Raw genomic sequence first — 69,183 nt, 5'->3', positions numbered from 1 at the left:
TGTAATTTGAGGATTACAAAAACTTTTAGGTAACGAGGATTGGATTGGTACTCTACTGGAGCACCTCTAATAATCAAAACATCATTTTTTGTTGTTGTATTGGGTAGATAGATGGGTAATTTGTTGGAGACACTGACATAGAAAAAATGCCTCATTTGAAGGAATTTATATGGTCCTGAGTCCTGACCTTCATTCTAAGCCCAAAGGTCGGTTCAGTATCAATTTATCATTTAAAATAATTGCTAGAGGTCTTGCAAGAGACTTTCAAATATCCGATAATCAATTACCACACCTCATACTCTTCTCCCTGCCACCGTTTTTTCCCAGGAATTGTTGACAAGCAGAGCCAGAGCTTTTTGTTTTTTTTACAAAATTCACAAGTCATTTTAAAAATAGGCCTAGACTTCCCAAAATTACTGAAATACGCCTATATTGTATCTCGTGCCAATAGTTAAAAAAGAACTTCGGTTTAATTATTTGATGGTACTCCGTAGTAGGATCTGCACAGGACAGTAGCCTCGCGCCCTCGCCGGCTATTCCAGCACAAACCAGAATCGCAGCAGCACCTATCGTCCCCATCCGTTGCAAACTTGCTTCAAATGCCCGGCCAGCCTCTCACTCACGAGTCACGCTCAATTGTAGGGGTACAAGTGGATAATTTTAGGTGCGCCTCCGACTTAAAATATTATACTAGTTTTTTAAAATAATATAATATTTTAAAAAATTAGTATGATATTTTAAATTAAAAAAAATTAGAGATGCTCGCAAAAATCACCCATTGTCACTCCTACTCAATTGCAAACTTGCTTCAAATGCCCGGCCAGCCTCTCCCTCACGCTCGAAGAAAAAGGAGGTCAAAGGAAAGCACGCATAATACGACAAGCCCCAACTCCAAGAACGAGAGGAAGAAATAAAACGGACCCAATCACGTTTTTTTTAAGTCCAGGGGCCGAGGCCCAAGAGGCCCATCAGAGAGGCCACGCGGGCAGGACAGGACAGCTGCACAGCGTCGAGCAACGGCTCGCCGGCGAGCCGCGCCGCCTTTAATTCGAACGTTGGAGTCCATCGTCGTCGTCCCCATGCCCGCCCGCCCCGCATTTACTACCGCCACCTCCCCCCTCCCGAGGCTCCGAGCCGTTTAGCCCCCCGCCCCCCCTCCCCTCCCGGCCTTGGTTCTTGGCCAACGCTAACGCCGCCGCGGGCACTAAAGAGCACGGATTAACTCCCGCGCATCGCCGGCCGCCTCCGTTACTTACGACCCGTTTCCCGTTGCTCGCCTTCGCTTCGCTTCCCTCCCCCTTCCTCGCCGGCGAGCCAGTAGGTGAGTCTCCCCCTCACCGCCCGTCCTTCCTGTCCTCGTCCCTTCCGATCGGTGGGGTCTTTCCCCTCCTCGATCGGGTTTTCGTCCTGTCGCTCTCGGTACGAGGCGGGCTCTTGATGGGTCCCCGCAAGTGCTGCGGTTGGGGATGGGACACCCGCGGGGGAGGGGGGCGCTCGGTTGGTGGGCGCCGCTGTTGTCGCCACGGTCGGTGGGCTTCTCACTTCTCAGGGGTACACCACCGCGCACGCGCGGCCAGCAGGGTCTCTCGCTGGTTGGCGCGCGGCGTGTTCATCGGCTCGTGTTTCTTCTTCGAGGTAGGGAGGGGGGGGGGGGGGGGGGCGCTCGGTTGGTGGGCGCCGCTGTTGTCGCCACGGTCGGTGGGCTTCTCACTTCTCAGGGGTACACCACCGCGCACGCGCGGCCAGCAGGGTCTCTCGCTGGTTGGCGCGCGGCGTGTTCATCGGCTCGTGTTTCTTCTTCGAGGTAGGGGGATGGGCAGCGAGGGTCGCCGTTTGCGCCCGTGAAGGGGGATTTTTCACCAGCCGTATATCTCTGTTTGGTCTGGTGGCTTCCCTTGCTAGATGCGTCCGTTCGAGGTGGATTTGTTTGTTGGCGCCCCTGCTGCGTGCACAAGTGATTTTGGCGAAAATTTCCGAAATTTTGGTGACGAATATCGCGTTTCTTGTTCCGTACAATCAAGGCGTTGTTTATTCTGTTCATCCTAACGTCGTGTTACCTGTGCTTCCGTGGCGCGACTCATGATTTGTGCTTATGTGATCGTGAATTTGGTGCTGCAGGTGTCTCTGCGCTCTTGTTCTGCTGAAACTAGCTGGTTTATCCGGACAACATAATGGCTGCCGATGTTGGGCAGCGATTCAGCGGGTGGTCATGCTCGGATTTGCCTTACAATGACCACAGCACCCAGGTATTGCGTTCTGCTTTCATAATCAGTCATTCCTCATCCGTAATTCCCGTAATTTCTTGGAATTGTCAGCTGAAATCCTGGACCTGCATAGTTCCTGAACATAGTAACATGGTTAGCAGATTGGACCCAGTCGCTGCATTTTCCTTCTGTTATTTTTTTTAGAAACTCAAGATAAAGGCTCCATGTATGGTTGTCTATTGTTCAAATATCATGAGTTCTCATTGTGCATTATGTTTGGTTTTCAGGATTCTTCAGTTCAGCAAATGGTGCTCAATCATGGTTCAATCTCATTTGGTAGATTTGCTGCAGAATCCTTGTCATGGGAGAAGAGGTCCGTGTTTGAGCATAACAGACGACAAGAGGAGATAAGCAAGCTCACAGCACCGGGTTTGGTTGCACAAAAGAAGGCATTCTTTGAAGAATATTTCAAGAGAGCGAGGCAACTGAAGGCTCAGGGGGCAATGCACCAGACTGAAGCCACAATGGATGAGAGGAATGATGACAGTACTCTTGGCCATAGCAGCCAAGTAGATGAATTACATGAAGATATGTCAGAAGATCCAGTGGCCAGTGCTCCAAGTTCTAGTTCTGAACCTATCACTGAGGTCAACTCATCAGATGAGAGGAATTGCCAAGATGGTCATGAGCTCGGGTACTTGACATTTAATCCATTATTTTCTCAAACAGCAAGCTTGCAAAATATTCAGGAGGAGGAGAGGTCTAGCTCTGGCCAAAAGCAATATCCCTGTGCAGCACAGACAAGTAGCAATAATGGATTCAGCTGTGAAGCTATTGAGAGAAAAATTCTTGCTCCAAAACGAGTGGTATCAAATGATAATGGTGAAAGTAATGTTACTGGCACGAGAATTGTCTTACCAATAGCAAGTCTACAACCCGAAGGTTTGGAAGTTGGTCATGAGAAGCATGCGGCTAGAAAAAGTGTAGCTATTGTTAATAGATCAATGAAGATAGTGAAGGTAATGTTGCATATGGAATTCAGAATAATTGCTATTTTAGTCTAGAAACTTCATCACAATAGCAAAGGTTATGCTGCATGGCTAGATAATTCAATATTTGTAGATACATACTTCTAAACACATGTGTTTATGTATTTGCTTCAAACACGTAAACAATTAAATGCATTTGTTTATGTCTTTGCTTCAAATACATGACTAGTGCGGATCATGCCTAGATACCGTAAGATTTGGATACTTATTTACTCTATAGATACACTGATAAAATAACAAGCATTAATAAGCATCATAAACACATGCGTTTCTTTATTTACTACAAATAATGATTAGTGCAGATCATGGCTTTGTGCTAAATTCCATCCTTATTGTAGTTGGGATGGTGCATTTTCCAAAATAATTTCAGTTCTAGATATAGACTAGATATAGATGTGAACAAGCATGGCCATTTTCTGAATAATACATTTTTATGCCATAGACCCTGTCGTCTTGATTGATATAAGATGTCATGGAAATAAGTTTTGTACTTTGTTGATCTGATGTATCTTTATCTAATTATCTCAGGACCTGCCAACTTCTGTTATACACACCCAAAGGGTAGATTTAAGAAGCAATTCAGAAAACAAGCCCTCTCAAGACTTGAAGGATCCATTCCACAAGAGAGTTGAGATGAAATTGTGTGCTTTATCTGATAGATGGGATGCTGATAGATCCGCAGCCTCTTCAAGATCAGCTTCTTATCAGCATGCTGGTAGAGCTATTACCTCATGTAGATCTTCACATCAAAATAATGATAGAGTTGCAACATCTTCCAGCTCCAGTTTGTGCCAGAACACTGATAGAGTTTTGGCACCTTCTAAATTAGCTGCTCAAGCTCCCCAAAAATATCTAAATGGTGTGCAACGTTCAAATGCCCGTGGGATTTCATTTAATAAAGGATCAAATGCTTCTCATGTTGCATCCTGCAACAGTACTGCTACAGGGAAATTGGCTGCCAAAACATTGGCGATGCCCAGTTCATCTCAAGTTAGCGCAAGAACATCAAAAACTGCTCAGGTAATTTCGCCCCCTAAAAAAAATGAGTGTTCATCTTTGAATGTCTAAACTTCTTATGCATCTTGTTCCTTCCATTTCATGTTTCCCATTCAGAAATAGAGCTTCAGTTGCCTACTGCCATAAATGGACCAAATTCGTTCCGTTCATATATTTTTTTTTCTTTCAAAGTGCCATAATGCTGATATCCTGATAAACTCGCTGACCCTAAAGAATTATCGATTCAAACATTTGTGACAACCTCAATATCATTTTGCAGGTTACATTAAAAAGGTCAGCAAGACTAACTAGCATAAATGATGGATCGAAGAACAAAAGGTCTTTAGTTCTCTTGGTTTCACATATTGAATGGAGATCTTGGAGGAATGTTACTGATATTTTTGCCCTCTTTGAGTAATGATCAGGAAGCAGCTGAGCACACCCGCAGCATTGGATGAAAATAGCAGGAAGAGAGGATATGTGCGTGCATCTGCATCTCTGAGTGCAAGGTACCTCTAGCTGTTTTCTATTTGCCGAACGATTTGTTAAGAAAGATTTAGTTATCTAAACTGCAGTATTCCTTTGTGCAGAAGCAGCTCCGAAAATTACCCCCCTACTGCAAAGGCACCTAAGATTTCAAATATGACAAATGTGGTAGCCAAGGTAAAACCTATGAGAAGCGAGATGATTGTCCATAACTATCTTTTTCCAGGCAATGGAGAGAGGTCAAACCTCTTAGTGGATTCCATTTACATCGTTTTGAGATGGACTGCATAATGTTCGGTTTTTTTTATTGTTTGAGTGATGCTGCCAGTTTGCAGTGTTTTGTTTTGGACCTCTTAACTGACACGGATCAAATGGTACTTCATTGTAGACTGAACCTGTGCAGAAGTCAAGATCCGCAGGCCATACTGTTGGCGCAAGAAGTACGACGGTAAAGCGCTCTGTGACCAGTGAACAAAACAGAAAGGTTGGACATCTCATTTTTTGGGGGCATTTCTTTTGTGCAATGCTTACAATCTCTATCAATCTTCCTTTCCCCTCATTTCCAAAAAGCAACATAAACTAAAACATTGGTTGCATACATGGTGTGCACAAACAGGTGCTCCGATCGGGCGGTGGAAGGCTTGCTGAATCCGGCACGAGCAATCTGAAAGGTGGTCCATCCCTGACTAAGAACAAGCCAAGGTAGGCCCGCTTCACCAGGTTTACGCTAACTTGCATCAAGTATTGGCATCACTAGCAACGGTTCTGACCGGGCTTTTTTTTTTGGCAGGCAAGAGAGGCCACGATGGCGATGATATGATGATGATGATGCCGAGAGCGCCGTGGGTGCAGTTGGCCCGTTTACACGCGATGATCATCCGGGCCGGGAAGCCTGATACCACTCGTTGGCCCATTGCATATGGCAAGTAGCAATCAACAAGGGGGCCCAGTACATATGGCAAGAAGGCATTGCTTTGTTCTGTAGCTGCAGGCCGTCCACATTAGATATTAGATATGGTTAGATATACCTACAATGCAATGGTTGGTTGGTAGGTTCGCTGGTTTCTGTTTTATTTTACGTGGTTATTAGCCTTGGGCAGCTCCAATCTTTGGAAGCGTTGTGTCGGCAATGTTGTAATCCAAATCCAGTCAAGACGCAAACGGATTTCTTCCTTCTGTCACGGTTTGTGAAAGGCAGTACCGAAACATGCCATGGATTCTCCCTGCTACTGTCCGACACGTTTCCCCGTCATATTTGTTGCTACCTAGCGAAGCTATATATATTGCAAATACTCCTTCCGCTCCAAATTAAATCCCTATTTTACCCGGTCCATAGGAAAGTACCCTTGGTTGGGAGGCCGTGGCAAAAACACTAGATTTCACTGGACGGGATTGCACATACATTCTGTTCTGTTGGCTGTAACTTATGACTAGTGCTAATTTACTATGAGAGAAAAATACTCCTGGTGACTGATGTTGATTTAGTGTGGAAAAAAACTACTGGTGGCAACTAGCAGAACAGTATTAGGAAAGGAATTGTTAGTATTTTTTTAAAAAAGCAATTGTTATTATTGAAAGTATTTGCAGGGGTTGATTGACCACCCGCCGCCGGCCCCCTATCGGCGTGGCTCGTCGGATCATCACCGGGAGCGCGCCACGTGTCGGCGAGAATACCACGTCGGCGCAGGGGTTGTCTCCGCCCTTGGAAGTTGGAGCCTAGCAGCGTCTAGATTTTTTTCCCCTCGGCGGAAACCGTCCACCGGGGAACCCGCGCTCTCTATGGCAGTTGGGCCCCACCTGTGGTGTGCCCGGTGACCCACTCTACAGTGAAAGGATTGGACTCTTGACCGCCCGGTTGGCTTTTCCTCGTTATCCGACGCCCTGGGCGGCTACGTGGCCCGCCTGGCCCTTCCCCACCCGGCCTTTTTCCTCGCCCACACCCTTCCTGTCCCTGCCCGACGGGACCCACCGAGCGCCCGGCCCCACCTGCCTGCCTCCTCCTCCCCCACTTTTTTTTTCCTCCTCCCTCTCTTCCGAGTCCCAATTCCCCCAACCTTTCCCCCCTTCCCCTCTGCCCTTCGCCACCCGACGGCAGAGCCGGAGCCGCAGCCATGGAGGACGCCGCCTCGGAGTCGGAGATCGGCGACTGGGAGGTGCTCTCCGCGGCGTCCAGGGGCGGCGGCGGCACCGCCTCCGACGACGACAGCGAGGTCGTGGTCGTCTCCGGCGGGGGCGGCGACGTCCTCCACGACCACTTCGCGCTCGCCCCCGCCGGCCCCGGCGCCGGGTTCCCCGACGAGGGCCCGTGGCCGGAGCCCGGGGACGCCTGGGAAGGAATAGAATTGCTGGACAGATTCGATCCGATTCCGGAAGCAAGCTTCGATCTTGCCGCTGGGGTTTGGAGCGAACAGCTGCTGCCGACAGGCGGCGTCGATGAGGCCCGAGGAGGTTCGATTCTTGAGACCACCGCGGCTCGCGGCACAACCTGGGGCGTGGATGGTAATCAAGCCGAGGCGGTAGACGGTGAGGTTGACCAGGAGAGTAATGCTGTGGCTGATCACGGCGAATTGGGCTCGGCGGTGCAGCCCGAGCATCATGGGTTGGGAGAAACTCTGGAATCTGATGCAGCAACGCCTGCAGGTGCCTCGCTACAAAGCCCGTGCCCCGAGGATGCTGTGGCAAGTGACGGGATTCATGGTGAACAAGAGGAGCAGGAGCATGGGGCCAACGCTAGTGCTGCATCCAGTTGCGATGAGCCGGATAGGGAGGCAGAGGACGGTGCTTTACCGCTGGCTCACACACCGGGCACTGCAGAGGGCGACAAACAAGTAGTGGTCTGGTGGAGGCTACCGTTCAGGCTGCTGCACTGCTGTGCTTGGAAGGTGAAGCCCGTGTGGTCCTTCTCCATCGCCGCGGCGTTGCTGGGCCTGGTTGTGCTGGGGAGGAGGATGTACAAGATGAAGCGCAAGGCAAAGGGATTGCCCCAGATAAAGATTGCATTTGATGATAAGGTAGGCTCTTTGCCTCTGTTTAATACATCGGTTGCTATATTAGAACTATGGATCTGATTCTGATTGTGCTTTAGTCTAGCTCTAGTACAATGGCATAAGCTGCATATTTAGCTGATAGGAAGGCTTTATTCATTCATTCTATAGTTTATTTGATTGAGATAGTTTGTTGTTGGAATTACTGGATGAGTTATGATCAATATTGTTTCATTTAATTGAAACATCACAGCTAGTGGATGTATTGTTCAGGCACAAGCGTCAAGGAAAAAAATTTAATTCCAAATCATAATTTACAGTGCCTGTAGAAGTGTTAGCAACCTGTATTTCAGCCCTTTCTTGTGAAAGTTGACTTGCGTGGTCTTTTCGATGAACTTGCTTCCAAACTGGGTTTGAGGTGATCAGTGTTTAGAAGTAGGTGTGAGCTGATCACAGTTTAGAAGTGGGTGTGAGGTCATCAGAGTTTAAATGTGAATAGTACAGAAGTTATCAGCATGACAGCATAATGGGCCGTATAAGGAATAGTACAGAGTTTAAGTCTTCCTTTCTTTCCAAACGATTAACTTTTTTCTAAATCATTTCGAATGAGTATGTGTGCAGATAGATAATTTTTCACCTTCATATTGTCTGTGGCTTTAGATAATTTCTGATGATTCAGCACTCTCTTGGGAATCATGGTCATATGGGGGTATATAATTATCTGCTATGATCATGTCTCTGCCCTCTGGGGCTTCGCAATATCATTGTTCTCCTTGAAATATGGGTGTATGTGAGACATCTGAGAAAAACCCTTTCTGAACAATTCTGATTTTGATTACTCTCCTGATATCATTGGCAGCCTTCACTTGAGAAAAAGGTGGCCCCCCAGATTTTCTCATGATCAGCACCATGTTTGAGTTTATTGCATTGATAACAAATCAGAGTTTTCTTTCTAGATTTTCTCATGATCAGCACCTGCCATGTGTCATTACCACATGTTCAGTAGGGCAGCGTCCCTCATGTAGGGGATATATTAAAAGGCAACTGCCAGTGTATTTGACTATGGCTGGCTGGAATTGGTAGTCTGTTGTCCATTAAATGACATTGGACTACAATTGTGTTTAGTCATTAGTATGTCCTGGCAAGCCAGGACCAAAATATTTGCCGTACTTCAATTTAGACACCATACCATATTTTTCTATCCCCCTTTTTTTTCAGAACGAAAGTTACGTCTCTCTATCGATAAGTTGAGGCATGTCCACTGCTGTCCACATGGAAGTTAAGAGGAGAATAATAGTCCTCCCCTACTACCCACAGTGCCCACTCCCACATTGCACAGTCCTATTATCGTGGAGACATAGTCACATAGGGGATATGAATTGCGCCTTGCTGTACATTTTCAAAGTGTTGTGATGCCATTTTCAGATGTGAAAGAACACCGGGTACAATTATTGTAAAGTGTGGAAATAACAAGCTAGCAAGGACTTGTGGCAGCAATGTGTGTTTGTTCACTCCCTGCATTTCTTAAACGATAAGTTGTTGGTCATAGTAAGCAATTAATGGTCCTTTTTTTGCATTGACAATTTGACATCATTATTTTTCAATGAGAAGCTACAGCTCCTGACCATACTTTCTTTCCTGGAAGTGTCTAACCATGTTTTCCTGCTTGTTGGTGTGAAAATACAGAGGACCTCCCGGTTTGCAGATCGTGCGGCACGTCTCAACGAAGCCTTCTTGGTAGCGAGGCGTGTGCCACTGCTAAGAACTTCAGCTGGTGCTGTGCTTCCATGGTCAATGGTACAGGAGAGATGAGCCAATCTGCTCAAAGCTCCATAAGAAGGTTGCGGTAACTGGTAGGCAACTGATATGGATGATGAGCATCATCACGACCATCTGTATTGGCTTTGCCACATTACTTTAGTTTTAGATGGCACTGAGGAGGATGCCAATGTAGTGCCTGATGCTATGGCACTATGCTACAACTTGTATTCTCCTCTTCCTTTTCTTAATTTTCCTTTTTTTTTTTTGGGAACTGATTATGCTCCTGGTTTCCATTTTTCACTCGTACTTGGTTTAGTCCTTGGTCGGTGATGGACTCGTGGATTTGTCATTGGTACAGACATGTTCTTTTCTTGTTAATTTGGATGCTAGACTGCTCAGGTTTCATGTGCTCTCTCCTGTCGTGGCGCTGTTTGTGTACTTCTCTTGCTCTTTTTCATCGATGATCATGAATCATGATGTTGGTTTTCAGTGTCTGCAGTCGTATGCAGCAGCCTGAAGTGCTCTGATTTCAGCTGGTTCATTGTACTACTGGTCTACTGCCTAATGAACCTGTGGTTGTTGATGATGAAATAGTGTGGTCATCTGAAGAAATAGTGTGGTCATTTGAAGGACTGAAGGAGTACGGAAATGGAGCTGTATTCGTTGCTGTTACCTGACGGAACAGGGATGTGTTCGTCACATCACCTTATCATCTGAATATCTGAAAGATGGTGTATGATGCATAGATCCTTTGAATGTGCAAAGTTACCTAAGAAGGCTACAACTTCGGTGGTGCCATTATCTGAATTCTTTACTGAATTTTGGTTTAGGAAGGGCAGAAACTAAGGCGTGGACGTTTGATCCTAACCATTCCAATCTTCCACATCAGAAATTTGAACTGAAATTTGGTTTGGAAGGAGACGAAACCGAGCAGTCTACGTTCCGACGTTCAATCCTGACCACCACGATCAGTGAAGATCAGAGACTTAAGAGAGGTTTTCCCAACCCAGCGTTTTCTTAGGCCTCAACAGTGCCGGTTTAGAACAAAAAAAATTTGTTTGGTAGACAGTCTTTCTCAAGGATCCATTTGTATTGTAGCTCCAGCATTGAATTAGCGAACAAATGGCCTCATTGGGAATTATTTGCATGGCCACGACAATCTAAACTCAGGTAAGAGAATAGCGCAACATGTATCTGAGTACAGACGGGCATTCCTGTTTCGGTCAGTCTTTCAGATCAAACTGTCATTTATCAACGTGTTTTTAAGAACAAAATGTGAGCCAAGAACAGGAGATTGCTTATCCAGTATGCACATTGTATGGAGAAACAAGGCAAGAACCGAAGCAAACTGAACCTTTTTTTTTCTTTGTTTTTTCTTCTTTTTCCCTATCCAACTCGCTCGTGGTAACATCAGCCGCCGCTGATGGGCGGTATGACGGCGAGCTCGTCGCCGTCGGCGACCTTGGCGGAGTCCGGCGCGTACTCCTCGTTGAGCGCGAGCACCATGGAGCCGCGTATCTCCTCCAGCTTGGGGAACTCGGCCAGCACCCGGACGACGCACTCCCCCGCGGTGGCCCCTGCCGGCACCTCCACCGACGACTCCGCCACGCCCGTCAGGTCCCGCGCGCGGGCGAAGAAGAGCACCTTCACCCTCGCCGCAGGCGCCGCCGGCCCGGCCGCGACGGGACCCTCCTCCTCCTCCGCGGGAGCAGCAGCATCTGGGGACAGCACCAGGGGTGAGATGGAGTAATTGGCTAGCGGTTAGTGGAGGAAATCGATAGGAGACGATGATTCGACGAGGGCAGGAGTAGAAGCGATCGACCTTTTGCAGCCGGCGTCGCCATCGCCGGAGGAAAGGAAGCTGCGGCGCTAATCTGCTGCCGCAGTCAACGTGGCCCGAGAGTTGGAGACGGCCGAAATCTGCAGAAAACATTACGAGCCTACTAGTACTAAACTATGAAGTGAGGCCCAGCAAGCAGGTGGTCGTGCCGGAGTGGTTATCGGGCATGACTAGAAATCATGTGGGCTTTGCCCGCGCAGGTTCGAATCCTGCCGACCACGCCTTTTTTCCTCCTTTTTCGTTTACATTTTTTGCTATGTTTGCCACAATTTTGAATACTACCTTGAAATGTTCAATTTCTTCCACTGCTCAACTCGTCACAGACGCACAGGTCGCTCGAATGGAATGATCCCGCCGAGAATTTTTTGGTTGTCCACTCAACTTACCCAGTACTTGACCAGCTGACAGTGCCGCTAAAATAGTTGCGGCCTTGCATCCTTCAACGGCAAACAATCTCTACCCCCAATCCGAAGAGGCTCGAGGGCGCCGCTCCTCCCCGGCGGCGAAACCCGGCGCTCCCGCTAGCCGCTTGCCGGACTGGGGTCGCTCGTACCGTGTGCGTGACTGCGTGCCCGCGTGACCCGACGCGCTGCTGCTCGACGTTGCAAGCGCTCCCTCGCTCCTCCTCCTTCCAGAACGTGGCCGCGCGGTAAGGTGCTCGACGGAATGCCGACGCAGTTCTAGCGCCGCCCGTGAACGTCCGACAGATGCAGGGGATTCTCACCGTCCGCTCGGGAGCTTCGCGCGCGCCTCTGCATGTGCTCCTCGCGCGACGGCGCGGCGCGAGGGCGAGGTGGCTTCACGGAGGCGGTGGCGGCCGCCAAGATACGGAGGATGAAGAGGCCGTCCCGTACGCCGACGTGCCTCGGCCAGGGAGGAGGTGGGAGCGGAAGCCGTACGTGACGCCGATGAAGGTGCTCATCCGGCGCGCCAAGGAGGAGAGGCAGGCCCGGCGGGAAAACCCGTGCCGCGTGCTGGAGCACCCGCCCGACAACGGCCTCCTCGTGCCGCACCTCGTCAGGGTCGCCCGCCGCGTGCACGCTGCGAGGGAGCGGCTCCTCGACGGCCTGGCCAGGCTGGTCGAGGGCGAGGACGCCATCCCGGTGAAGCGGTGCAGGTTAGTCAAGCTCTCAACACTGAAGATCATCGAACTATCATCAGTATCCGTGCAAATTGTGCAGGAACATCGTCATAGCATGATGAGAATGTTTCTTGCCAGGTTTTGTTCGGAGGTGCACGTCGGCCGCGTCGGGCACGAGATCAGGACGTGCGAGGGCCGCAACAGCGGCGCGAGGAACTCCCTGCACGTGTGGCGGCCGGGCACAGTGCGCGACGTCGTCGGCTTCCCCTACTGCTACCACCTCTTCGACCGCGTCGGCAAGCCCAGGGTGGTGCACAAGGAGAAGTACGACGTGCCGAGGCTCCCCGCGATCCTGGAGCTCTGCATCCAGGCGAGCGTGGACATCGAACGCTACCCGACCAAGCGCCGCACCAGGCCGGTCTACTCCATCGATGGCCGGATCGCGGACTTCGAGCCGGACGAAGCAGGCAACTCGGAACCAGGAGCGTCATCTGAACCACCAGCCTGCTCAGCATTGCCGTCTCCAGCAGCGCCAACTGCGATCTGTTCTGCCTCACCCGACGCCGGAGATGAGCAAAAGGAGGAGGTGACGGTGCCCGAGCTGGCCTCCAGGACGCTGCAGTCGTGGCTGGACATGCGATCCGGCGCGGCGAGGCTGATGAAGAAGTACAGCGTGCACACCTGCGGGTACTGCCCGGAGGTGCAGGTCGGGCCCAAGGGGCACAAGGTGCGGATGTGCAGGGCCACCAAGCACCAGCAGCGGGACGGGCAGCACGCGTGGCAGGAGGTCCCGCCGGGCTACGTGTGGCACGTCGTCGCGGACCCCGACGGCGGCGACGACCCGCCGCCACTGGCGAACGAGCTGAAGCGGTACTACGGCAAGGCCCCCGCTGTGGTGGAGCTGTGCGTGCAGGCCGGCGCGCCCGTGCCCGCGGCGTACCGGAGCATGATGCGGCTCGACGTCGTGCCGCCCGCGCGGGACGAGGACGACCTCGTCGCCTGAGGTTCGCAACCGGGTCTCCGTGGCGCGCGCCTTATGGGGATTTCAGCGCCTTGTGTGACGTGGTTCTTCAGCTGTGTGTCGGACTAACAAACGGTTTGCAAGTGATTAGTATTTCTTACCAACCATGTGGAAAATGTGAAGCGACCACCGACAATACTATACATTTAAGGAAACAAATTATTGCCTAAGTATCACGTCGGGACAAGATGAGCCTCTGCGGGAGATGTATGGGCAAAGCTTGCTCACTTGTCCGCCGCTGATAGTGAGCCAGGCCGCCGGCCGGTGTACAGCGCACCGTCGCTGCCTTCCCCTGTCGATGAATAGTAACAGTTACAATCTACTGATGATGATGATGATGCGGGCATCGTTCTTGTGTGCTGTTTTGATCTTGGAGGCCCCAACCGAGACGGCGTTTTCTGGTCAGGTGGGACGCACGACCGCGCACTGCGCGCCACTGATCTATCCTCCTCACCAAATGATGTCCACAAACAACAAGGGCTGAGCCTGATCCAGGTCTTTTCTTGTGGAAGAACAGCTAGCGCTGCTGCACGTACGCGAGCAAATATCCGCTTCGCCGAGGAGGAATAAGAACGTCCCGTCTCCCTCAAGACAGCTAAGAGCGCCGCCGCCCGCCTCCGGCGGTGGAATAATCGGCACCGCAGGGGCCGGATCGTAAAATCCCGTCGAGATAATTTCTCCCCTACCCCTGCGTCCCCCGGAGGGATCGAACATCCATCCCATCTCACGCCGCGCCCGCCGCCCGAGCCCCCGACCGCCTCCGGCGAGCGCGGTCGAAGCGTCACCGACAAGTGGGCCCTCGGAGAGGGGCCCCCATGGGTCAGTGACCGCGCTGCAGCTCGGCGCAGGGGGCCCGAGGCGCGCCGCGGGAGCTGAACCCCTCCAAAACTGCAGGGACCAACCGTTGCGGATTAGTATTTTCTCCTCGCTGGCCTCCTCCCCCCTCCCTCCCTCCCTTCACTTGCGTCGCGCGTCGCGACACGCCTCCCCGTAGCCCCGCGCCCCCCCTCCCTTGTCCTCTCCTCCCCGGCGCTGCCTGCGGTGGGCGGCGGCGAGGCCCCTCTGCCGGCGTTCGCGCCGCCGCCGCTCTCGCGGGCCCGTCCCCACTCCCGTGCGCGCGAGGCGAGGTGAGGCCCCGTGATCCCGCCGCGCCTGTCGCCGGGCCGGCCGACCGCCAATTTTTTTTTTTACTGTGACGCGCAGGTGAGGGGGAGGATGTGGTCTTCCAGCCAGGCGAGCACGAGGGGCGTCGTGGAGATGGGGAGGGTGGAGGCCGGGCCTTCCCATTTCCCCAAGCGGCCCGCGCCCCGGAACCCCGCCAGGTATGCGCACTGTTGGTACCGTGCGTTTGTTTTGATGCCAACGGAAAAGGGGAAGATCTCCTCATGTTCCCTCTCTGCTTCCGGGGTGATGGATAACCAACGGCCGCTCAACTCTGCATGCGGCGCGGCGTGCGTGCTTGCCGGATGTTGCCAGAAGCGGCAACCGTGTCCCTGCCACTAATTGTGGCTGTGCGAATGAGCTGGGGTGTTTGTGTGACATGATCGTGCCGAGGTTTGGGCATGCAGTATGTATAACGAAGGACACATATACCCGTATCCCATAACTAGAACTAATGTTATGCTTCCCTGTATCACACACCTCTCTCTTTTTCTGCACAAGTGCGGCAGCGATGATGTTCATAGATTAGATTGTGAACTCTTTTATGTCATGCCAGTGTCAATGTTACGCCTAACACGCCTCCTGTGCCTGACAGGGTCAATCTATCAAGGATACATGCAGTTAAACCTTGCTCTGCCGGCGACCGCTCGGGAATTTCAGTCAAATGCAACTTGGGATGGTCTTCTCAACCATCGCCTGACTTGAGGCATCACTTTACGGGATATTCATCAGCATCGGAGGCAGTTCTTACTTCCCAATCTGATCTGAGAAAACTTTTTGTTGGCAATGAAAAGATTGGTGTTCTCTTGCTGAATCTTGGGGGCCCAGAGACTCTTGACGATGTGCAGCCTTTCTTGTTTAATCTTTTTGCAGACCCGGTAATTTACCATACTGCGAAGCAATACTTGTTTACTTGCTATATATTGTTTTCGTACTTTTACCTTGCAGGTTTAACAACTGTGGCGCGAAAGTAATTAGTAGTTTGTTACGTAAATGTGCAGCAGGTTTAAATACTGCAGATATGTGGGGAGCTAATTTTCCGCAATCCCATGTTTTGTTGTGTCATTAATCAACATTGGAGCCTAACTTTCTAAAATCGTGTTATGATTGCTTGAGCTACAAAGACACATGGATGCATGTTACTACTGTATTTTTTTGGTACATCATATAGCAAGCCTTTTCTCTCTCTTACTGATTGTATATCCATGACTCATGATCACAGGACATTATCCGTCTTCCTAGGCTGTTTCGCTTTCTGCAGAAGCCACTAGCACAATTCATATCGGTAGTGAGAGCGCCAAAGAGTAAGGAGGGTTATGCATCCATAGGCGGCGGTTCTCCACTCCGACAAATTACTGATGCACAGGTATGTCTTAACCTTTTGTTGTCAAATTTGCCAATTGCCATGACTGCCATGCACTAAAGGTCTTAGCAATGTGGATTTCTGTTTACCTAGAGTTAGACATAGGATACAAGAGTGCCACAGGAAAACTAATTTTCAGATGACGAATGACCCATCGATTATTGTTAAAGGGGATCGTTAAAGGGGATCTTGATGGAACTTCAAACAATTAGGATTAATGCTGCAAGATCAATTCCCAGCATGCACCTTAAGTTGAGGACCTCCATATATGGAAATTCTCAGCAACAGGACAATACTCAGCAAAATCTGCTTATGAGACCATGTTTATTGGGTCCACTCACTTTAGGCCCTGGGAAAGGATATGGAAGAGTTGGGCTCCGGGCAAGTGCAAATTCTTCATGTGGCTGGCTGCACACAATAGGTGTTGGACAGCTGATCGACTTGCCAGAAAGGGTCTACCACATCCTGAGTGTTGCCCTCTTTGTGATCAGGCGGATGAAACAATAGATCATCTGCTCGTTTCCTGTGTTTTCACCCAGCAAATCTGGTTCAAGCTGCTACGAAGTGTGGGTTTGCAGATCCTAGCTCCACAACCAGATGAAACTTCCTTTGATGATTGGTGGGAGAAGGCGAGCGAGAGAGTTTCAGGTCAGGTTAGAAATGGGCTAAATTCTATCATTATTCTAGGTGCATGGTCAGTTTGGAACCATCGAAATCGTTGTGTGTTCGATGGCGCTCCGCCTGACTTAGATGCAGTCTACAATGCGATCAGAGAGGAGCTGCGTTTATGGAACTTAGCCGGGGCTCGAGGAATTCCTTATCTCCTCGCCCTTGTGCCCTCACAAGAGCAGATGGGTCCTTGGTCTAGTTTAGGTCTCGGTGCTTGAGAGATAGTTTTTCTAATTCCTTGAGTAAGGGGTTTTTCGCACAGGTTTTGCCCAAAACTAAAACCTGTGCTGTAACTTTGGGTTCTTCACACCCTTTTTCTTCTTAATATATTGATACGCAGCTCTCCTGCGTGTTCAAGAAAAAAAACCTTATACTACTGCATGCTTGCTTTTCACTTTGTTGAGAAATGATTTCCCAATAATTGGGTTAATATTGCTACGTCTTATAGGTTAGGCCTAGGAAATGTCCCAGTGAGTTTATACTGTGTTAAGATGCAGAATTTCCTTTGTTGTTTCACCTATGCTCCATGGTACTAGCTGATCTTATACTATGAGAAAAGACATTTTGGATTTTACTGTCAGTTATCTTTTACATTGGACAATGATAGGATATAAGGATTGAAATATGAATATATGCTGCTATATTTTTTTTTGGAAAAAGTCTATTTTTGACCATCCAACTATTGCCCGAGTTTGTTTTTGGCCATTGAACTCCAAAACCGGGTATCTTCGACCATCCAACTATCAAAACCGTTCACTTTTGGCCATCCGGCGGTTTTGCAGGGCGGTTTCGCAGACGTGGACGCCACGTGGAGGTGGGGCCCACTTGTCAGCCATCCTCTCTCCTCTTTCTCTTTCTTCTCTCCCCCCTCTCTCCTCTCTCCCGGTCCCTCTGCTCGGCGGCCCCCTGCTACCGCCGCCGCCCCCTGCTGCCTGCTGCCGCCGCCCCTGCTGCTTGTGCTGCCTGCTGCTGCCGCCGCCCCTTGTTGCAGCAGGTGCTGCCGCCACGTACTACAGCCGGCGCCACCTGCTGCAGCCGCAGCCGCCGCCCCTTGCGGGCCCACCCTGCTGGAGCAACGGTGCTGGAGAGGAAGGAGGGAGCGGCACTGGGGGCCGCCGGGGCAGGGGACGAAGGAGGGAGCGGCAGTGGCGGCCGCCGGGGCAGGAGAGGAAGGAGGGAGCGGCGCTGGGGGCCGCCGGGGCAGGGGGTGCGGCGGCGGTGGGGAGGAAGGAGGAAGTGGCGGGAGGGGGCCGCCGGGGCAGGGGAGCTGCGGCGGTGGTGCCCAGGGGAGGTGCGGAGGGTGCGAGGACGAGCACTGCTGCTGGCTCGCCTGCACGCCGCCGCGGACCACGCCTGCGACGCGGAGCAAGCCTCGCCGCAGCGCCCAGCCCCGGCCGCCGTGCCGGCTCCGCGCAGTCCCCGCTGCCCGATTCGTGCGGCCCCTGCACCAGCTGCTGCTCAAGCCCGCCGCCGCCCCTGCTCCGGCCTCCGCCGCCCAGCTCCCTACCACCCCTGCTACGGCTCGCCGCCGTCCAGCTCCGCGCTGCCCCCGCACGGCTCGACGTGGCCTAGCCACTGCCTGCTGCTCCCTCGCCCTCACGCCTCACCGTGCGCAGCCGCGGCTTCCTGGCGGTGCTGCTCGCGCCGGTTGCCCGGCGTCAGGCTGCCGCGCGGCACCACAACGGCCTCGACGCTGGCTCACCGGTCGCCCTCCCGCCGGTCCCTGCTCCGCCCGCCGCCGGCCGTCTGAAGGGAGGAGAGAGATGAGAGAGGAGAGAAAGAGGGAGACAGAGAAAAGAGAGAGAGAGTGGGGGATTAGCACTGACAAGTGGGCCCCACCTTCACGTGGCGTCCACGTCTGCAAAACCGCCGGATGGCCAAAAGTGAACGGTTTTGATAATTGGATGGTCGAAGATACCCGGTTTTGGAGTTCAATGGCCAAAATCAAACTCGGGCAATAGTTGGATGGTCAAAAATGGACTTTTTCCTTTTTTTTCCTGAGAATGTCTATGCTGCTATATTACTTTATTGGAATTAGTAGTTTTGTGAATAATTAATGATTTTTCCATCATGAGCTCTCATTTGGTGGGTTTAATGGATTCTGCAGGCGGAAGCACTGAGGGAGGCTTTATGTGAAAAAGATGTTCCTTCCAAGGTGTATGTTGGAATGCGGTATTGGCATCCCTTCACTGAAGAAGCCATAGAACAAGTAGGGGCTTGGCATATATCCAAAATGTTTCTGTGTTCTGTTGATTTTTCAGGGTTTTTTATTATCTTAGCAATGAAATTATACCTGTAAATCGCCATTGTTTATAGTATTGTAAGACAAAAATCAAATGTAATTAAATTACCGGTTCTTTCAAATTAGATCTTCAAGCATGGATAACATTTTTCCCTTTAGGATTCGCAGAAGAATATGGATTTAGATTGCACTTTTGGTACTTAAATGAAACAGTTTGCGTCATGAATGCTATTCTATTGTAGTTATGAAACCATTAGCTAATCGACTTACTCGTGTTGTCGTATTCATGACACCATTTGCTATATGAATACTATTCTAGACATATAGAAATAAATACTTTCTGGTGCTTCATTGTTCATACATATCTATTAGAAAATTACTTATTATCTTTGTGAACTCAGATAAAACACGATGGAATCACAAAGCTTGTTGTGCTGCCTCTATACCCTCAGTTCTCCATATCAACTAGTGGTTCGAGTCTCCGTTTATTGGAGAGCATATTCAGGTAATATTTGAAAAATCTAAATACCTGCATTTCTGATTTCTTAGAAAATTGATGCTTATGTTACTATGCCACTTTCAATTTCCTTTAGAGAGGATGAGTATCTGGTGAATATGCAACATACAGTAATACCTTCATGGTATCAACGAGAAGGATATATCAAGGCTATGGCAACTTTGATTGAGAACGAACTGAAAAATTTTCCAGAACCCCAGAAGGTAAGAAGTAAGAACTATGGCTTGAAGCACTTGTGATGTAGAGGGTTGTTAAACTTGGTGGACATTTACTTTACGTGTTACAAGCCATCATGCATGTCTGTCTCCTGTGTGGAAGAGTAGGCAACATGTTTTTTGTTTTACTTTTTTTTTCTTCAAAAAGAATGTTTCCATGTCCGCCAAACTGACAACGCTTTCAAAAGGGTAGAAGGTTTGACTTCTTTAGACATCAAGCAAATTGATTTTTCTTTCAAAAGTTTGTTTCCTCTTGGTAATGCTCCTCAAATAATGCGGTAATGTGTGAGTGAAGCTGGCTTCTAGTACCAAAAAATATTGTCCGTGACTGTTTCATTTTTGCATCCATTTCCCACCCCAGCCTGGGTGAATTTGCTGAATTCTTATGATTTTTTATCAAAATAAAATTCTAATGAGAAATCAACTTGCAGGTTATGATATTTTTCAGTGCTCATGGAGTTCCTCTGGCATATGTTGAAGAAGCTGGTGATCCTTATAAAGCAGAGATGGAAGAGTGTATCGATCTCATCATGGAAGAACTTGAAAAAAGAGGAATAACAAATCCATGTACACTTGCTTATCAGGTCGCTGGAGCTCTTTCAATCAACCAAATATGGTGTTTATTCTTCTTCTACTAATCAATCTTCTGAATCCACAGAGCCGAGTAGGACCAGTGGAATGGCTGAAACCATACACTGATGAGACAATTGTTGAGCTTGGGCAGAAAGGGGTCAAAAGCCTTCTAGCTGTTCCCATTAGGTATTATTTCTCTTAATTTGGCTTCTGTTGTCTTGAACTCTTGATAAAAGTGGTGTTCCGTTCGTGTTGCGCTTCTTATAACCCACACATCTTACCTTTCTGCTGACTTTAGTTTTCTCCCATTAATTTTGGTCTGGTAATCCTCATGGTTTCTTACGGTCTTCCCTGTTCAGTTTTGTTAGCGAGCACATCGAAACTTTGGAAGAAATCGATGTGGAGTACAAGGAGTTGGCTTTAAAATCTGGTATCGAGCACTGGGGACGAGTTCCTGCATTAGGCTGTGAACCCACTTTCATTTCGGATCTTGCTGATGCTGTTATTGAAAGCCTCCCTTATGTTGGTGCAATGGCAGTTTCCAATCTTGAGGCCCGGCAGGTAACAACCAGCACATGGCCAGCAAAACTCTGCATCTCTTCTGCATGGCTGGTCAAAAGAATATTGCTATTACCCAACGCTTTGTGTATGGGTATTTTGTGCCTAACTAAATAATGGTTACTTCAACTATGCGTTTTGATCAACAGTATGTTAGGGTGATACCTCAGTTAATTTTAGCTATTGGGATATTGGCTGACACATTGATGTAACCCAATACACACATGTTTTTGTGGAACCATATACTCACATATTGTGGCTAGCTTCATTAGACAGAGCTGCTAAGATTAAACAAGAAGTTTTAAAGCAAGTAAGCTTTTCTTTTGAAAAAAAAAGGTACAGATTGCATATTTCCGTGTGTGTGCGTGTGTCATGATCAACCATATTACAAGATTGAAGATTGCTGTGCAACTTGCCCATCTCAGCAAAAGAATCCTGATTCTTGTACACATAATATCTAAGGTGTGAATAAAACGTTAGGACACTGAATGTACCAAGCCATGTGGCATGTACCAAGCCTTGAAATCTTTAATTTGTAACAATAACAATAATCGCTCCTGAGTGAACGTAAAACAAATCATTTTCAAATCCAATGATATGCTATGGTTTCTGAGGCTTCAGTATCATTTATCTCACATAACACCCTTGCTATCGTTGACCCAATCTGCTCAATATTGTGAGGTGATTGACGGTGGTTTTGCATTTTGCAGTCACTTGTACCCCTTGGGAGCGTGGAGGAGCTGCTAGCTGCGTACGACTCGAAGCGCGACGAGCTGCCCCCACCAGTGATCGTGTGGGAGTGGGGCTGGACGAAGAGCGCGGAGACCTGGAACGGCCGCGCCGCCATGTTAGCCGTGCTGGTTCTGCTGGTGCTGGAGGTGACGACCGGGGAAGGGTTCCTGCACCAGTGGGGAATATTGCCGCTGTTCCACTGAAGCCGACGACGGTTCTCCCGCCCTTCTCCATCTGGCCATAATTTTGCTGCATCTGGAGCACCTTTTGATACTGTATATGAATCCATTTGCTTTCGCTCGTGTCAGAAAAAAAGGCCACAAAATCTGATATATCATGGCTATACTGTACCGACTCGTCGAAAAAATTGTTATACCGTACCTATAGGGGAAATGGAAATGAAAAAGGACATGCAGTATGAAGACGAGATGCACAAACCTAACACGCGTGGACACTTGTTTGCCACACTACGGAAACTCATGGTGGCTAATAATGCCCAGAGCTTCTTCTGATCATAAAGGGACATGCAGCAGTGAAGGGCTTATGATTAGCCTTCTTTTTTTTCATTTGTTGTGGATGGCGTGCTTTGTGGTGTTTCTGGATTGACGCTCTCAACAGAAAAAATCGTACATATATGGTTGCTGTGCTAGCTCAGCTTGGTATCTTTTTTACGGAACAGATTAAGGATGCCAAAATGGCCTGGAGCAGCTCAATCATATGATTAGGAGGATCACGAGCTTATATGCAGGTACAATTATTACTTGCCCCATCCACACGCAAAGCCATCCGGGCCACATAAAGTGATGAGAAAACGAAAAAAAAAGAGGTGACCATGCAGAAGCAGAATTTCCGAAGGGTTTGGGGAAAGAAAAGTAATTCCTTGGAGCCTCTGGATCGAAGGATTGATATTCACTCTCTTCGGCAGCTCCAGCAGGCTCTAGCCCAATAGTGTTTTTTTTTTCTCACCTAGTTTCAACATCAGCTTTCAGCCACCAACTAACTAACAGTATTTTTCTCTCACACCACTCCAGCCACTAGCTTCAATCCAGCGAACAGTTTCAGCTGCAATGGGTATGAAACCGCTACAGGACGGACGGCAGTTTCGTCTAAACGCCTCGTGCACGGCGGCCGCCTCGTCTTCCAGCGTCTCTCCCCCTCTCTCCCTGTACTTGACTGTTCGGCCGACGAACTAACCACGTCGGTCGCCACCGGCCCAGACAAATGACTGTTTGGTAAGGACCACGGGGGCGATTCCAATCCCAAATCGCGAGCATGTGCCACGGATCGTGCGGGGCAGTTGTTGACTACAAGACTCTTTGCAGTTTATTTTTCAGTTTATTTATATAGTGGTTTAGCTCCCCATCATTAATATATGGCCCACTTATCTATCTCACAAATTTTCTTAGTTTTTATGTCAAAGCTGACTGTAAGCTTATAGTCCAGTCATTTTTTCTCCTCTTCGTTCTCCTCCATCTCATCATTCAGTATGCTAATACTTGCTCTCAGTGTGTTCCATGCCGCTCCGGCTACTCGATTGAGTTTTACAAGAATAAACTTCTTTCTTATCTTATAAAACTCACTTCTCTTCTCGTCATTGCAACAAAGTATAAGTATTGTTCTAATGTCAAAGCTGACAACCCTATTTCTCTCTCTTTCCTACTTTTTTTTTCACCTCAGCTTTGAGTTTGCTATTTATAATACATTTGCTATTACTTGGATCCACCTCTGCTTTGGAGCTCGTGCCGAGTTTGCTTGCATGAAACCAAGTTATTCTCTCTCTTCTCCTTTCTCTCTTCCATGTCAGAAAAATGATAATTAGCTCGACTAAATCTTCATCGTACTTGCTCTAGCGTAGCAGTTCAATCAGCAGCCCCGCGCGCCCGGCACGTGCTAACGACCACTCTGGCCTCTCGCTTGGCGGGTGGGGGAAGGACGGACGGATGGGAGCACGTGCTAAGCATCCTGCAGGATTTATTGGCGTGGTCTCAGTTGCTGGCCGATCATTTTCTCATGTCGCCCCGTATCCCCCGGCTCGTGTCCCTCCACACGTCAAGAGCAATTTCAAAAGACTTTTTATATCCATCTTAATCGTTAGAAATAGAAATAGAAATTTTGATGAAAAAATATACTCCAATAGCTTTTCTAAGTGGTCATCTATTTCGGATTTCTCGATAGCAAACGACAAATAGCAAAAATTGCTCTCTAGAATGTAAACAAGATATAGAAAAATTATTGGAGAGTAAAGATATGTGTTGAAAACGATTTTTATGTAATGACTCTCCAAATAATGATTTAGAGAGTGAAATTTAGAAAAAACTCTTAGAGATGCTCTAAAGCTTGCGTAACCATAAAACCAGCCCGAGATGAGTTTCATGGTGATGAAACACTCCTCACATCCCATAAAACCTCATCCTTCTCTCTTCTTGCTATGTCAGCAAAATTGATAATATTTAATGGTGCTGTTTGGTTTCTTTCTACAAGTTCTAGAAAAAACTTTAATCATTAATTAAAGGTGTCAAATAAAAGTAGCTTATAAAACCAACTCCAGAACTCATGCGCTAGAAACTCTAACGAATCTAATGAAGCTTTTGAACGCATAATTAGATAATGATTACTGTAGCATCAGTGTAGCTAATTATTAATTAATTAGCATCATTAGATTCGTCGCAAAAAATTACACACATCCGTAAAGAGATTTTGCAAATAGACTTCATTTAGTACTTCATGTATGTAATATTCTATTCTTGAGTTTTTTTAGAAACACAGTACAGACCCAGACACTCACAAATACGCACGCACACTCATCACTATAAATACACGCACGCAACCCTACCCCTATGAGCACCTCCGAAAGATTGAGCCGGCAAATCCTCGAGATTGACGAAGTCACCACAGGTGCTCCGTTGTCGACGGGAATGTCGCCTACCACTGAAAGCACAAACGCTGTTAAATTCTAGAAAATTCGCTCCCACGGAGAGTCGAATCCAGTACCTCATGTGCTACTAAGGCTCTTATAATTACTAGGCTACAAGTCCTTTCGACTTGTGTATTCTAGAATCTCTGGACTAAACCAAATAAGATATGTGATGAAATCTCCATTAAGACTGACATGATCCATCCACTGATGTCGTTTTAAACCCAGCCCGAGGCCTGTTTCCTCGAATTCAATTCATCCTTAAATACGGGTCCAATTCCCCATCTTGGGCGTATTTTTTATTTTAGCATTTTTTTAAGTTTTCCTTTTATATTTGGACTCCTTGTCCAAAGGGTCCTTGAAATGGATGGCTACCATCCGTGCGGAGCAGTGCCGTGATCTCTAACGCCGCGAATACTTACCACAGGGGCATAATAGAATTTGAGGTGGCAACGTAACATGAATTTCATATTTATATTACAAGTACGAATCTATCTTGTACTTAAATTTTTTTCTGAAAGTATTATAACATTTAAAATTTAAAAGTGACCTTTTTATTTAACATAAATCTCCTATTTATTTGAACTCCTAATGGAAAGTCCGAATTACACCCTCAAATTATTGTGAAAGTTCGATTTTCAACCTTCAAATATAAAACCGGATAACATAGGCCATTTAATTGTAAAAAATGAGCAAATTTGGCTTTGGGATGGTTTTCAAATTGGTTTTATACTCTTAAAAACTAAAGAAATTCTAATTAGATCTAAAAAAATCAAAACTAATTCATTTTAAATCAGAAAAATTTGAAACTAGTATCAAATTGTTTCTAAAAAATGTAACCTATTATTATTGCTCTATTTGAATCTTTGTTATTTAAAAATAATAGACATAACTATAAGCAATCAAATATTATGAAAATAAAAAATATATATGAAAAAACTGAAAAGTATCATGCCAATATATAGGTTATATTTTTAGAAAAAATTTTGATACCCATTTCGTATTTTTATATTTAAAATAAATTACTTATGAATTTTTTAATTTAAAATTGAATATTTTAATTCTCATAAAATCAAAAACCACCTTCAAAACCACCTAAGAGGCCAAATTTGCCCGATTTCAATAGTTTGGATGGCCTTTGTTATACGATTTCGTAGTTGAAGTCAGACTTTTGTGATAGTTTGAGAGTGTAAACCGGATTTTTCTCTAAAAAAATACCTTAGAAGTAGCTATCTCTTATTATATTACAAAGTAAGAATCTATCTTAAAACTCAGAATTCGAAGAGTGACTTTTTTTGAGATGAATTGTGAAACAAAATTGACTCTCTACTTCTCTATCACGTGCAGGAGTGGAGCCAGAACTTGTGCTGGGCGTGCTACAACGTGGGTCCAGTCCCGTTCATCATATCCCCTGTAAATCAATTTAATATTTAGATACAGCAGAGTAGTAATATTTAATCGAAGTTTAGTCAACTCAATGCTTATTTACTACTCCCTCGGTTTCAAATTGTAGGTTGTTAGACTTTTTTTACTCCAAATTTGACCACTCGTCTTATTCAAAAAATTGTGCAAAATATCACTTCTTTTGTTGTGAGTTGCTTTATTAATACAAAATCTTCAAGAATAATTTAAATTTAGCAATGTTTGCACAAAATTTTTAAAAATTAGATGAGTGGTCAAACTTAGAATTAAAAAAGTCAAATAAATTACAATTTGGAACAGAGGCAGTACTTTACTAGCTAAGATTGGAGAAACTTTCTACCTCCGCTACCGGTTACGTGAGCGAGCGGACGCGAGGGGCCAAACATGCGTGAGCTTATACGTTCGTGGCCAATGGGTTACCTTTTCAGATAGCTCCAAAGTCACCTGCTAGAATCTTCTAAAGTCCAATGCTCGATTCAAAAAACCCCCGAAGAATCCCTTAAAATACATTCATGGACGCGGATGCATCCAATGATCCAACGGAGACATCACATATTCACATGCACGATTCACGTAGGACGGGGCGGCACCGGGGCCGGGCCACGCGAGTCACGCACGGCCAATGAGAGCCTTTCCGTTACAGAGAAAAGACTAGGATAATCAAACACCAGTCTAACTCCAAGCAAACACGCAACGCTAGTTAGATCAATCTCAATAGAAGTTTTATAAAAACTATAAGCATTAAATTTTATGCTATATTAGAAAATTTGTTGACATAGCAAAGTCACTATAAGGAGAGAGGAGAAAGAGTTTCATAAAATGAGAGATGAGTTTCATTACCACGATATTCTGACTTGGTTACCAAATTTTTAATTTTGTTAAGTGTACGTATAGTAACACAGTGTATATATTTAATAAATAAATAAATAAATAAATAAATATAGATAGATATGCGGACCAAAGTGTGCAATGCGTATGCGCAATGATGAGTAGACGAATGGATTTCCATGGTGGCGAAGCGACTACTATGAAAACGTTACCTCTTCCTCGTAGTTTACTCGAATCCATTCAGCATTTCAGTCGCCGCTTCTCCAGGGGCTTTATTTCTCTTATCCGCCCCCAGTATTTTCTATTTTCTTCAGAAGCTTCCTGCCTTCCCATCACGCCTTGCACCTTCCAGTGATGCCTGCTACTTTATATAGGCAGGCAGGCAGGCAGAGAGAGAGATGAACTGAACTGCGTTCTGATGTTGTTAGCAGTTTTTTTTTCGCGACCTTGCCTGAGCACGTTTTTCATTAAGAAGAAAGTAGGTACAGACACAATCTTGACGTGGCCAAGCAGAGATTGACCAACACAAGAGCACAAAGGACTAAAAATAGAGAAACACTGAAAAAACGCACACACAAAAAGGAAACACAACGACAACACAAACAACAGCAAAGCAGCACGGAGAAGATAAAGAGCTCAACCCACAACCCTAGCCACAGACCTACAACTGAACCTGCTAGCAAAAGCAACAACGTCCAGGGGCAAGGTCGACGACCTAGCAAAGGTGGCCAAGCATCCACTGAACAACCAACCACGGCGGCAAAGCATCCGCCCGAAACAAACTTCGAACAACGCGACGACAGCGGCAAAGCATCCGCCAGACCGGAACGGCAGCAAAGCATCCGCCAGTGAAGAGAAGCCGACGAACAAACGCGACCCGGACGATGCAGATGGAATGACGCGAAGGCAGGCGCAGAAGCAGAAGCTCTCCGAGGAGAGTGGATGACCGCCACCAGCAAAGCTTCCAAGACAATACCTCCAAGAAGGAAACGACGCTCGGCGCCGATGTTGTCCGATCGACATGGTCTAGGTTTTCACCCGGAACGCTCGCTGGAGAGGGAGGAAAAGGGCAGCAAAATGACGCCTTCAAGAAGGTAAACGGCACCCCAAGGTGTCGTCGTCATCGTCCGCAAGCGGATCCAAGGCTTTCGCCACTGTCCCTTTCCAACCCAGAGCCGACGGCAGACACGACGAGCGGCGGCACGGCCACGACCCCGGGCCACACCATGGGCCAGCAGTGGCAACCACGGCCACGTCCATCGAGAGCGACGAGGACACGTCCCCACACTCATGCGAAGCACCAAGAGGCGGCCGCAGCCCCCCCGGCCACCAGGGCACGGGAGCCAGGCGGCGACGACGGACCCCGGCAGCCCAACAGAGAGCAACGCTCCCACTGGCGCCCGCCGAGGATGACCTGGACGCAAGGGCCACGGTGGCGGTGGAGGGCCCCGCAAGGCCAAGCACCGGAGGATAAGGCGGCGCGCAGCGCCTTGCCCCGCCACTACAGGCGCCGCACCCACCACGCGCAGCCCCGCCGAAGCCGCAGCACCGCCGCCGGCGGGCGCCAGTGCGGCCGCGGCCCCCGTGCCGCCGAGCAGGCACGGCACCGGCGCAACCGCCGCGCGGCAGCCATCCGCTGCCGCCGCGCCCCGGGTACATCTTGGTGCGGTGGCACCTCCACCGACGATAAGAGGGCTCCCCCGGCAAGGGGAACGCAGATCCGGGGCCGGGGAGGGCGGATCCGGCGAGCCGCCGCCGGAAACCGGTGGAAAACAGCAAGACGGCGACCAAGGGTTGGGGCGAGCGGCATGGGAGTGAGCGGGAGGGAGAGGGAGAGGAGGGGAGCGCGACGCGGGGCCGGCTTTAGCCCCGCCGCTGGCCGCCGCCGCCGCCGGAGCTGAGGAGGTGGGGGTCGGAGTGGTGTGCGGCGTCGCCCCCCGAGCCGCCAGGGAGGGCGACGCGGGGGTCTGGGGTGCCGCAAATATCCAACGAGGAGGAAGCTATGTTTGTTAGTGTGACAAAACCGCCAAGTTAAACGGCTTAATTAAGCATAATGGCCATCATTTGAATGCATCAGGCGCATTAGTTTAATTAAGTGTAACCTGACAGTCTGTTTCCAACCCACAAGCCGATCGAAACACACCATAAGTCTCGCGCGACGACGAGCGCAGACGGTACCACATGATATAATTTTTCAAAAATAGATAATAGCATAAATATTTACAAAACAACTTTAAATTTAGAATTTACATAAAACGAATGACTGCAGCGGAAGAGAATATGACCTAAGAGAAGGAAATTTGATTGAGAACCAATAAAATAAAATGATAACTATGGAGACGTGAGGACGTCACATCGAGCCCACTGATGCGAATTCTGGTTAACTTCTATACCTGAAACAGGGTAAAAAACAAACCCTGAGTATACTAATACTCAGCAAGACTTACCTGACTTCTGGGTATACTTAGCCCACATATCTAGACATGCAAGGCATTTGGCTGGTGGTTTATTTTGCAGAAAAAGCATCGTAAAGGTGGATCCTTATTTTCAATATTTTAGCTCCATATTCTATATAGATTAACTATAATCTAATATTTGCCTAAACCAACTAGAGCACACATGGTAGAGAAAATATACTATAATTCAAGGGTTAATTTAATCCATGCCATTACAACTTTCACCAGTTGGAGATACACCATTACAATTCGTCATATTGGAAATCGGCCATTACAATTCTTCTTCAGTTTGAAATATGCCATTTTATACGTATCCAACAGCTTCGGGCCCACGTGCAGACGTATTTGTACGTATCCAAATACCCTGTCTATTTCTCTGCTGTCTCTTACATACGGGCCCCATGTGTCATCCTTCTCCTCCTACTTCCCCAACCTCGTCACCGGTCGCGGTCGTCGCCGGAGCTGCCTCTCTCCCCAACAGCTCCTTCGCCGGAGCTCGTCCGGGCGCCGCCGCTCCTCCGGCCAGAGCTCGTCTCGGCGCCGCCGCTCCCTCCGACTCAAGCTCCTCCTCGCATCGCTGCTAGCTCCGGCCGGAGCTCCGCCGCCGCCGCCGCTCTCCAGCCAGAGCACACGCGCGTCCCCGCCGGCGCCGCCGAGCTCGAGCGCAGGCGCGGGTTCCCGCCAGCGCCGCGGATTTCGAGCGCGGGCGCATCCCAGCCGGCACCGCGGAGCTCGAGCATGGGTGTCGGCCCGGCGAGGGGTCCAGCCCTCGATGGCCTCGCCGACGGAGAGCCAGGCGAGCCAGTTGGCGGCGACCTGCTCGCCGCGCGCCTTGTTGGTGAAGTTCCAGCCGAGGCGGACCTCCGCGTGCGCCGCTGCGGCCGCAGCTGAGCGCGACGACGGCGACCGCCGCTCCCTCTTGACCTGCGCGGGCTTCTCGGGCGCCTACTGTTGCTCATGGCGGGGCGGCCGTGCACGCAGCCCATGGCGCGAGGCGCCGGTCACCGGCGCCGGCGCATGGGCCGAGCCGAGCGTGAGGAGGTCCGTCGGCGCGGGTGGGCGGCGAGGCGACGGACGGGCGAGTAAGAGATAGGAGAGAGAACGTATTTGGATACGTACAAATACGTCTGTACGTGGGCCCGAAGCCATTTGATGTGTACAAAATGGCATATTTCAAGTGGAAGAAAAATTATAATGGCATGCTTCCAATATGATGAATTGTAATGGCAGATCTCCAACTCACGAAAATTGTAATGGCATAGATCCAAATAACCCATAATTCAATGTAACCATCATCATAAATGTATAATCCATATTCTATATTGTATCACTACGATGCGGTGCTGTGATAAAGGTGCTCATATCCGAGAGCGACTGACGGCGAATCGATCCGTTTCAACCTTGCAAGGTGAACCTAACCAACACGGCACGTATTAGCCCCGTCGGACCATACGGACCAACCATTCCCCTCCCCGCCTCGAACTACAGAACCGCCCCACCTACATATAGTCAGCCGGGCTCAACGAGAGACCACCAAAAGTAAACATATGCATCCCAATTCTCCGCGACTACCCGACTCGCCCTAAGGGGTGGTGATGAAGTTCTGTACTTTACTTTCGAAGCAAGGCAGTACTCGGCTTACCGGTTTCGACTACCTCCTACTCCCGGTATGCGGCTAGTACAATTCAAACTCGATCACAGGGCCAGACAACGAACGGTCCTTAATCGACACAGACGGGGCTAGCCTTTCCCCGCCCGGTCTACATTTTCTTTTCCTTCTCCAACCTATTCCAACATTCCATATACTCAAAATAACGAGATATCCTATATCTCACGAGTGACCAGAAATCACTCGACTTCTACCGAGATCTTATTAAGCATAGCATTTCTATCATCCTATACATACTAGTATAACTACAGGGAACCTAGGGATCATGCAACTAGAGTTCCAAATAATTCCTAAACCTAATGCACAAGTAATAGAAACATATATAGATGTCATAAATTGAAATAATAGGATGTGCACCGGGGCTTGCCTGGGATTAACACTAAGTCAGTGTTAGTTAGATGATACTCGCTTGGCGAGCATCTTTCTTTGGTCATGCACATCGGGATCCATCCATCCATCTTCTAGATGTGTCCACCATTCACCGTCTTCTGGCTCGGCTTCAATGTCACATCCCTCACGTGGTTCATCTATCGTACCTAAATAAAATGCAGCAATGCATATGTATGAATGCACAGTTCTGAGTTGCTCAACAATATAGATGCTATTATTTTTCCTTCACGATAAAGTTGTAGTCTAACAAGTAACAAACAATCATATCACATGGCAATCGTTTATAGAGTAGTTAACTACATTTCTAACTACCCATGGCATCATGATCAACGGCACAAAAGAAGTTCACTAACTGCACAAACAAGCAGTAGTTGATTCCTATAACATGCAGGTCGTGGCTTGCTAATAATTAAATAACTCAGTACATAAACAACAACAATTTCAGTAAAAATTATTCTAAACAGAAGGTACAAAGAGAAATCTACTCTGTAAAAATCATATCATTTCATGCATCCATTTAATCCAAACAATTCATTCATTCAGACAACTCCTAGAACAAGATTCAATTATACAGGTCAGACCAGAGCAAAAAAGAAGCTGAAAATTTAACAGGAGGTCTACACAGGAATAAATTAGCTACTGTGAATTTTTCATGATTTTATCTACACAGAATTAATTCTGAAAAAATAAACAAAACAGACATCAATCTAACAAGATTCATTTTTAACTTCTGTTCTATTCATGAACTGGTGCTCAAACTTCATGGACAAGCTAAGCTATTCAAAAATAACACTCAGAAATATTTTAATGATTTAAAAACAACATAAATTATTTCTCATAATTAAAGTCTACTAAACAAGGATTAAATAAAATAAATAGGTACACAAATCTATAATTAACTAAATTTGGACAGTAGTGTTCAGTTAGTATTGTAAATACACAGAAAATTTTTCATACATATATCTAAATCAGAACATCCAGAAATAAAAGAATATATTATTCTACTAAATCTAGCCAAGACTAGGGTTTCATCTAGTTAAAAGTATTAACTGCTGCTCAACTTTTTACACAAAACTAAGCATGGCATGAAGTAGCTACCCACCAAAAATAACCCATAGATAGTGAGTAGAACTCCTAGAATAATTATAACCTATGTAATCTAATCTTTTTCCTAGATTAAAATACAGACAGAAAATAAATATGTGCATGTAATGAAAGTTGTAGATCTTGTTGCAAGTATTCCAAAACATTTGGATTTAAATTTTTCTGATTTTTCTACCAATTTCTAGGTATTTTCAAAGTTTGCTGTTTTTGAAAACAAAAGAAAAGGAAAGGAAATCTTGCATCTAGACCCCTGGACTTCTATTTCCTTCTCACCGTGGGTCCCTGGCCTGGTTGGAAAACAGAGGAGGGGCGGGTGGCCGGAATCCGGCGCTTGGGCTCGTCGGCGGCGAGGGGGAAGTTGGGGGAAAGTGTGAGGGGACTCGTGCGCACCTGTGGGTGGTGGTTTGGGGGCTCGGGGTGGTCTGTAGTGGTGGCGCCACGGCGAGCGGCGGGCCGGCGGCGAACTGAGCCGCGGCGGCGGCGCTCCGGCGAGGTGTAGAGGTGATGGCTGGGCCCGAGAGCTTCGTCGGGACGAGAGCAAACGGATTTGGGGGTCTGTGGGGGTCGGCGCTGGCTCGAGCGGCGGCTCGGCGTGGAGGTGCGGGCGGCGGCCATGGCGGCGTGGCGAGACAGCGCGGTGCGCGCGGCGACAGCGAGCGGAGGGCGAAGGCGTGCGCAAAGCGAACAAGAAGGCGAGCTCGAGAGGGTTCGGGAACGGGCGACGCGGCAGCAGGAGGTGAAGGCGCTCGGCGCGAGCGGCGTCGTGGTCAATTCGTCCACGGTGACCACGCTCGGAGAGGAGAGAGCTACACGTGTGACTTGATATTCTTGACTAAATTTGAATCTTCAAAACTTGTTTAAGACTCCTAATTGAGTGCTAATTGAGAGGTGTTACAGTTAGCAGCTCCTGAACCGGACAAATTCTAGCTTGGCTAGCTGGATCAGTTCGATCATCAGCGGCAATCTACAAGGTAAGGTTACGCTTCCAGTTTGGAAATGCTCACAATATATGCTGCTTCTTTCCTTGTCTCAAACAACCTGCTTTCGCAATAATTAATTGCTTTAGCGTTTGCCATGACAAAGTCTGCTTGTCTGCTTCGAATATGCAACCGATTGATCCAAAAGTGATATTCTTGTCCTTATTATGCCCTGAGAGGAGAGGGAGAGCTATCTTTTTCCATTATTTTGTGCCATGATCAATTCAGACATGAGAATGGAATTTAATTTTACAAATAATCCCAATATGCATGTAATAAAATGCTATGAACTTACAGCTGATTGACATTAAAGAAAAGAAAGGGGAGTGCGTGGTGAAGAGCTCCTTGTTTAGTAGTAGGAGTAGGTTTCCTTGGTCTGGATCATGGGTTGGTTAACCATACAGCTTATAATCTTATATTGGGGGAGAATTTAATAAATAGGAAAGCCAAGCTGGATCCGACGTGTCTACGGGCCATTGGTCAGTGTTCATCTCGCTACGGCCCCACTGCTTTCATAAAGGCAAGGTTTTCGTTTGTTGTCTGTCTCGCAGATGTTGAAACAGAACTGTATGGCCAATAATGCTGTGCCAACCAAACTCCTTCTACCTAAACCAGGAGGCCTGTCCCTCCTACACAATCAAGATACTATTTTTTTTGGAACATATGAGGTGCAAACCATGCAAATTTCAATCTGGGCCATCGGATCAATATCCAAAGGGAGGGACGCAGGGGGTGGGAGGGGGGATTTGCAAAAGTGTGATTATCCAATCAAACGGCAGACGGTTAATTGTAAAATTACACAATCCTCCATACCCCTTGGATGTTGATCCGGTGGCCCAAATTGAAGTTTGCTTGGTTTGCACGGAGAGGTTGATTTACACCTTATATATTCCCATTTTTTAGGGCTTACCTAATTTTGGCCATTCATGAACGAGCTGGTCATCATCAGCTGAATCTAAATAGGATGTTTTATTTCTTACCAAAGTTAGAAAAAAGAGAAAGCCATTTACCTACTTGCATTGCAATGGGAGAACTTGGACCAAGCTGTTTGTCCCTACGCGATGATACTGACATGTATATCTACATTATTGTCACAATACACTGAAATGATGCATCTTGCCTTAATCAGGGGGCCACGGCCCATATGCAGTCTCTGTCTCGTCTATTCCCATTCCCATGGCCATGACCTATAGTGAGCAAGATTCTAAATTCCAATACATCATGGCTCCAAAAAGAATACTACTCCTAAGCATCATAGCTTGATTTAAAAAGCTGCACTTTAAAACTGTTTTTGCTCATTCTGTGGGAGCATCTTTTTTTAATTTGGGCAAATTATCTGCTGCACGGGTCTAGCAGCGACAGCGATGTCTCGTCCGGGCTGGAGCAGGGAAGCATCGTGCATCATGCATGTAAACGTGGCGTCTCAGCTAGCCACTACTACTAGTCGCAGAGCTCGCTGAGGCAAAAAAAAAAATCTCTTCTCAATTTCCACGTGGCGCGGGATCCGCTGCGGTGGAGTGGGGCGGTGGGCCCAGCTTCCCTGCGACGCTGCTGCTGCACCATGCTTCCGCTTCGCTGCTAGGGCCGTGTTTGGGCACCATGCTTCCGCTTCGCTGCTAGGGCCGTGTTTGGTTTTCACGTAGCACTAGTAGCACAACTACTGTAGCTCATTTTGACTACTAATTAGGTGTATTAAATTAAGTTAGTTTACAAAACCAACTCTATAGCCTTGTGCTACTTCATGAGACGAATCTAATAAGGCCTATGACTGTATGATCAGGCGATGTTTACTGTAGCTCTACTGTAGCTAATCGTGGACTAATTATGATCATTAGATTCGTCGCGAAAGTTATGTCCATCTATGAAAATTTTTTACAAATAAATTTTATTTAGTACTTCATGCATACAAGATTCTTTTTCGTGTACTACTCTAAACCAAACAGGGCATAGGTCCGCCGGAGGGTGGGGCCCGTCCTTCATGGCCCCGCACCTACCCGTCCAGTTCTCCGAATCTGCTGCTAGCTTTGAGCAAGTGAGCGTTGCAGTCTCTGCTTTAATGGAATGTTAAATGAGATTAGGACTCGCTCTGTTTTGTTTGCTTTTCCAAGATTATGCCTGCCGGCAATCTTTTAACACAGCAATAAATACACAAGTGCAGTCATTAGAGTGTTTTCTTCAAAAAAAAAAGAAAATCATCAGAGTGCCGATTTTCAGCTCCACACACTACTATTCGCGGTGACGTGTTGACCCAACAATCTTCTCACTTTTTTTTTTCCCTTCCAGTTGGAATAGATAACGCGATCCTAATCATGTTCAACTTTATCATCCGAATTTTCCTTTAGGCTCCGCGTGGAGATTGCGCAAGCGGAGACCGGGACGGCAAGGTAGGAACACGAGCAGGAGCATCTCTTCTCCGGAGCAGAGCAGCCGGCTCAATCACTCAATGGACGGCGGCTCCCCGCGGCCGCCCCGCCGCCCGGAGCGGGAGGGGAGCTACAACTGCGACATCGAGAGCATGGACGGCTCCGTGGCCGGGGGCGGGCCGCCGTGGCGGTCGCAGAATGGCTCCGCCGAGGCCCTGCTCCGCTACGACGACGGCGGTGCCGGCGACCGCGGGAGCACGCGCGAGCCGCTGCTGCGGAAGCGCACCATGAACACCACGTCCCAGATCGCCATCGTCGGCGCCAACGTCTGCCCCATCGAGAGCTTGGATTACGAGTAGGCATTCTTCTCTGCTCTCCTTTGACCCCCACGCTTGGGCTATTTCTCTTCACTATACATTTTTTTTTTGCTTTTGTTCAGCCTTTCCTGGGGGAAAAGGAATCATTTTAATCTTCTCCTGTGTTCTTACCTTATTGCTAATCTGATTTGGTTATTGCTCTGAGAGAAAGCAACCGCAGGGCTTTGGGATATGTGGATGGCAACTCTTGGCTCCTGAGTTGTTAATCCTCGCATCTTTGCCATTCATCTCAATTGCAGTTTTAGTACTTCTTGCTGCGTAGATATCTTTGGTATGCCAATGATAACTGCGTAGATTTTACACTAGCTCTGCCCTGGGCTGCTAAAGTGCGTGCAAGTCCTTGTTTCTTTTTCCTTTTAGAAAAGAAAACAAAATAATCTTTTCAAAAAAAATAATGTGCCAATATATATCTCAGTTTTTAAATGGAAGAAGATTGGTAGGCATACATTTACTACAAAGGTTTCCAAATATATTTTTTCCCTGAAGAATACATACCCATATCCTTATTGTAGTCCACGTACTTAAAACAAAGATGTGCAGCTCTCCTGCGTATTTGAGAATTTTTTTTTTGAAAAGTAGAGAGAAAAATAAAAATTGTAGTCCACGTAGTTACCTCCTAGAGTTTTTTACTGATGACTGAATTGCAGAGGTAATTCAAATGTGTAGGCATACCCAGTACCAACTCATGTGCTGAGTGTACTTTATGGACACTTTAACCTGTTTCAGAGTTGTGGAGAACGACCTTTTCAAGCAAGATTGGCGATCAAGAAAGAAGAAGCAGATATTTCAGTACATTGTTCTCAAGTGGAGCTTGGTGCTTCTTATTGGCTTGTTAACTGGACTTGTTGGCTTCTTCAACAACCTTGCGGTTGAAAACATTGCTGGACTCAAGTTGCTGCACACGAGTCGTCTGATGCTCAAGGAGAGGTAAAGTGTTTTCTACTTCTTTCTTTAAGGACGACTTGTATTTTCTACCTTTTAGTATTACTTTGTCATAACTGCTTCAGCTCATCACTGATGTGGTGTTTGCCACGTGTTACACTTTTATTGTCATGACTCATGATGTTTGGAAATTTTACCAAATTCTTGAAATCAACCATGAAGTTTTATTGCAGCCTGTAAGTCTCTAACAATTACTAGCAGTAGAAATTCTTCTGTGACAACTGAGGAGCATACAGAGTTGCTAGTATTAGTAATAAATACATGTTATATCGTTTTAAGCATTCGGAGTACTTTGAAGTAATTAATAATAACGTTCTGCTTCCAGTGCAGATATTTCAAAGCATTTTTTGTGTATGGAGGTTGCAATTTAGTCTTGGCGGCATCTGCAGCAGCAATCTGTGCTTATGTTGCACCTGCTGCTGCTGGATCCGGTATTCCTGAAGTTAAAGCATATCTTAACGGGGTTGATGCTTATTCTATATTGGCTCCTAGTACACTCTTTGTTAAGGTAACTTCTGACTTAGAACCATATATATAATCAATTTTTTTACCTTTTTTTATTTTCTTTTAGTATTCTGTACACTATGCCATCTTTTTGGTTAGCTTCTGGAACAGGGTCATGGGATTAGTAAGCTCAACTGAATTCTTTTGTTCTTATCATATCATGGTCTAAAACTTAGGGACTAGTCTTGAAAACAAGTTTAATATGAACAAAACTTAATGCTTATTTACTTGTAAGAGGCAAGAGGAAAATATTGCTTATCATTTTGAATTACAAATTTCCATCAGCTGCGATAATGAAAAGTAGATTCACTTGTGAATCATACATCTAGTGCTATTTTACTGATTTCTATTTTTATTAAAAAAGAACTGCAATAAAATACCAGATTGGTTGCGATTATTCATTCTTAAGATCTTTATGCTGATAGTTAACCTATTACCTTCTAAAGAGTGTCCATTATGAAAATTATGTAGAAGATATTCTGTTAGAAAAATTTATATACTTGATATGATTGTTTGTACATACTAAATGTGGGAAAGCATGATTGACTTGGCAAACATTCCACATTTAAAAGGACAACACATTGTGCCAATACCAACTTGGGTACTAGGTTGCTGTAGAAACGTCTAACTCTGAAATATTCAAACTCAATATTCTACTGTTTGCAGATATTTGGTTCAATACTTGGAGTTTCAGCTGGATTTGTACTAGGAAAGGAAGGCCCTATGGTACACACAGGAGCATGTATTGCCAACTTGCTTGGTCAGGGAGGATCACGCAAGTATCATCTTACATGCAACTGGCTAAGATACTTTAAGAACGACAGGGATAGGAGAGACTTAATTACATGTGGATCTGCAGCTGGAGTGGCAGCTGCCTTCCGTGCACCTGTTGGCGGTGTTCTGTTTGCTCTTGAAGAAGCAGCATCATGGTAGCACTCTTCCTTGAAAGTTAGCAATTTAGCATTTGTTCTTTCAGGCTAAGTATTTTCCCTATTCAACACTTTGCAAGTTTGGATATGTACAATATCACCGATGCGCTATCTAGGCGCTTTCAATAGCTATCCTGTGATGAAAGATGGTAACTAGTGTTTTTATACGTCATTTTACAGGTGGCGAAGTGCACTTTTGTGGAGAACATTCTTTACAACTGCTGTCGTTGCTGTGGTATTGAGGGGACTGATTGAATTCTGTCGCAGTGGAAAATGTGGTCTCTTTGGGCAAGGTGGATTGATCATGTTTGATCTCAGTTCAACTATTGCAACCTACAGTACTCCAGATCTGATTGCAATCATAGTCCTTGGTATAATTGGTGGCATCTTTGGAGGCCTTTTCAACTTTCTCTTGGACAAGATCCTGCGAGTTTATAGTATCATCAATGAGTAAGTACTCGATTGTAATCAACACATTTCCCTAACTCTTCAGTTTAGTCAGCTTATTTTAAGATGTGATAGCATCTGCATTATTTTGTCTGCCCACAGGAGAGGTGCTCCATTCAAGATCCTTCTCACCATAACAATATCAATAGTCACATCAATGTGTTCCTATGGTCTTCCTTGGCTTGCTGCATGCACTCCATGCCCAGCTGATGCTGTGGAGCAGTGTCCAACTATCAGCCGTTCTGGAAATTACAAAAACTTCCAATGCCCACAAGGATATTACAATGATCTTGCATCACTCTTCTTCAACACCAATGATGATGCCATCCGCAATCTTTTCAGCAACGGCACCGCGAATGAGTTCCGAATGTCCAGTCTTTTCATTTTCTTCACTGCTATTTACTGCCTTGGACTTGTGACTTATGGGGTTGCTGTCCCCTCTGGCCTCTTTATCCCTGTTATTCTTGCTGGAGCCACTTATGGGCGCATAGTGGGAACACTTCTTGGATCTATATCCGATCTTGATCCTGGCCTTTTTGCCCTTCTTGGTGCCGCATCTTTTCTTGGTGGAACAATGAGAATGACTGTTTCAGTTTGTGTGATCCTTCTAGAGCTCACCAATGATCTTCCCATGCTCCCTTTGGTCATGCTTGTACTTCTCATATCCAAGACCATAGCAGATAACTTCAACAAGGGAGTTTATGATCAGATAGTGGTGATGAAAGGTTTTCCATACATGGAGGCTCATGCTGAACCATACATGAGACATTTGGTCGCTGGTGATGTGGTTTCTGGCCCACTAATCACCTTTTCAGGTGTTGAGAAGGTGGGGAACATTGTTCATGCGTTGAGGATAACAGGCCACAATGGGTTTCCTGTGGTTGATGAGCCGCCTATAACGGAAACCCCAGAGCTGGTTGGGCTTGTGACTAGGTCTCATCTATTGGTTTTACTGAACAGCAAGAATTTCATGAAGGGCCAGGTGAAAACTAGTGGTAGCTTTGTTCTGCGAAGATTTGGTGCCTTTGACTTTGCAAAACCAGGGTCAGGGAAAGGTTTGAAAATTGAGGACCTGGATTTCACTGATGAGGAAATGGACATGTATGTGGATCTCCATCCAATTACAAACACCTCACCTTATACGGTAGTTGAGACAATGTCACTGGCGAAAGCTGCAATCCTTTTCCGGGAACTCGGGTTGAGGCACCTCTTGGTTGTGCCCAAGACACCAGACGTAAGAGCTCGTTTCCTTAGTCAGACATGGAGCACATATGCATGAAAATTAATAGCAACAACTTAGACACAATAATGGATGATTCAAGTGCTTAATCATTCCAAGTTCTTTATGTGCATAATTAACCGTTTTAGTAATTTGCACGCTTGTATGGATTTTAGGCGCTCATTACCTCATTTCATGTCAGGCTAAAAAAAAAATTTCAGGTTATCTGCGACCCACTGGGTTATGCCCTTATAGTTATGACCATAATTAATTTTCTTATTTCCCTTCTTTAGTTTGAGAATTTTCCCGGTCTGATAATTAGTATTTCCCTTTTTGTCCAATGCAGAGGCCTCCAATAGTTGGAATTCTGACAAGGCATGATTTCATGCCTGAACACATTCACAGTCTGTTTCCAAATCTCAACCCTCACAAGTACCATTCAGCGTCTATGGCAGGTTGATCATGAAGATTTTTGCAAATTTTCACCTGTGTAAATTATTTGGGTGCTGGTTGTATGTAAATTACAAAGGTGTATCTGGTGTTCAATTGGAGAGAGCTCATCTTCTTTACATGGTATGATTTGAGTGGATTTTGTAGCATATGCTCTTCTGCAATAAAAATGTGGCAGTTATTTGGTTGGAGACTGCCCGCTGTAAGAAAAGCTCTGCAAATTGTAGAGCGAACATTCCAAAGTATGAAATGTAAGGTGAAGCATGTTTGAGAATTGAGACTCTTGAAGGTTTATTTAGTGAACTTGGGCCTAAACACTATGCCACTGGCACTTGTAATGCAGATTTATTCTTTCTAGTTGTAAGATCTACTTCGCTTTCGATTCTTAACATTTCTGCTTTGATCTGTTACTGTACCCGCCTGTCAAAATTGTTTGAACATGCTAATTTTGGTTCGTGCACAACTGGGGCATGGGCTAATTTTTTTTTTCTGAATGAAATGGAGATAAGGATGTCTCTGATTCCTGTTTACAACTCTACATGGGGTCACCCCTGTTCCTTCTTTCCTGAACACGGAGACTACTTGTATGCTGATTTAACAGAGAATACCCCTTTTGGATCATAGTGCCTAGCTGGCCAATCTACAGATTCATCATCAGTTGCTATCATAAGAATTACCTCAGCATCCTTGGGCTAGAATACAACAGGGATTAATTGTTCATCCCAGGTAGGATCCCTCCAACAGAAAATTCCCAAACCAAAATGATGAACCTTCAAACCCCTCAGAAACATGTCATGACTCCCTTAGGTTTTCTCGAGCTTCGTCTTAGAATCCAAGGATCGGACCATATATTCACATTAGAACTAGACCCAATCCTCCAGATGATACCTTCCTTCAGTAGATTTATTCCATAAATCATACTCCTCCAAGTGTATGAAATCCCATCCCGAGCCTTACATTGAAGAAGACTCTGAGTTTGGAAAATATCTTGCCTTAAGAACATGTGCACACAAAGTATTTGGTACTGTTAGGAGATGCCATGCTTGACGGGCTAGCATTGCCAAGTTGAACTGACAAAGATCTCAAAACCACAGGCTCCCTTTTTTTCTTTGATGGTGTAAGCTTCTCCCAACTGAGCCAATGGATCTTATTAGCACTGTCTTGTTGGCTCCACTAGTACCACCCAATCGTGGAACTCATATCATCATAGAAACTTTTGGTCAGATTAAAACAAAACATTGCATAGGTTGGTATCGCTTGGACGCTTGGGCCACTGCCTTGACAAGAATTTCTTTACCAGCTTTAGAAAGCAATTTCTCTTGCCAGCCTTGAATCCTTATATCTGACGGGTCTAGGGACCCTGGGTCCCCAGCGGGGCCACTTAATGAACACCAGCCAAGTCGAGACAGCTCCCGGGCGGAGCGCTCTGCTCTTATGGGCCGCAAACCCACTTGGGCCCGTAAGAGCCGACCGACCGGCCGGTCGAAGGAGCAAGGCTCACGGTCCAGAGTTAGGGGTCGGTCGTTCAGCAGGTCCACACCGAACCCCGGCTGAGGGTTCAGACTGGATTCTGGATTCAACCATCCATGTGGCCTTATCCCCGACCAAGAGGATAAAAGATCATTCGTACATAACATGCTGGCAGGACCTGTGTGGATGAGCGCGGTGGATAAGGACGGACGTCACGGTCAAAACTGCAGTACGGGTCAACCACGATCAAAAACTTTTCACTTCGAGCTTCTTGCATTATTGATAGAGCCACTATCATTTGCCATCTTATGTTGTCTGCAGTATTAGGACTGAACATTATGTATGATTTATCTTTATTGATTACTTGACCCGAGGCCCTTTCATAAACATCTAGGATATGCTTCAATTCCTTTGCATCTCCTTATTAACCTCAATAATATGAGAATCATCTGCAAAGAAAAGGTTGTTAACTCTTGGTACCTTTGTACAAAAAGTGGTCAAACCGGGGGATGTCACATGTGATGTATGCAAGGGAATACTTTGTGAACCTTCAGTTCTCACTTGTGGACACGGCAAATAATTTAGAACAAAACTGCTATTCTTCTTTTAAAAAAAGTTTAATAAATTAACTGTTTTTGTGCATCTCATGTCTTACTGTGGGTGGAGAAGTGATCAAATGCCCAAGTTGTGGTATTGTACACTCCAATGATCATCCTATCATCGGTTTATAACTCAAAGATTTCATCAAAACATGCTTTCGAGAGGCATATAAATCAAGGTTGTAGAAAGTTCGAAAGTCTTCAGGTAAGCTTTTTCGTTATATGTTAGTATTCACAGTAATCGCGTTCTGTATATTATTGTTTCTTTGCAAGCCCATAGCATCTTGCTTTATAGGTCTTAGCACATGATCTGGAGTGTAAACTCTAAAGTATGAAACCATGTATCATGTATTGTGTCATCCATCATGTCTGTTGTTTGTGCATCTTTGATTTTCTTGACCTACTTGTTATGGGACTCGGGTTGCTATTTATATAGTATAATTTTGATTGTATATCTCATACAACTTACACATTGACTATACCATCTTGATTCTAAAATCTATACTACATCAGATGCTTTGGTCCCGATATTATCTAAGTACCAGTTGAATCCTTTTGTGTTGTACTGTTGTTCCTCCTAGCAGCTACCAATATGCAGAGAAGAGGACGTTACCGGCAGCTTCACCATTATCGCATCTGTCACAGTTGTTTCTTTTTCTTTCTAACTAATCTTTCACTCTATCCAGGTACCCCGTTGTTGGAATATAATGACCAGAATTGGAATATCAAGCTTTCACGCACACATGTTGGTGTAGGTTGTGACTCTTGTGGGGTAAGTATGCCTATTGGTTAAACATCTATTGGAATAGTTTTATTTCAACCCTTGACCTATTAAGATTTGTTTACTTTGCCCTCAACAATGAAGTCAATCATTCTACCCCTGAACTATTCAAAACCCTTGTTGATGCAGGTTTATCCGATTCAAGGCGAACGGTTCACATGCAACACCTGTGAGAACTTTGACCTTTGTGGGAAATGTGTGAAGAACTCTTCGATTCAAGGGCGGTTTGGTCAACAACGCTCACCTAACCACGTTCTTGAGTTGGATGACTCATTTCTATTTAGTAAGGTCCTCGATTTCTAGAACGAGAAAAATGAATATGATGAGGCAAAGCCGCAGCTGCTGGAAGAGGATGAGGAGCCACAATCGCCTGATTGGCAGCCAGGTGACGATGGGCTGGAGGATTTTGCTGGTGATGGGCCACCGATGCAAGCCTTTGTGATGATTATGAGATATTTGCGTCTTTGATCTTTGGTATTGGGCTTTTAGCAGAATATTCTTGATAACTGTGTTCAATTCCCTAGGATTTGGCTTTTAACTGACAACGTGGTTTGCTATATGTACTCTGGATGTGCTGGTTCGATGGAATTAGTTATGTGGGTTATCTCCCCTATATGGTTGGTTTGATGGGAAAATTGTGTTGAAATTTTCTAGACTTGGATGATTAATGCTTGAAATTGAGCAAAGATAGAAATATATTTGTCACAGAAGAGTCCAAATAATACCGATCAAGTGCAATAATTAACCATTTAAGAGTAATCCTCGGTTACTGCACTCAACCCGTACCACCAGACCGCCTGCTATAACCAGGATCGATTACACAGGAACTCCCGCCAAAAGACGAGCACAGGTGATTACAAGCAAAAGTAGAGTTCAAAAATAATTTACAATAGAGTTTAACACAAGCTTTTGAGATAACTTACAACAAAGTTTTACAACCCCGGTTTACAATTCAAATACAGAGTTTAAACACAACGGAAGGTACAAACCAGTTTGAAACAAGCTTCAAAGCACAATACGATAGATAACGTCGATACAAAAGACCAGCTTCACAACCTGCCCACTGATGTGAGACCAACCTGCTTGCTTCACGGCGAAGACGGAACCCACTCAACCGACCAACCCGGAGGAAGTGGCTGACCGATCCACGAGGCGCAGATCTCCTCGAAGTACTCCGGAACGCATCCTGCTAACGTATATTACAACAACAAGTCTGAGTATTCTAATACTCAGCAAGACTCACCCGTCTATGGGTATACTTTGCCCATTACCTAGACATGCAAAGCTGTTTGGCTCTGGAGTTATTTTGCTGAAAAGCTGCTAATATTGGATCCTTGCTTTTCAATATTTTAGCTCCAATTGAGTTGACAGCGATAAACTAGGTTATCCTATTCCTCTAGAGCATACATAGTTGATCATATTAACATTGGGAAAATTTGACGCATGCCACCAAAATAGTAAAGAAGTGGAACGAGACTGGAATGGAAAGTGTGAGTTGTATGTTACTAATGTTAATAGTCTTGAAATTGGGTTTCATGTTCAAAATCATGCCACTCAATGGCATGGATTTCAACATGAAATCCAATTTCAAGAAGTTGTAGTGGCATGGATCCAACTGACCCTATTAACATTAGTAACATACAACTCACACTTTCCATTCCAGTCTCGTTCCACTTCTTTACTACGATGCGACGAAGTGACCAAGGTTCTCATAACCGCGAGTCACGGCGAATCGATCCGATTTAACCTTGCAAGGTGTACCTAACTCACACGCCAAGTGCGACCCCGTCGAGTCACACCGAGCAACCGTTCCCACGATTACCCCGAAGTCTGAATCATGCCTGCCAGCACCCGGATGATGAGTCCCGCACGTGCGAACACCCGGTGAACCCGTGGACCACTTCACCATCCGTCATCCCCACCCAGCACCGCAGGTCGAGACTCAGATTCCGACGCAATATAGGTAATTAGCTTACCGGTTTCGACTACCTCCTACTCCCGGCATGTGGTTAGTACTGTTCAAACTTAGTCAGCACGGCCAGCAACGGTACGGTCCTCAATCGACACAGGCGGAGACTCAACTTTCCTTTATTCCATGGTCAAGCCCAACTTTCCCTCCGCCCGGTCTCCAATTCCTTTCCTCATTAATTCATTTTCCAGCAACCTTTCCACTTCTCTTACTAAAGTAACAACCTATGTTTCGCGGGTGACAGGAAATCACCCGTCTTCTACTGGTTTTATTTAAGCATAGCAGTACTATCGATATGCCCACACTAGTAGAGACACTGGAGTAAACTAGAGATTATGCATCTAGGGTTCCATACAACTCCTAGACTTAATGCACAAGTACGTAATCACTAACATTGTATAAATTTAAAATAAAGGTTATGCTCCGGGGCTTGCCTTGTAGGTCAGCTGGGTTAGCAACGTCTTCTGGAGCTTGCTCAACGACTTCCTCGGTCTGCTGCTCTTCTGCTGGTGGCTCCTGGATCGGCTCGGCAACCAGCTCGTAGGAGGCTTCGGTGTCAGAGGCTACACGAGTAAAAATATGCAATGCATGAGATGCATAGAAAAGATGCAAAGCAGTGCAGTACTAAAACCAAAATGCAAGAATAAAACCAATAATAGTAGCCTTCGCTATGGTGCCAGAGATGGTTCAGTGCTGAAATGGTTTCTTAACTACTAAGGTCTTTTAGCCTGAAGTGTCTCCAATAGGAAGACTGGAGAATACACTCTATCAATTCAGACTCGGCTCTAGGGCTGAAAAGGATGTGTCCGAGGGTTTATTAACTAGAGAACAAGTACAAACAAAACTATCTAGAAAAAGTGACTAAGCTAACCATTTCATGGTTCCATTAGATAGAGCATGAAATTAGGAAGCTAATGGAACTAGTTTCACTTTTTTAGGATTTTTCTAGAATTAACTAGGAATTTTTGGAAGTTCAACACGCATGAAATAATGGGGCACCGGTCTAACCAGTTCACCCCACTGGTCCAACCGGCCGGGACCGGTTGAACAGGTGGCCTGCCCGCGCGCGGCGCTCGGCCAGAGCAGAGCACGCGCGGCGCGGCAGTTCGGCCTCGGCGTTCCCGCCGGCGTATGGCTAGGCGATGGCGCGGAAGACCTGTAACGCGTTCACCGGAGACAGACGGCCCCCGTGCGCGCGGTAGTGGCGCGGGATCTCGGCCCAGGGCGCGAGGCGACGAGCGGGCAGTGGAGTACGGCGGCGCGCGACGGCGAACCGCGTTCCCGGCGATGGTGGCACATGAATCCGAGGAAAAAGGGGTCGGGGACGTGGATTAGGGTATGGAGAAGCCCAAGGCTACCTTGAATTGAGTCGAGGAGGGGCGGAGGTTGGTCGTCGGCGATGAGGGGCGGAGGCTAGGGTTAGGGTTTGGGTGGTCGGCGGCGGCGGGCGTGATTCCGGCCAAGGGAAAGCCAAATCGAGCTGGGAATGGGTCTGTGGAGGTGCGGGGTGAGGTGTAGTGGCTCGGGGAGAGCTCGTGCTCGAAGAAAAGCGGTGGGACGGCGGCGGAATGGCCGGCGCGGCGAGCGGCGGCAAGCTGCAGCGGCGGCGGCTCAGCTCCTGCTGCTGGCTTCGTGAGAGCGCGAGGAGGGAGAAGAAGAGGCAAAACGGGGTTTCCCTCGCGACGTGGCCGTGCTTAAATGGCACGGTGAGAGGCTTCCCGGCACAGAGACACGTGGCGTCACCGGCGAGCTCGCGCCAGTGGCACCGGTGTAACCGGAGCTCGGCACCGGTGTAACCGGTGCTATGGCCAACAGCACTAAAATTTCTGATTCGGAGTTTGAATGGCCCAAACTCAATTTTTCCAAATGGAACTTGAGATTTGGCCAAAATAGAAGTTGTAGAGGAAGATTTGTTCTACAACTTTGATGTTGGGACAAAATTTATTTGAGCCCTAGTTTCGGAAGAAAAACAGAGTAGAACTCTATTAAAGAAAAAGTCTAGAATTCTCGTCTAGTGAGTGCTAAGAGCAAGATTAGGTCTAGGATTAGCAAGATAAGTGCAAATTAAACACCGGGTGTTACAACCTTCCCCCCTTACAGGAATCTCGTCCCGAGATTTCAGGCACAAAGGAACGTATAAGGTGAGATGGTTCAAATGTGAAGTACCTTGATGAACGGTTAAAAAGTCCGGATACTTGGATTTTAGAAATTCCTCTTGCTCCCATGTAGCTTCATCTTCGGAGTGATTACTCTATTGAACTTTATAGAACCTGATAGTAGTGCGACGAGTAATCCGATCCTTGCGATCAAGTATCTTGACAGGATATTCCGAATAAGTGAGATCAGGTTCTAATTGAATTGTATCACTATCAATAGCTTCTGTTGGAACTCTCAGGCATTTCTTCAGTTGTGACACATGGAAGATGTTATGAATTGCCGTAAATTTTGCTGGAAGGTTCAACCGGTAAGCTACAGGACCACATCTCTACACAATTGGGTATGAACCAATATAACGGGGAGCTAGTTCCCCTTTTACTCCAAATCTTTGGACGCCTTTCCAGGGGGAGACTTTTAGGTAAACATGGTCACCTACTTCAAAGACGAGTGGATCTCTCCTTTTATCAGCGTAGCTTTTCTGCCGAGACTGCGCAATTTTCAAATTTTCTTGAATAAGGCAGACTTGCTCTTCAGCTTCTTGAACCATATCAGGTCCAAAGATAGTCCTTTCCCCTGCTTCAGACCAATTCAGAGGTGTACGGCATCGACCACCGTATAATGCTTCAAATGGTGCCATTTTGATGCTTTCTTGATAGCTATTGTTATAAGAAAATTCTGCTAATGGCAAACATTGATCCCATTTCTGTGGATATGCTAAGACACATGCTCGGAGCATATCTTCTAAAATCTGATTGATTCTCTCCGTTTAGCCATCTGTTTGAGGGTGATAGGCTGAGCTGCGGATCAATCGAGTTCCTAAACAAGTATGCAATTGTTTCCAAAAACGAGCAACAAACTGGGTCCCTCGATCTGATATGATAGTCTTTGGCATACCATGTAAACATAGGATGTGATCCTTATACAACTCGGCATACTGTTTGGTCAAGTATTTTGTTTTAACTGGAAGAAAATGTGCAGATTTGGTGAGGCGGTCTACAATGACCCAGATCGAATCGTAACCCTTCTGAGTTCGTGGTAAACCAACAATAAAATCCATGCTGATGTCTTCCCATTTCCATTCAGAAACACTCAAAGGTTGTAGAGTTCCAGCTGGCTTAAGATGATTGGCTTTAACTCTTCGACATATGTCGCATTCAGATACGTACTTAGCAACCTCTCTTTTCATCCAAGTCCACCAAAATCGTTGTTTCAGGTCTTGATACATCTTGTTGCTACCAGGATGGATAGATAATCAGGAAGTATGAGCTTCATCAAGAATTTTCTTTCGGAGCTCAAAATCCTTAGGCACCACTAATCGGTTATTAAACCATAACACATTCTGATTATCTTGGTGGAAACAACTCACTTGTGGATCTCCCTTCAACAATCTTCTCTAGATTTCTTTTACTCCTTTATCTTTCTTTTGTGCTTCAATGATTTGATCACGAAGAGTAGGAGTAAGTTCTAGATGAGCCAATGTGCCATGGGGTACAATGCTCAAGTTCAGCTTTTCCATCTCAAAGCAGAGAGCTTCGCTTAATGGTATAGTTGAGATGCAATGATAATGAGCCTTGCGACTTAACGCATCCGCAACCACATTTGCCTTTCCAGGATGATAATGTACTTCCAATTCATAATCTTTAATCAACTCGAGCCATCGTCGTTGACGCATGTTCAGATCAGCTTGGGTAAAAAGATATTTGAGGCTCTTGTGATCTGTATAAATGTTACACTTCGTACCCATAAGATAATATCGCCAGATCTTTAAGGCATGGACTATGGCTGCTAATTCCAGATCATGTGTGGGATAGTTGTCTTCATGACGCTTGAGTGATCGAGAAGCATAAGCAATCACTCGATTTTCTTGCATCAGAACACAACCAATCCCGGTGCCTGAAGCATCACAATAGACATCGAATGGTTTTGTTGTATCTGGTTGAGCTAGGATTGGTGCTGAAGTGAGTAGAGTTCTTAACTTTCGGAAAGCTGCCTCACATTGGTCACTCCAATAAAATTTGGTACCTTTCTTGAGAAGTTCAGTCATAGGTTTAGCAATTCTAGAAAATTCTAGTATGAATTGACGATAATAACCCGCTAAACCAAAGAAACTTCGGATTTCAGCTATTGAAGTTGGAGCCTTCCAGTTCAGTACATCCTGTATTTTACTAGGATCAACAGAGATACCCTCAGTCGTGATAACATGGCCTAGAAATGGAACTTTCTTTAGCCAAAATTCGCACTTGCTGAATTTAGCATACAGCTGATGTTCTCTTGGACGCTGGAGTACTATATGCAGATGCTGAGCATGTTCTTTCTCCGTTTTAGAAAAGATTAGGATGTCATCAATGAATACGACGACAAATTTATCCAACTCTGGCATGAATACTGAATTCATGAGATACATGAAGTAGTCTGGAGCATTGGTTAATCCAAAGGACATAACCAAGTACTCATAAAGACCATAACGAGTGGAGAAAGCTGTTTTTGGTATATCTGATGGCTGGATTTTGATCTGATGATAGCCGGATCGAAGATATATTTTCGAAAAGAACTTGGCACCAGCTAACTGATCAAAGAGAATATCAATATGGGGAAGAGGATATTTGTTTTTGATGGTGACCGCATTCAAGGGTCGATAGTCTACACACAATCTTAACCCATGATCTTTCTTTTTCACAAATAAGGCTGGGCAACCCCACGGCGAAGTACTTGGTCGGATGAAACCCTTATCTAGTAATTCTTGCAACTGGATCTTCAACTCTGCCAACTCGCTAGGAGTCATTCTATTTGGTCGCCTAGATATAGGTACTGTACCAGGCTGTAGTTCAATCACGAATTCAACATCCCGGTCTGGAGGCATACCTGGTAATTCCTCTAGAAACACATCAGGATACTCACGGACCACCGAAATTTCTGCTAAGTTTTTCCCTTTAAGGTAATAGATTGCATTGTTATCGCCCATCTATAAAAGCAGCATCCCTTGGTTAGCCATTTCGCTATTAGGAATAGTCCATGCAAAATAAAGAATGTGTATAACTAATATGAACACACAGCATGAACTAATTCCCTCACGACAGGGTTCACCAAGAGACTAAAAATGACTTGTTCACATTGCAATCACACATATCCAAATTTAAATAGCAGATTGCGTGCTTAGCTGACTACCATCTTGTGGTTATGCACTTTACAGATCCGATCCGAAGTAGCTCTAAGGTAAGGGTACTGAACATTGATCATAGTAATGCAGATTCACAGACATCCAAAGCATTGCTCATAACCGAAATTCCACACATACCATAAAGATCCGTACAAAAATAATTTACATTAAGCAGCCACGCTGCTTGAGCTGAAACAGTTCCTTACAATACCACAGCCTTGCTACACACACAATACTAATATTAGGAAAAGGTTTGTACAGTACCTAAGCAGTACACTCATATTAGCGAAAGGGTTATCCTACATGACTCAAAGTCACTGAGTCACAAAAGAATTTCTCTACCCAGGGTTAGACTACTACATCACACTAGCCATCCTACCAAACTACGCAAAAGTTAGGCTATCACGAGGGGAGAAATTTCGTCTTCTGCCTAAGTCCTCACGGTGTCCCAGGTCCAGACTCCACTCCGGACTCTCCCTGGATCTCCTCCGGGTCTTCTTCTTCTTCTTCTTCTTCAGGGTCTTCCTCCTCAGCCTCAGCTGCTGCCTGGTCCGCTATAGCCTGCACCTGAGCCTGCACATCATTAACTAGCTCATGTGCCTCCTGTAACTGCCCCTCCAGATGCTCAACCATCTGAGTTCTGTTCTCCAATTCTTCATTCAGCTCCTGAATCCTTATCTTTCTAGCTCTTGCTTTAGCCTTCACGATCTTAATCTTGTCCAGGGCACTAGTCATGTTTTGCTCATGGATATGGGCCTCTCAAACCTTATGCCTGCATATCGCATTCTCCTCGCGAAGCTGCTCACACTGGTTAATCAAAGCTGAGGAGTAGCTGAACGAGATGGCGGTTTTGATATTGTAGTCGGGCGTCATATAGCTCAAGTTGCGGTTCACCCGATCCGTATAAGCCTGAGTGGTCTCGTCCCTCAGAGGAATAACACTGTAAGGAGTATCCATAACCTCAGCATTATGTCTCTCAGAAAACTCCTCAATGGCTCTCCTCGCAGCAGCCTCCCAAGAATCTTCCAGCCTCCTACCATAAACAGTGAGCTACCACGATTCCCAATCCAAGTGAGCGGGGCATGGAGGAATCTTGGCAATCATCTGACAGCGCTCAGTGCCCTGCATGCTAGACTCGTGTCCAGAGTACTATGGAGGCTCGGTGTAGTCGAACGATCTGAGCATCTGCCACAACAGACGAGGGAAGTGGCCGGTGTGAAGAGCACTGAAGTGCGCCCAACCCGCAGTGTCCACGATCACGTGCGTGAAATTTGCCATCTGGAAGAACACATAGCGCTGACATAAATTTCCAGTTTTACTTAAAACGGAATGAAATTTTGGTAACACAACACAAATAAATAAATTTTTTTATGAAGCGCAACAATTAACAACAAGGTGAACAACCGACTCAAATATGCCAGATGCATGCACGTTCTATCGTTTCTCACCCAAACAAGTACCAAATATGGCATACGAAGACGGGTAGTGGCACACTTACGTACTCTCCCTATATATATACTAGTCGTTCCTACGATCAAGGATTTGTAACGTGCTTACGTAGTTAGCATTCCTGCAGACAATCCAGATACAAGATAATATGAGAAATAATAAGTATCCATTTCTGGACCCTTCGTGCCAGCACACACGAACGGCCCCCATATGTCCTACGCCACACGGGTAATGCATATGCAGTTTCCCATATATTCACACATACATTACCGTCCACTATAGAGACGGCACCCAAACGTTCAACGCTAAATGGGCAGCGCTGCATACGTCACCGAAACAACGTATTCACTTCCGTACAAATCGCCTTACGGAATACCCAAGGGTACATGTGCCCCAAGGTACACGGTTATGACCAACTGCATAACGAGTCTTCACCTCGCAACATTGCCTTACGAGATGGCCGTGATCACAATCACACGGTAAGAAATCCGCACTCCATATCAGGCGGCAGATAGCGACATGCTCATTTGAATTGAGCCTTATCACCTCCACGTATGCTCATCATACGGGACCCGCGCACATATGAAACACGTGGGCTATTCTAGGGACTATCAGAATACTCACCTTGCTTACCTCAGCGTAGGTGCGTCGTTACAGAATAGTAGTTGTGCACAAAAGTAAGATTTAACGAGAAATAAATGCTGGAATAAAATAGATACTTTAGATGCCACCTAACTTATAGAACATAATTAGGGCACACGAACTATCTACTCTATTCCTTAGCGCATCTAGCGTCAACTTTTCGAAAAACCCGGAAGTTTTGCAAAACAAAAGTTCCTTAACTTAATTAAGTATGCCAATAATCACCCCCAGTGCAATTAGCTCTGATACCAGCTATCACAGAACAGTCCAAATAATACCGATCAAGTGCAATAATTAACCATTTAAGCGTAATCCTCAGTTACTGCACTCAACCCATACCACCAGACCGCCTGCTATGACCAGGATCGATTACACAGGAACTCCCGCCAAAAGACGAGCACAGGTGATTACAAGCAAAAGCAGAGTTCAAAAACAATTTACAATAGAGTTTAACACAAGCTTTTGAGATAACTTACAACAAAGTTTTACAACCCCAGTTTACAATTCAAATACAGAGTTTAAACACAGCGGAAGGTACAAACAAGTTTGAAACAAGCTTCAAAGCACAATACCATAGATAACGTCGATACAAAAGACTAGCTTCACAACCTGCCCACTGATGTGAGGCCAACCTGCTTGCTTCACGGCGAAGACGGAACCCACTCAACCGACCAACCCGGAGGAAGTGGCTGACCGATCCACGAGGCACAGATCTCCTCGAAGTCCTCCAGAACGCATCCTGCTAATGTATATTACAACAAGTCTGAGTATTCTAATACTCAGCAAGACTCACCCGTCTATGGGTATACTTTGACCATTACCTAGACATGCAAAGCTGTTTGGCTCTGGAGTTATTTTGCTGAAAAGCTGCTAATATTGGATCCTTGCTTTCAATATTTTAGCTCCAATTGAGTTGACAGCGATAAACTAGGTTATCCTATTCCTCTAGAGCATACATAGTTGATCATATTAACATTAGTAACATACAACTCACTCTTTCCATTCTAGTCTCGTTCCACTTCTTTACTACGATGCGATGAAGTGACCAAGGTTCTCATAATCGCGAGTCACGGCGAATCGATCCGATTTAACCTTGCAAGGTGTACCTAACTCACACGCCAAGTGCGACCCCATCGAGTCACACTGAGCAACCATTCCCACGATTACCCCGAAGTCTGAATCATGCCCGCCAGCACCTGGATGATGAGTCCCGCACGTGCGAACACCCGGTGAACCCGTGGACCACTTCACCATCCGTCATCCGCACCCAGCACCGCAGGTCGAGACTCAGATTCTGACGCAATATAGGTAATTAGCTTACCGGTTTCGACTACCTCCTACTCCCGGCATGTGGTTAGTTCTGTTCAAACTTGGTCAGCACGGCCAGCAACGGTACGGTCCTCAATCGACACAGGCGGAGACTCAACTTTCCTTTATTCCATGGTCAAGCCCAACTTTCCCTCCGCCCGGTCTCCAATTCCTTTCCTCATTAATTCATTTTCCAGCAACCTTTCCACTTCTCTTACTAAAGTAACAACCTATGTTTCGCGGGTGACAGGAAATCACCCGTCTTCTACTGGTTTTATTTAAGCGTAGCAGTGCTATCGATATGCCCACACTAGTAGAAACACTGGAGTAAACTAGAGATTATGCATCTAGGGTTCCATACAACTCCTAGACTTAATGCACAAGTACGTAATCACTAACATTGTATAAATTTAAAATAAAGATTATGCTCCGGGGCTTGCCTTGTAGGTTAGCTGGGTTAGCAACGTCTTCTGGAGCTTGCTCAATGACTTCCTCGGTCTGCTGCTCTTCTGCTGGTGGCTCCTGGATCGGCTCGGCAACCAGCTCGTAGGAGGCTTCGGTGTCAGAGGCTACATGAGTAAAAATATGCCATGCATGAGATGCATAGAAAAGATGCGATGCAAAGCAGTGCAGTACTAAAACCAAAATGCAAGAATAAAACCGATAACAGTAGCCTTCGCTATGGTGCCAGAGATGGTTCAGTGCTGAAATGGTTTCTTAACTACTAAGGTCTTTTAGCCTGAAGTGTCTCCAATAGGAAGACTGGAGAATACACTCTATCAATTCAGACTCGGCTCTAGGGCTGAAAAGGATGTGTCCGAGGGTTTATTAACTAGAGCACAAGTACAAACAAAACTATCTAGCAAAAGTGACTAAGCTAACCATTTCATGGTTCCATTAGATAGAGCATGAAATTAGGAAGCTAATGGAACTAGTTTCACTTTTTTAGGATTTTTCTAGAATTAACTAGGAATTTTTGGAAGTTCAACACGCATGAAATAATGGGGCACCGGTCTAACCAGTTCACCCCACTGGTCCAACCGGCCGGGACCGGTTGAACCGGTGGCCTGCCCGCGCGCGGCGCTCGGCAAGAGCAGAGCACGCACGGCGCGGCAGTTCGGCCTCGGCGTTCCCGCCGGCGTATGGCTAGGCGGCGGCGCGGAAGACCTGGAACGTGTTCACCGGAGACAGACGGCCCCCGTGCGTGCGGTAGTGGCGCGGGATCTCGGCCCAGGGCGCGAGGCGACGAGCGGGCAGCGGCGTACGGTGGCGCGCGACGGCGAACCGCATTCCCGGCGATGGTGGCGCATGAATCTGAGGAAAAAGGGGTCGGGGACGTGGATTAGGGTATGGAGAAGCCCAAGGCTACCTTAAATTGAGTCGAGGAGGGGCGGAGGTTGGTCGTCGGCGATGAGGGGCGGAGGCTAGGGTTAGGGTTTGGGTGGTCGGCGGCGGCGGGCGCGATTTCGGCCAAGGGAAAGCCAAATCGAGCTGGGAATGGGTCTGTGGAGGTGCGGGGTGAGGTGTAGTGGCTCGGGGAGAGCTCGTGCTCGAAGAAAAGTGGTGGGACGGCGGCGGAATGGCCGGCGCGGCGAGCGGCGGCAAGCTGCAGCGGCGGCGGCTCAGCTCCTGCTGCTGGCTTCGCGAGAGCACGAGGAGGGAGAAGAAGAGGCGAAATGGGGTTTCCCTTGCGACGTGGCCGTGCTTAAACGGCACGGTGAGAAGCTTCCCGGCGCAGAGACACGTGGCATCACCGGCGAGCTCGCGCTAGTGGCACCGGTGTAACCGGAGCTCGGCACCGGTGTAACCGGTGCTATGGCCAACAGCACTAAAATTTCTGATTCGGAGTTTGAATGGCCCAAACTCAATTTTTCCAAATGGAACTTGAGATTTGGCCAAAATAGAAGTTGTAGAGGAAGATTTGTTCTACAACTTTGATGTTGGGACAAAATTTATTTGAGCCCTAGTTTCGGAAGAAAAACAGAGTAGAACTCTATTAAAGAAAAAGTCTAGAATTCTCGTCTAGTGAGTGCTAAGAGCAAGATTAGGTCTAGGATTAGCAAGATAAGTGCAAATTAAACACCGGGGTGTTACAATATTGGTGTTTCAAAAAACGCAAAGAAGAATATTCATTTTTAGCTCTAAAAGGCTAAATCCGCCCTCTATAGCCGCTAAATTAAGAATTATTTAGCTAGCTAAACCATATAATTGTTCTTTATTTATTGTTAGTTTATTATTTGTTGAGAAAATTGGTGCCTCTAACTTGACACTGACTTTCGAGAAGTGGTACCTTCTTCTGCGGACTCTGTACCCCCACTATACTAAAAAGACCTTCACCTAGACACCAGAACTCTATTTGAGACTCAAATCTTTATTCACCGTAACTTAGTATAACGCAAGACTCTTACACTCTTTATATGGCTACCCTACCATAACACTACTACTCTTAACAATCTTGCTATCTTTTACGTGAGACCTCTTATGCCATAGTATGACAAACGGGAAGGAGAGCACTACTATTCATAGGACTCCATGGCTCATATGGTTTTGCCATGTGTTCATCTTCTACACACTTTCTACAAAATATCTAACTCTAAATTTTTCTCATTCTTATCTAACCATACAAATATAGTTTCTAGAGTATACCACATTTTACCATGAAGCATGGCAACCATAGTTCATTCACACTCTCTAATCTTTTAAAAGCTTCTCACAAGTATGCATTGCTATTTTTTTATAGTATTGAACTCCAACATTTACAAAACTTAGTATTTCATCAGTGATGTAATGAGGGAATGAAGCTCTAGACGTACTTTAGTGCATGGTATAATGAAATTTGTGACCTGTATATGTTTGATTTGATGTTCTTAACATATAAATTCTGAACTTAATTACTGGATTTGCAAAATCGCTAAATAACGTAAGCGGGTGCTATATCCATCTATAGCCTTCTCTTCACCTTTGGAACACTGACCGCTAAACGTCTTAGCCCGCTATTTTTAACATTACTACTGGGTGCGCTCTACCCTCGCCTCCAACCGTGGGATGCTCATGGAACTCGGTTTCAGGCCCATCACCACAGCTCAGATGGTGATGCAGCTCACCACCACTTCCAAGCTGCTCCACGTCGACCAGAACATCCATGTGAACCACGAGCTCGCAGACGGCGCGTGCAAGGTGCTCGCCATGGCCACAGCGCTCAAGGAGGCCGCCGCGCACATCCTGATGGGGATGTACGGGCCAAGTCAGCGCGCTGAAGGGCACGCTCATTGTCCTCCAGCTCATCTCCGCCACTGCCATCATCATCTTCCTCGACGACTTCTTCGACAAGGGCTACGGCCTGCAGGGGTCCACTACGGGAAATAGTCATTTTGTCGAGTGCCTGCCACAAAAACACTCGATAAAGTATTTGCCGAGTGGCACCCTCGGCATAGCTCACTCAGCCTCGATGGTGATGGTAACTCTTTGTTGAGTGTTTCTTTGTCGGGCACTCGGCAAAGACTTTGCTGAGTGTTGTGTTGGTTCTCTGCAAAGAAAAAGTACTAGGACAACGAGATGACGGTGACGACATCTTTGCCGAGTGCCATGATGGGAGACACTCGGCAAAGATTGCTCATTTGCCGAGTGCCCTTGTGAACAACACTCGACAAAACTTGTGGTTGCCGACTGTCATGGTAAAAACACTCGGCAAAAGCTAACAGTTTGCTAAGTGTTTTTACATTTAACACTCGACAAAAAGAGCACTCGGCAGAAATATTGCCAAGTGCAAAGGTAAAAACATTCAGCAAAGGCTCTCTTTGCCCAATGTAACAAGGGAATGTATTAGGCGCAAACCAATCTCTCCGTGCAAACTATGGAAACTTCAATCTGTATCATCGGATCAATATCCAAGGGGCATGGGGGATTCGATAATTTTACAATCTGGACCCGTTTTTGGATTGGGTAATCACACTTTTGCAAATCCCCCCTCCCACCTCTCTGCACCCCTCCCCTTGGATGTTGATCCGATGGCCCAGATTGAAGTTTTCATAGTTTGCACGAAGAGATTGGTTTGCACCTAATATGTTCCCATGTAACAAATGAGTATGGATATCCACAACACATAAATGCAAATAAACTTTAGTATCACCACAAGTAATCCACAAGTATCGTTCACAACCACAAGTGACTACTGCAACAAATGCAACCACAAGTCCGCCTCCCCCTCATCACTCGTCAGTCTGCCGCCTGCGGATCCACACCGCTAATTAATTTGCGTCGCTATCAATCCTTGATTTGGTCTGTCGATTGGGATTAAACCTTGGACGTCTGCTTCGTCTCGCGACTGGGCGTTTCTGGCCGTCCGCATACCTGCGTAGATGCATCAGGCGCCATCAGATTTGTTTCGCACGCACTAGGTCAATTCTCAACTGTGATCAAGGAGCCACGGAAACCGCGGATGACTCCTACAGTCCTACGCCACTGACCGGAGGCGATCGCCGGCGCCCTGAGGCTCCTGCGACGGCGGTCTCTACCTCCTTCGTCGTTGGCCTAAGGCGATCGCCGTCGCCGTGAGGCTCTTGCGCCGGCAGCCTAAGGTTCCTGTGCTGCCTCTTTCAGACCTCCTGCGCTTCAAATCCGACAGATTTGGCAGCAACATGACATGGGTAAGTGGTAAAATGGAACCTCCGCTGCCTCCTCGCTCTGTTCCCCCACTCCTCGAGCCGTCCCATGCCCTACATCGCAGGAGATTTGGCTGCACTCTACCGCCGGCCACCATGGCCTGCGAAGAACGGTCCCTGGAGGTATCTTTAATTCTCGTGGTTCTCGTTGTAGCTTGGCGGACTCGCTTTTACAGACCGATGGAGCCCAGCCATGATCATGGTGTTGTCAGTTCATGAATACTATGTCTGCTGTTCAGTTTTTTGAACTAAAACGTAATGCAGCATATCTGAACATTCAGTTATCTCAAGGGAAATGGAATGCAAAACGGTATGCCAGTTCCACATTCAGATTTCTAGCAGAATGACGCTTAGCTTAGTGAGCTTCTGCTATAGTTTTTTTTATTAAATCAGTGCAATTCATTTCTCTTCCCTACAACATTGTGACCTTTTTATACAGACATGTCTTCCAGTTAGCATAACGTAAGTGATAACTGATTATTGGAGTGGTAAACTGGTAGTATACACCTAAATTGGCTTTGGTCTAACCTCAAGCCTGCTGGTTCCGTTAGAATGTTCAGCTGGTCCTTAATGTAAATATTTGGCTAATTTTTCCAAAGTTAAAACTTATCGTAAGCCAGCTGAAATATGACTGGAATGTAAAAAAAAACATGAACCGGTGAATATGAGGGCAACTGTATGTCACGGTGACATAAAGTTTTGAGCCAGTCACTTGCGAGATGATAATATCACAATATCAAGGTTCACAGCATGGGCAGATTTACATTCTGATTTTTGAACATATTTGCTACGCTGACAGTTTCCCCTTCTTGTAGATTCACTATATATTTGTTCATTTTTCATATTAAGTTGGTTTTTATTTTATTTTATCATAATTTCAGCCTCGGTTTGTATAAATTTTGTGATATTTGACACTGCTAATATGAATTCAGGCGAGGTGAATGGCGCGCAAGGGAACCATTCGGTGATTTGACGAACATACCCCGCGCCGGTACTTAACACAGTTGGATTATCCATTATTGTGATGTCATTCGCGGTTGAAATAGTTACAACTTAATCATGTACATGTAGACTCGAAATAGCTTAAGTGGGAAATGGACCGAGACCGAGTTTAAGAACTATTATGTGCATTTTAAGAGTACCGAGACCGAGATGAGAACTCGAGACAAGTTTAAGGACTGCCGGTGAAATTTACTCTTAAACAATATCTTAGGTGCATCATCGAAAATGATATAAAATAGATTTCGTTGGTCATGTATCCGGGACTGGATTTTATTGGTTGATTATCTTAATAAATATTTTTAATTAACTGTTTTCACGTTACATGTTACACTATGATTAGACAGTATTCATTAGTTTGGTGAATGATCTTGTACTGTTGTAATATTTTTTTTACCCGTAACAACGCACGGGCACAAACCTAGTAAAGGCAAAATCTGAAGAGACTGAGCTGACTACGTTTGCCTTCTGCTGCATACACGGGTACCGCTAATTTACGCTCAACCGTACGGGAGGCTCCCGTACGGTCCATTTCCCGACATCATTTTTTTTCCGTTTTTAGAAAATTTTGTCGTTTTCTGAGAAAAATAAATTCAGACATTTTTTTATGAGTCAAATAATTTTCAAAGTGAAAAATTGGTGGGTAGAAAAAATTTCAAGAAATAAATTTGTGAGATAAAAAAATTTTACGAGAAAAATTTTGACAGAGAGAAATTTATCAAATGGAAGAAATAAAAAATGTACATCCAAAAACAATCGGCTATTATTTTTTTTATAAAAAAATTGTATTGAAAGAACAAAAAAAACTGGATCTGGGCAGGGGCGGCGCTGGTGGCGAGCGCCGCCGCCCCTGCCGGCGCACTGCGCCTCCCGCCGCGCCCCGCCGCCGCTCGCGCCGCCGGACCCGCCGCTCCCCGCCGCGCCCCGTCCAAACCCTAGACCCCCTTCGCCGCGGTGCGCGCGCCGGCAGCATTGCCCAGGGGTAGGCCGTCGTACGCCGGGGCCCTCGACGCCGGCGCCGGCACGGGCTCCGCCACGTACACCGTCTCTCCGGCGACCCTGGCGTAGACGGGCCTCGCGACCGCCATCGGCGGCGGCCCGGGGCGGGCCCCGTCGTGGAAGCGGACCACGGCAGCGGAGGAGAAGCGGAAGGGCGGGGCGGGCGCGCCGGCGGTGGCGTTGGCGGACGAGCGGCGGAGACTTGCGCGGAGCGCGGAGGAGGCGGAACGGGGAACGGGGGAGGGGGAGGCTGCGGGGATGGTGAGGAAAAAGGGAAGGAAATGAGAAAGGGAGGGAGTAACGCGGAAGGGGTAGACGGGGCAGTCGACCGTAAGTTGCTGAGTCTGCGGTCAACCGTAGATTCAGCTTCTCGTGCATACACTCGCCTCGCCTTGCCGTAGAGCACAAACAAGAAGGCCGCCGGCTGGTCCGCTCGCTCTCCCGCGGTCCCGCCGCAGTTTCTCGACGACCAGCACTTTCTCGCTTTGGTTAGTAATCCGTTCTCTGCTTGGATGTATGGGTGCATGATTCGTTACCTTGTTCTGATCTAATGGCTTTAGTTAGGGTTTTATTTGGTTCTCGTTCGAACCCAAATTTGTCCTTCTTTCTACCCGTTCAGATTCAGTGATTAGTTGTGGATTTATCTGAAATCCAATCCATGTCTTCCGCAAGACCCAAGTGAAGCCCACCTTTGCCAACAGTTGGCAACATAAGAGTAGAATCATTCCAAAACAATACAATGCATGGTTCAATTGATTAGTTTCTTCTCTTCATGGTTGATCTCTCTCCCCAGCTTGTCACTCCATCTCATGGGACCACTTAGTTATTTATAGTTCCAGTCCAGATCTGATAGTTTCAGTGCTTTAAACTCAGGCCTCGGCAGAAGGCATTATATATCATGAATAGAAAATGCATTCATACATGTGCGTGTCGCCGTGTTGGAAGCATCAGGGGCTTACAGCAACAATACTTTGTTGGCCTTCTTGACATACGAGCTCCTTTGAATAGAATAGAATAACACTAAGCAAACTGGTGAAGGCAAACTTTTGCCATGAAAGTTTAGATCAAGAAGATATCCACTACAGAAGAGTGTTGTATCTGCATTGATGTAAATATTTTCTTTGTCATGGTTTCTTTTGCCAGGAGTATTTTATGTACCTGTGCGAAAATGGTAAATTGGTCCAAGCTTTATGCATTCACGAGATTCTTATTCTTACCAGAGGTGCGGCGTCCTGGTCAGCTGATTCATAATCGTCAAAAAGTGATATACACAACTATCTCGCTTTTCATCCTTTTGACTGCCGACCAACTTCCACTCTATGGGATCCCAGTCCAACAAGGCACCACTGCGCCTGATCCATACTGGGAGCATCCGTTTTTTTTCATCAAACGGACTTTTGGCACTTGGCATTGGCCCCATTCTACTATCTGAGCTTCTCATGCAGATCTTGGTGTCATCTACAAATTTGGACGTTGGTGCACTTCTGTAAGTGCTAATTCTTCTCAGTATAAATTAATCAGCCTGAAACATTTTTTTTGTGCTGAAATGGGTGTAATGGTGATACATATGCTGCTATGCTTGGATCTGTTTGAAGGAATCATATAAATAAAAGAACACTATCTCCGCTTTCAATAACTTTACCACCCAGCTAAAAGGCATGACTTGACAAACAACTAACCAATCAATCTTTGAATAACAATATGATTCTCTATCAATACTATCTCAGTTTTAAATAGCTTAGTGTGATGTAAATACCATTTTGAAGAATGTGGCCGAGTAGGCACCCTATTATGCTGTAAGAAAAGTAAAATGGGCACTCCATTATCCCGGGCATAAGTTTCTGCCTTGGAAAGGAATGTATATTCCACTATTTATCGTATTTCTTTCAACATAGACTACTGATTCCAATGCTTGTTGGCTTATGGCTGGGAGTCAGTATTGTGAATTTTGAGCATTTCATCAGCCTTTCAAATGTTAACTCATTATGTGCTGTGATTTTTTGGGTGGCCATTTTTTTTTGTTGATTACAGATTACATGTTTCCTGCTCTCTAATTCCAAACTTTTATGAAATTTCTGTACAGGGAACAAAAATTGATGATGATATTGTTTACCGTAATGGGAGCTCTTGCGCGTCTTCTAGGTCTTTGTTCATTGGGCAAAGTTAGCATTGGCAATGCAGTGATAGTCCTCCTTCAGATTCTTTTTTCTGGTATCGTTGTCATTTATCTTGACGACATCCTAAAAAAGGGATATGGATTGTTATCGAGCGTCTCATTGTTCACTGCCACAACTATTTGGTAAGGGATTGAAACTAGAAGAATCACGATAGGGTTAGTTTATCCTTGTATGATAACACTTCTCTCATTTTCTTGTACAGTGGAAATATATTGTGGAAAGCTTTTAGTCCCTTGATATTTATTTATCCTGAACAAGGCACTGAATTTGAGGGAGCTGTTCCTGCTTGGGTTCACCTTCTGATTACTAGGACAGATAAATTTTCTGCAATGCGGGAAGCATTTTACCGTCAAAACCTCCCAAATGTTACCAACTTACTAGCTACTTGCTTGTTTGTTCTAATTGCCATATCCTTCCAAGGTCTGTCGACCATTGTGTTGCCAGTCAGGACACATGGTGTTCCTAGGTTTCAAGTCAACTACCTCATCAAGATCTCCAATATACTCTATGGGCCTATCATCCTGCATCGCTTACTGGTTTCATTTCTGTATAGCATCTCAAAGGTAGTTGTCAGCAAATCTACATGTTGTTATGTCAGTCTGATACCATTGAACCTTCCTGTGAAAACATGTTATGTTTTTGTTTCATTTTGCAGCTGTTGTGCATGAAATATGGTGGAAATAAACTATTGAATCTGCTCGGCACATGGAGTAGACCTGACCATTTTCAACAATCTTTCCTAGTTGGTGGGGTTTTGTACTACATAACAACACCCCCGACGTAAGTGCATACTTGTGGAAACCATGCTAGCCACATTTCTGATTTAAATTTTAAATTGTGGCTTAATCCCAAAGTGTCGTCTCTCGCTTTGCTTTACAATTCCCTTTTCTCTCCTGCAGCTTGACTGATCTGCACAGAGCCCCGTTCCATGCATTCATATATGTTGTCTATGTGCTTGGTACTTGTACGTATCTCTCAGTATTTTGGCTGAGAGTTTGTGCATCCTCAAAAAGATTTATCGACGGTTTCATTGTAAATGTATGGACAAAGTAGTGTGCAACATTCTTACCTTCTCCTCTTTCCTTCTTATGTTTACATCTTAGTTATAACTGATTCAATGAAGGAGGAACAAAGAATGCTTGCCCAGCCTGACTCGATATCTTGGAACGAATTCTACAGCCATGTTCTGAAGGCAGCTCGGTTCGGTGGCTTTTGTCTTGGGGCATTGATAATTTTGGGAGATTTCATGGGCGTGTTTGGTTCTGGGACTGAAATTATGATAGCTGTAACTGCTTTATATCCTTACTTTGATGGTAGAGCTGGCGAGGTTGGCCCTTTTGGCTTCTGATTGATTGGTGATTGCATTCTCCTAAATGCAATGCTAGTCTCTCTTGTAGGGAAAATTGAAACATTATTAAGCACCTGGCATAAAGAGTGTGAAAGTTCAAGTTGTAACAGTCTGTGTAGTCCACTTGCTTTCCATGTACATAGGTTCTTTGCTGCAAACATTTTGTAATGATTATGTTGTTTTCTTTTCTAGTTTTATAAAGTCTGTAGTTCACCGACCTTGTTTTGCATATGTATAGGTTATAGGTTATTTGATGCAAACATTGTGTAATTTTCAACTTTCAACTATCACAGAAGTCTAATTTTCAACTTTCAATTACAAAGCCGGAAATTGAGGGCCATCAAAACTGTCGAAACTGGACAAGTTGGATCCTCTAGGCAGTGGCGGAGGACGGTTGAAAGTTAAGGTATGGCAAGAAAAAAGAAAAAAAATAAAACACATAAAATTAGCAGAAACTCAGGGTAGGAAGAGAATAAAATACATAAAATGAGCATAAAAAAGGAGAAAATGCGCACAGGATGGGGAATTGACCCCGCGACCTCGTGTTTGGAGAGGCACAGCCACACCATTGTGCCTCACATGCTTTCGAGTTTGAAGGGAAGTTACACAGATTTTGATAACTGAGGTATGGCTGCCATACCTCGCCACATGAGGTCCTCCGCCGCTGCCTCTAGGTGGTTTGATTTGAAATGTGTTTTTATATTTTTAAAGAAAATTTAAAAGTTTTAGTTGTAACTAAAAAAATCAAAACTAATTTATGTCAAATTAGAAAAAAAATAAAATTAGTATCAATTTTTTTTAAAATGTAGCCTATCTATTGTTGCTCTATTTGAATCTCATTTATTCAAATATAGTAGGGACAACCATAACCAAACAAATATTAGGAAGAATGGCTAAGTTATGGCTGTGTGTAAATTAGTTTTTATTTTTGGTGGAAAAGAGCTTTCCATTAACGAAGGGACGCAGCACGATCGCTGGTCACGAGGTCCTCGACAAATGAAGGAACCTTCTCCCACCGGAGGCTAGTTCCTTGAGGACACTTACAACCGATTGCCGCTAGGTCATGAGCAACCCTATTACAAGTTCTAGGGACAAACTCAACTACAAAAGCAGTAAAATTAGACGCTAATAAACTCTGTATCTCACAAATCAAACCACCTGTGGGCGCCAAGCGGTGCGACGAGTACTTTATAGCCTGCACAAGCACTAGGGAGTCTGTCTCAACAACGATCCTCTCAACCCCAACGGCATCAGCAAGCATCACCCCGGCTAGGCATGCTTCCACCTCCGACTGAAAGGCATCCCTGAGTCGCAATGACTTGCCAGCTGCAGCCTCCACAACCGCGCCATCCTCATCTCTGATCACCACGCCCCAACCGCCTTCCCCAGAATTCACTGAGTATGCACCATCAGAATTCACTTTCATCCATCCTGATTCAGGTCGTTTCTAGGATACCGATCTTCCCCCAGTGCTAACATGTGGTGTTTTGCAAAGTGTAGCATACTCAGAAACGAGTTGTTTGCATAAGAAAGATAACACATCCACCGATCTTCTTTTTTCTCCTTCCCGAACACGATTCCGTTCTTGCCACCAGAGCCATAGCAGAGTGACAATACACAGTTGCAAATCTTCCTTCAGGTTCAGAATGTACTTGACTACATCTTCTGGTGTCAGCATGGCTGATAGAATGCTACGTTGATGATCCAGACCAAGAGTTGTCCAAATATATTTCACGTATTTGCATTTGAAGAATAGATGGGCCCCATCCTCATCATGTCCGTTGCACATGACGCAACGAGGATCAAGTTCCACCCCTCTCCGTGCCAATTCTTTCCTCAGGCTAGACTATTATGTGCCATTCTCCACAAATGATGTTTCAGTTTGCCCGGACAACTTAAACTCCACAGTTTCTTCCAAGATAGATTGTCCATACCAGGGCTTGACGAGGATGCTACACCTCTTGTGCTTACTCGTTTATCATGGGCTCTTTGGACCTTGTACGCTGATCTTACAGAGAATAAACCCCTAGAATCATAGTGCCATGCAACCACATCTTCCATCTCTATATGAACTGGGATTGACAGGATCTATTCCACATCTTGTTGCCAGAAAATTTCACGTACCAATTGTTCATCCCATTGACCAGAGCTTGGATCAATCAACTCATCCACATGAGTTAGAATATTGTTACTGCAAGGAGTAATCGGGCGTCTTGACCACTCCCTAGGGATCCAGGGATCATCCCAAATTTTTATTCTCCTTCCATCCCCTACTCTCCAGATTACACCACGTTTCAGCACTTCCAATCCTTTCAATATGCTCCTCCAGGTATATGACATAATTCTCCGTACGCCTGCTGCCAGAATATTTCCATCAGGGAAGTATTTCGCACCCAGGACCCTTGCACATAATGAATCTGGGTTTTGCATGAATCTCCAGCTTTGTTTTGCCAACATTTCGGCGCATAACAATATCTGCAAATCATGGTACTAATCTGGGTACTAATTCATGGATTTCATGAATATCCCTGAAACCGAGCCCACCCTCCCCTTTCGGCTCAGTTAGTTTATCCCATCGTATCCGGTGCATCTTTTTTTCCTTATCCTAATTACTCCACCAATATCTGCAAATCATGGTACTAATCTGGGTACAGATTTCTTTTGTGATGTCAAAGCATCCCATTGCAAAAGTTGGGATAGCCTGAGCAACCGCTTTGATCAATATTTCCTTTCCAGCTCGGGAGGGGAGTTTTTCCTTCCAACCCTGGATATGGGTCCAGATTCTCTCTTTCAAATATGCAAAAACTTTACACTTGTTATTGCCCACAAACACCGGAAGTCCCAGATACCTCTCATTCATCGTATCTTTTACAATAGAGAGCTCGCTCATCACCAACTCTTTAACATCTCTCTTAGTATTGGGACTGAACATTATCGCTGATTTCTCCTTATTAATCACCTGGCCAGAGCACTCCTCATACAAATCTAGGATACCCTGTAGGGCCTGTGCATCACCCCTATTTGCACGGAACAAGATCAGAGAATCATCTGCGAATAGCAAATGTGACACACTTGGAGCATTCTGGCACACCTTCACACCTTTCAGCCGCCCCTCCATCTCAGCTTGACTAAGGAGCGCCGAGAAACCTTCAGCGCATAACAAAAATAAATATGGCGATAACGGATCGCCCTGTCTTAAACCCCTTTCCGGGTTGAAACTATCACTTAGTTCACCATTCACCCTGATCCGGTAGCTAACAGTTGAGACACATTTCATAATAAGATCAATCCACCTATTTCTGAAGCCAAGTTCTGCCATCATGGCCTGAAGAAAAGACCATTCAACCCGGTCATAAGCTTTGCTCATATCAAGTTTAACAGCAGCATATCCCTCCTTTCCTTTTTTTTCTTTTGCCTCATACAGTGTGTGAGTTCATACGCCACCAGAATATTATCAGAAATCAATCTACCCGACACAAAGGCACTCTGTGCAGGAGAAATCACCTTAGGCAAAATTTGCTTTAATCTATTTGCAAGGACTTTAGACACAAGCTTATAAAGCACATTACAGAGACTAATTGGTCTGAGGTCTTTCACTTGTTCAGGTTTCTTTACCTTTGGGATCAGTACAATCGTGGTTTCATTCCATCCCGCTGGGATCGGACCCCCATTCAAAACACCAAGCACCTCCAGTACAATCTGATCACCAATAATATCCTAATAATTCTTGTAGAAGATTGTCGGCATACCATCCGGCCCTGGTGCTTTGATGTCACTAATATTGTCCAAAGCCCGACGCACTTCATCTACTGTGAACTCCTTCAACAGACTTTCATTCATGGAGTCAGTAACCTTGACTTCGATAGCATTAAGAATTTGCTGTGAAGTCTGTCCCCCACTTGACCTAAAAAGATCCCAAAAATAGTTAGCAATAAACCTTCTCTTCTCCTCCTCATCCTCCACCCAACTTCCATCCTCCCTCCCCAAACTCGTGACACGATTCCTTCTTTTCCTTTCTTTACACACCGCATGAAAGAAGGATGTGTTGCGATCTCCCTCCTGCAACCATCTCACATGTGCCTGTTGTTTCCAGTACATGTCAACTTGGTCTTCTAATCTCTCCAGTTTACAACGTAACAATTCTTCCCTCGCCACCTGATCCGGACAGATACCCCTCCTCCTACACGCCTCCAAATCTTTTTTAACTTTTTTCATTCTTTTCTCCAAATCCCCCAGTACATTTTGACTCCAACCGGTCAGGTCCCCAGTGTTGGAAATATGCCCTAGAGGCAATCATAGAGATGATCATATTTCCTTGTATTCATGATTAATAAAGTATTCCTTGAATATCCATGAATAACAACTTGTATTGATTAATGATTATGTGAAGTATTTGTGAAACTCTTTACTTGTATGGATATTCTAAAATGTTCCTAGTCGGAGTTCATGTGAGGACACACATGAATATTAGACTAGCACATGTATTAGTTGATTGACTACGTTTCACAAGTCATGGACATGGGGATGTCAAACTAATAATGTGGGCTCATGTGAGACATGAGACTGAACTGACCCAACACGAGATGATGACTTCTCATTACACAATATGTACACTGTGTCCTAAGACCTGACATCGTCGTATATACTTAAGATGTGAACCGACTTACTTAGGAGCCATCAAATGTTACACCGTAACTGGGTAGTTATAAAGGTGGCTTTCGGGTCTGTCAAGAAGCATGCTGTGAGACATAGTCGGTCAAGATGGGATTTGCCCCTCTCTGAAAGAGAGAGATATCTCTGGGCCCCTCGAGTGATTCGGATCAGGAAATGCATGGCCATGCTAGGGTTAAGAGTTAACCAAGGATTCCGAATCACAGGATCGAGAAAGAGTGGTCGGCTTGAAGCTAGACCAAATATCGTGAGGCAAAAGAAACATCATGTATAAGATTGTAAAGGCTCGACATATATGTTCTTTGCGTGCGTATAGGAGTTGACATGTCTTGCTAGAGGCCACTGTCTGCTAT

The 69,183-nt window shown here is 45.9% G+C and overlaps 7 protein-coding genes and 1 non-coding gene across 14 annotated transcripts; 7 read left to right on the top strand and 1 right to left on the bottom strand.

Moving 5' to 3' along the window:
* Positions 1-1,132: 1,132 nt before the first annotated feature.
* Positions 1,133-5,969, top strand: LOC120704931. 4 transcript variants are annotated; one of them, XM_039989494.1, is made up of 10 exons: positions 1,133-1,321; positions 2,119-2,246; positions 2,492-3,223; positions 3,782-4,273; positions 4,530-4,588; positions 4,675-4,758; positions 4,840-4,912; positions 5,124-5,183; positions 5,352-5,437; positions 5,526-5,969. In XM_039989494.1, the coding sequence occupies exons 2-10, from the start codon at positions 2,172-2,174 to the stop codon at positions 5,548-5,550; spliced, it is 1,686 nt and encodes a 561-aa protein (XP_039845428.1). In that variant the 5' UTR covers positions 1,133-1,321; positions 2,119-2,171; the 3' UTR covers positions 5,551-5,969. The 4 variants fall into 4 exon arrangements, with proteins under 4 accessions (XP_039845428.1, XP_039845402.1, XP_039845409.1 ...); XM_039989468.1 differs by having other exon boundaries at positions 5,124-5,219; XM_039989475.1 differs by lacking the exon at positions 1,133-1,321 and adding an exon at positions 1,498-1,635 and having other exon boundaries at positions 1,805-2,246; positions 5,124-5,219.
* Positions 5,970-6,766: 797 nt separating this feature from the next.
* On the top strand, positions 6,767-9,891 carry LOC120704976. Of its 2 annotated transcripts, XM_039989534.1 has the most exons (3): positions 6,779-7,258; positions 7,376-7,746; positions 9,406-9,891. In XM_039989534.1, exons 1-3 carry the CDS (start codon positions 6,847-6,849, stop codon positions 9,529-9,531), a joined length of 909 nt encoding a protein of 302 aa, XP_039845468.1. In that variant the 5' UTR covers positions 6,779-6,846; the 3' UTR covers positions 9,532-9,891. The 2 variants fall into 2 exon arrangements, with proteins under 2 accessions (XP_039845463.1, XP_039845468.1); XM_039989529.1 differs by having other exon boundaries at positions 6,767-7,746.
* Positions 9,892-10,671: 780 nt separating this feature from the next.
* Positions 10,672-11,435, bottom strand: LOC120705003 (molybdopterin synthase sulfur carrier subunit-like). The gene is made up of 2 exons (XM_039989555.1): positions 11,303-11,435; positions 10,672-11,198 (listed from the first exon to the last, which is right to left on the bottom strand). The coding sequence occupies exons 1-2, from the start codon at positions 11,322-11,324 to the stop codon at positions 10,891-10,893; spliced, it is 330 nt and encodes a 109-aa protein (XP_039845489.1). The 5' UTR covers positions 11,325-11,435; the 3' UTR covers positions 10,672-10,890.
* Positions 11,369-13,667, top strand: LOC120704968 (APO protein 3, mitochondrial-like). The gene is made up of 2 exons (XM_039989518.1): positions 11,369-12,437; positions 12,540-13,667. The coding sequence occupies exons 1-2, from the start codon at positions 12,028-12,030 to the stop codon at positions 13,402-13,404; spliced, it is 1,275 nt and encodes a 424-aa protein (XP_039845452.1). The 5' UTR covers positions 11,369-12,027; the 3' UTR covers positions 13,405-13,667.
* TRNAS-AGA lies at positions 11,460-11,541 on the top strand. The gene has a single exon. It is a non-coding gene; the product is annotated as a tRNA-Ser (tRNA).
* A 700-nt stretch (positions 13,668-14,367) lies between the features above and the next one.
* On the top strand, positions 14,368-21,989 carry LOC120704950 (ferrochelatase-2, chloroplastic). 2 transcript variants are annotated; one of them, XM_039989511.1, is made up of 11 exons: positions 14,388-14,549; positions 14,626-14,744; positions 15,179-15,461; positions 15,806-15,949; positions 18,723-18,824; positions 19,259-19,362; positions 19,451-19,577; positions 20,021-20,173; positions 20,248-20,348; positions 20,522-20,723; positions 21,431-21,989. In XM_039989511.1, exons 2-11 carry the CDS (start codon positions 14,638-14,640, stop codon positions 21,653-21,655), a joined length of 1,548 nt encoding a protein of 515 aa, XP_039845445.1. In that variant the 5' UTR covers positions 14,388-14,549; positions 14,626-14,637; the 3' UTR covers positions 21,656-21,989. The 2 variants fall into 2 exon arrangements, with proteins under 2 accessions (XP_039845440.1, XP_039845445.1); XM_039989506.1 differs by having other exon boundaries at positions 14,368-14,744.
* An 11,201-nt stretch (positions 21,990-33,190) lies between these two features.
* On the top strand, positions 33,191-40,853 carry LOC120704913 (chloride channel protein CLC-c-like). 2 transcript variants are annotated; one of them, XM_039989461.1, is made up of 8 exons: positions 33,191-33,206; positions 35,555-35,930; positions 36,679-36,879; positions 37,225-37,402; positions 38,065-38,327; positions 38,508-38,777; positions 38,877-40,008; positions 40,340-40,853. In XM_039989461.1, exons 2-8 carry the CDS (start codon positions 35,656-35,658, stop codon positions 40,451-40,453), a joined length of 2,433 nt encoding a protein of 810 aa, XP_039845395.1. In that variant the 5' UTR covers positions 33,191-33,206; positions 35,555-35,655; the 3' UTR covers positions 40,454-40,853. The 2 variants fall into 2 exon arrangements, with proteins under 2 accessions (XP_039845395.1, XP_039845388.1); XM_039989454.1 differs by lacking the exon at positions 33,191-33,206 and adding an exon at positions 35,248-35,447.
* A 16,125-nt stretch (positions 40,854-56,978) lies between these two features.
* LOC120654856 (protein transport protein Sec61 subunit alpha-like) lies at positions 56,979-64,159 on the top strand (the record flags this gene model as incomplete). Its single annotated transcript, XM_039932540.1, has 6 exons — positions 56,979-57,219; positions 62,777-62,933; positions 63,014-63,374; positions 63,467-63,591; positions 63,711-63,849; positions 63,935-64,159. Coding segments are annotated over 6 exons (1,248 nt in total), but the record flags the coding sequence as incomplete, so codon positions are not given.
* Between the last annotated feature and the right edge of the window lie 5,024 nt (positions 64,160-69,183).

Source organism: Panicum virgatum, chromosome 1K (assembly GCF_016808335.1).
Source record: "Panicum virgatum strain AP13 chromosome 1K, P.virgatum_v5, whole genome shotgun sequence".
Lineage (NCBI taxonomy): Eukaryota > Viridiplantae > Streptophyta > Magnoliopsida > Poales > Poaceae > Panicum > Panicum virgatum.
The sequence above is the reverse complement of the archived record's forward strand: the minus strand, read 5'-3'. Positions and strand labels throughout refer to the sequence as shown.

Bases quoted from the DNA above. Each gene is read 5' to 3' on its own strand.
- LOC120704931 (XM_039989468.1), top strand. From the start codon at position 2,172: ATGGCTGCCGATGTTGGGCAGCGATTCAGCGGGTGGTCATGCTCGGAT. The intron at 2,247-2,491 runs GTATTGCGTTCT...TTTGGTTTTCAG, and splicing joins ACAATGACCACAGCACCCAG to GATTCTTCAGTTCAGCAAAT. The intron at 4,589-4,674 runs GTCTTTAGTTCT...AGTAATGATCAG, and splicing joins GATGGATCGAAGAACAAAAG to GAAGCAGCTGAGCACACCCG.
- LOC120704976 (XM_039989529.1), top strand. From the start codon at position 6,847: ATGGAGGACGCCGCCTCGGAGTCGGAGATCGGCGACTGGGAGGTGCTC. The intron at 7,747-9,405 runs GTAGGCTCTTTG...GTGAAAATACAG, and splicing joins AGATTGCATTTGATGATAAG to AGGACCTCCCGGTTTGCAGA.
- LOC120705003 (XM_039989555.1), bottom strand. From the start codon at position 11,324: ATGGCGACGCCGGCTGCAAAAG. The intron at 11,199-11,302 runs GTCGATCGCTTC...TGCTGTCCCCAG, and splicing joins GGCGACGCCGGCTGCAAAAG to ATGCTGCTGCTCCCGCGGAG.
- LOC120704968 (XM_039989518.1), top strand. From the start codon at position 12,028: ATGCAGGGGATTCTCACCGTCCGCTCGGGAGCTTCGCGCGCGCCTCTG. The intron at 12,438-12,539 runs GTTAGTCAAGCT...GTTTCTTGCCAG, and splicing joins ATCCCGGTGAAGCGGTGCAG to GTTTTGTTCGGAGGTGCACG.
- LOC120704950 (XM_039989506.1), top strand. From the start codon at position 14,638: ATGTGGTCTTCCAGCCAGGCGAGCACGAGGGGCGTCGTGGAGATGGGG. The intron at 15,462-15,805 runs GTAATTTACCAT...TCATGATCACAG, and splicing joins TTAATCTTTTTGCAGACCCG to GACATTATCCGTCTTCCTAG. The intron at 19,578-20,020 runs GTAAGAAGTAAG...ATCAACTTGCAG, and splicing joins ATTTTCCAGAACCCCAGAAG to GTTATGATATTTTTCAGTGC.
- LOC120704913 (XM_039989461.1), top strand. From the start codon at position 35,656: ATGGACGGCGGCTCCCCGCGGCCGCCCCGCCGCCCGGAGCGGGAGGGG. The intron at 36,880-37,224 runs GTAAAGTGTTTT...CTTCCAGTGCAG, and splicing joins CGTCTGATGCTCAAGGAGAG to ATATTTCAAAGCATTTTTTG. The intron at 38,778-38,876 runs GTAAGTACTCGA...GTCTGCCCACAG, and splicing joins GTTTATAGTATCATCAATGA to GAGAGGTGCTCCATTCAAGA.